We start from the raw sequence: 57,567 nt of genomic DNA, 5'->3' as shown, positions 1-57,567 counted from the left end.
GATAATACCACCCCTTAATCTGCATTACCCAACCACGGCATTGTCATTTAGTGATCAGGGGCCTCATTTATAAAACTTTGCGTAGGATTTGCGTCAGAAGTGGCGTACGGATAAAACATAGGACGAGCGTACGCACAGAAATAATCGGATTTATAAAACCGTGCGCACGCACATCCTACGCATTTTTCCCTTAATAAATCACAATCAATTCTAAATGTAGCGCAGCTTTTGCGGCTTCATGACACGCCCATAGTTGTCCATAAATAGTCCGTGAAACGCCCACAATTTAATATGCATTGATTGCGAAATCATGGCAAACACAGACAGGAAATCAAAAAAACGTAACTTCACTCAATGTGAAGTAGAAGTTATCGTTGGCGAGGTGGAAAAGAGGAGAAAAATGTTGTTTGGAGGGCACAGTGTGGGCATTACTAATACCAAAAAAGGCACTTGAGTGGCAAACGGTGGCAGACTCCGTAAATGCTGTAGCCTCACAACCTCGGACCGTGGCCGAAATAAAGAAATGGTCGGACATCAAAGTCGAGGCACAAAAACGTCTAGCACTCCATCGCCAGAGTGTGTCTGCCACGGGTTGGGGAAAGGGGACATTGTTTAGCGCAAATGTAATTTCTTGTTGCTTTCTGAATGGTTTAGACATACGCCATGCATTGTTTTATCAAAAATAAAACACAGTAAAGGCATATGCATGAATACCATAATTCCGTAGATTATGAAGATATGGTTTACTATGAAAACAACTTTCCCCAGTGGACAATTAATACATCTATCTATTTATTTATCTATCTATCTATATATCTCCTTAATTATCTATCTATCTGTCTATGTAATTGCATCTATATCTGCTCCGCCAGAATATCAGTTTTGTACATTATTTCGTTCTGTGAACTATATTCTTTATGAGGATGAATTGCACAACATGCCAATATTATTGCAGAACATATTTCACTTTTCTTTTAGCAAATATATATGTGTTCATTTGAATTTCTGTTGTAATTTTCGATATCTTTATTTTTTTGTTTCACTGCTGATCGATCAAACGGGTGTTCGTGTAAGGCTGTTAATTGTAAGACTTTTGCTTTGTGAAGTCTTCATGTTATTTATGAGAGGCACTGTTGTCACTTTCACGTGTTTCTTCCATCTGCCGACTGTGTCGCCATTTCTCATTTCACCCGTTTTTGTGCGTACGCCTGGGTCAGAGCTTGCGTGACGGACAGCACATTTTCCCGTCAAGTTTGCTTTTTATAAATAACAACTATTGCGTAAAAAGTGGCGTACGACTTCTTTTGTGCGTACGCAACGTTTATAAATGAGGCCCCAGCTCATTTGCATTTAAAAGGACACACCCAAAAACTGCTAATTTTTGCTCACACCTACAAAGTGGCAATTTTAACATGTTATAATAAATTATCTATTTCATATTTTGAGCTAGAACTTCGCATACACACTCTGAGGACACCAAAGATTTATTTTACATCTTAAAAAGTCTTATAAAAAGATCCCTTTAAGTAATTGTCAACATTTACAAAATTAGCCCGCAATATTTTGTTTTAATTTAGTTCTACAATTCTCATATTTACATACATGAGCACTGTTCATGTAAACTTTTTTATTTGAAAACAACAACAGGGGGATACAAAGAAAACAAACAAACAAACATCAAAACAACGTATCATACATCCATAAATGTTTTTTTTTAAATCAATGGTAGACAGTCTACCATTTGGTAAAGTTAACACGTATTTTGCTTTTTTGCTTGTTTATATTTTTCCCAAATAAAATAACCTTTATTGTTCTGTAAAAAAAGGTATCACATTTTATGAACAATTGAATCAGTTTTAAAAAACATTAAATCATTCAAAAATAAAATAAAAGAGAAAAACACAACAGAAAAACAGATGTAGAAATGGGTGTTGACAGAAAAATGCAAAACGGCAACAAATCTTTAAATCTAGTCTTTAGATGGATATTATCTAACTTAAAAGGCTGGCTGTAATATCCAAGAAATATGTACATCAACGGTTTTCACAATCAACCAAGATCACAGAGAATTACTTCCGAGTCACGCCCTAAACTAAACCCAGGATAGAGAGGTTGAGTAAATGTGGTCTGGACTCTGTGGATGAGGGTCATTGTGTCATTGACGCTGTAGAAGGACAGAGTTCCTGAACTGTGATCCACATATACTCCTATTTTAAATGGTTGGAAGGCAGGGAGCGCAGTGTATTCATCATTATGGCAGAATGAGAACAAGTATGAGGAGCAGTTTAAAATCCATGACTGATCGTCACCTCCAAACTTAGACTTTTTTGACTTGCTCTTCCTCATGATTGTTTTATATGACACTGATATGCCTACTTGACCGCTCCACTCAACCTCCCAGTAACAGCGTCCACTCACGCTCTCCTCACACAGCACCTGATTCCAAAACTCAAATCTGTCTGGATGATCCGAATAATCCTGGGGTTTCCTCGAGTAAGTAACCTGTGTGTCCTCCTCGTCCAGACGCAGGGATTTGTTCACAGTGTTTGGATCCAGAGTAAAATCAAAAGAATCTGAGAGAATACGACAAAACACATAACCATCAATGTGTACTCCAAAAATAAACCATTTAATGGGTAGGTTGGTTTGGTAGGCATTGTACATCTTGTCTCTGTATTAGTTATATGTTTAAATAGTAACTTACATGATAGGAACTCTTCCCAGCTCTCATGTTCCAGGATGGGAATGATTTCAATGCATCTCGCTATATTTTATAAAAAACAACAACAACAACAAATATATTTAGTGCAAGAACATTCAATCTACATGCCGGTTAAGACGTGTGAAATTATGTTTGGAGTAACTTAGTGATTAAAGCTTTACCCTTGTCGGATATTTTTTCTTGCTCTTCTTTGCAAACATCCTCCATTGTCTCTCTCAGTTGAGACACAGATTTTAATATGTTATCAAAAGCAGGTCCTGAATTGACAGTCGTGTTGAGCAAGTCTGTAGATCCATGTGGCACAGCGTAAGAGTTGATATTCTATACAAACAAATAAAAAACATGAGATTAAAATGAAAAAAAAAGAGAAAGAAATCACACAGATGAGAATCTAAGTACTATCATTGTGTTCGGTGAGATTTACATAATAGGCCTACACTAGCAGTCTCAACATTTGCTGTAAGGTGTCCAGAAGACGTTTAAACTTAACGAGTGCCACTTCCTGGAAAACCAAACAACAGACTCCTCACAACATTTGCATCTCCATCTCTACATAGCTCAATGAAAATGACTGAGAGTTCACACCTCATTATTGTTCATCAACATCTGTTCCCATCTCCCCCTCTTCATCCTAAAGCCTGGTTATTACTTGATGCAATGAAATCCCCACAACATAGGGATGCTCAATAGTTAGCATGTGATTGTTATTGCGCATCTCGTCAGTGAAGGCGGTTCAGTGATCAGTAGTAAATCGCCAACACCTGTTATTCAGATGTAGCGGCATTTACTACACAAAGCTGATGCAATGCGCATGATATCGTATGCAAATAATCGCGCATCCCTACCACGACATAAGTCCTTTTCACACAGAAATTACAGAAAATACACAGAACACACATCCAGGATTTTTCCGAGATCTTTTTGATTTTTGGTTCATTCACACTGCCAATGATTTTCCGGAATCTGTGCTTGCTTTCACACATATGGCGTAAAAATACACTTAAAGTATTTAAAGTCCTGCACTTCCTAGGTTTTTTCCACAGCGTCTGAAGTTTGCTAATTATCCGTGATTTCTCTCTCGTGAAACCACGCAGGTGCATGTTTGTTTATGAAGAGATTATAATGAGCGTGTGATGCGCTGTTCTTTTATGCTGGTGAATGATCTCTGTTTCAGCATGGATAGTGACGATCTCCCTGATCTCTGCTTCAGTCCAGTTTGCCGACATTTCTCGTCTTGAATGTTGATCTGCGTTTAAATCCCTGTGTCAAAGAGCTGAACCATAACTTCTTGTTGCAATGACACGCATGTCCTCACTACGGTACGCCCCTTACGGCATTGTTTATGCCTCTTGTTCACACAGAATGCTTTCCGTGTATGTTACGGCAATGTTACTAGGTCCACTTTCTGGGAGCGATCCCAGAACATTTACGGGATGTGTTTGTGTTCACACAGAAGCCTATTTTATGAGAATTTTCTGTGACTAAAGTGTTGTGTAAATGAGGTTTTTGACACAACAGCAGAGCAGATCTTAAAGATTTGTGTTTAGGGATTAGGGCTAATTGTTTGCAGAATAAAAGTTTTTGTTTACATTATATATATGTGTGTGTTCTATGTATAATAATTATGTATATATAAATACACATACGTGCATGTATAATTTTAAGAATTTGTTTTATATAAATATGAATTCATAATATATACATATAATATAAATTATTTATAAATTTAAAATTGTTTATACACACAAATATTTCTTAAATATATACATGCATGTGTGTGTATTTATATACATAATTATTAAACACAGTACACACATACAGTACTGTGCAAAAGTCAGGCCACCATGCCAGAATTAGATTTGTTGTTTTTGCAATGTTATAGTGATTATATATAATTGTTTCTCAGTCTATTTAATAGAATACATCCAGAAAATACAGGAAATGTGTATAAAGTATTAAAAAAATGTAAGCTGATGAGTCAAGTTTTAAGGTAAACTCCCCTTTCATTTGAGCAATAGCAGAAAACTGCAGGATCTCTTAAACCTAAATAAAATTAAATGCTAATTTCTAATTTTAAAGAAATTTGTATTTTTCATTCTGTTAAAAAATGCTCAATATGTGTTTAGTGCCAAAAGAGGTCACACTAAACACCGACAATGCCTAAAGAAAACATTTAGTCCTGATTTTTTTTCTTTTTACATATTTCCTGTATTTTCTGTTTGTATCTTAATAAAATAGATTGAAAAATAAATATGGATGGACATTAAAACTTCTAAAACAACAAGTCTGGTGGTGGTGGCCTAAGACTTTTGCACATTACTGTATATGATGATGTAAACAAAAACTATTATTCTGCAAACGATTAGTCATGATGAATCTGTGATTTTATGCTTACTATCTGGGTCTGCCCTTCCTTCTTTGATGTAAATGCCCTCTGTGGCCTGATCAATTCTAAGAATCTTTTTATGCAAATAAATATATTTAAAAAAATATAATTCAAATAATTAATGCAATTGATTAGATTAAGTATCAATGTGGAGAAAGTGTAACAAAGACATTACTAAACAATAATTAAGTTTTTCAGCAGATCTCTGCGTTACCTGGAGGAAATAGATGTGATCGTCTGTTTTTAAAAGCTGCTCCAGCTTAGCATCCCTCCCTAAACTAATAATCTCCGGTTCCAGCCACTCCAGTCGCTTCAAGAGTCCTTCAGCTTGAATCACTGCAGTCTTCTCCTGATCTCTGATCAGCTGTGTCACCTCAGATCGTCTTTTTTCAATGGATCGGATCAGTTGAGTAAAGATCCTCTCAGTGTCGTCCACTGCCGTCTGTGCAGAGCGCTGTTAGGACACACAGAGAGAGGAGCATTAGAATCAGCAGCATTGATTAAATGAGAGTCCTAACTGAGTCTGAAACAGCAGACAGCAGTTGTTCTTCTGATCAAAACTCACCTTATGAGTCTCCACAGCATCCTTCAACTCTTGACATTTGTTCTGGATTCTCTCCTGGAGATGTCTTTGCCTTTCTTCAAAGTTTCCCTGTGGGACAAAGACATTTATTATTACATTAGAGTACTTCAACATTACATTTTTTATAACTACATCACTGCTATTTTTAGTTATCATTTACACTACAGCATCAGTGCGCCCATGTCATACCTGTATCTCAGTCCTCGCCGCGGCAAGTGACACTACAGTATGGGATGCATGCCCATTCACAACACACATCTTGCAAACACAGCTATTGTGATGATAGCAGTACATCTCCAGGGGTTTGTCATGTTGATGGCAGATCGTCTTCTCAAGTCGGTCAGTGTCATCGATCATTTTGTGTCGCTTACTTGAGTGAAACTCCTCGTGTTGTTCAAAATGTTTCTGACAGTATGATTCCAGACACACCAGACAGGATTTTACAGCGTCGTGACTTTTCCCAGTACAGATGTGACATAGTGCAATTCCAGGATAAAAATACTGAGGAGGAGCTTGTGGTTCGGTCTTTAGTTTCGCCAAGACTTCAGCTAGCACGGTGTTTTTACCCAAAACAGGTCTTGGAGTGAAGGTCTTTCCGCACTCGCGGCATTCATAGACTTCGGTGTCGTCATCCTGATCCCAGCGGTTTGTAATGCAGCTCATACAAAAACTGTGTCCACAGTTAAGCGTCACTGGATCTTTTAATAGATCCCAACAGATTGAACACATCAAGTTTTCACGAGATACGTATACAAAGTTCTCCATTTTTCATTGTTTACGTGGACTTGAGTTCAAATGGTGCTTTCGCGTTTGCAAGACCAACGTGATGCTTCTGTTTCTTCTTCTTTGGTGTTTATTCTTCTTCTTCTTCTTTTGATTTATTTGGCGGGTTGCGAACAAACTCATATATGCATACCGCCACCTAGTGTGATGGAGTGTGAAGAAATCGATCTATATTCTAAATTCTGTTTTTAATTTATATCTAATAAATCTCATCATTGTTCCCTGCATTTGATCCATCAATTAATATTTTACTTACAGAGTTCAACCAAAAAATGAAAATTTTACTCATACACATTTACTCACTCTCATGTTGTTAGAAACCTGTAGGTTTCTTTGTTCTAATTAACACGAAGGAAGATATTAGGAGGAATGCTTGTAACTAAACCGTTCGTGAGCCCCATTCACTTCCATACTAAACAAAATAATACTATGGAAATGAATGGGGCTTACAATCAGTGTTCGAATTATGTAAAAGCTTATGGGGGGCCCCCTAGCTAAATGTATAATGTTGATATACTCTGCTACAATTTTTTTTACATCTAGCTCAAACTCTCCTTTCCCCCTAAATCTCTCATACAGCTTTAAGTCTATTTTGGGTTGAGCAAGTAACCAAGGTGGTATTGGAGGCGTTACAAATATCAGAGCAAATTATTTTGTGTTAAACCCAGTTTCATTAACCTACTTTATAATTTTCCATCCAAAGCCTTTACCTGGTGTATTCGTAGTTTCCCAACTTTCCTTAGATTTCATGAAAGTCAGGCCGAATACCAAAACACACTTGTAGCCAATCAGCAGTAAGGGGCGTGTCTACTAACCGACATCATTGCAACAGTATCCATAGATATGTATAAAGGCTAGATGGCTTACCGCTGAGTCCCTAATGGCATCACCTGGCGGCCATCTTAGGACAGGACGCTCGCTCACTCGTAGCATTGAGTTTAATGGTGAAGGTACTTTTAAATGACCATAACTTGCTCAATTTTCTACCGATTTTCAAACGGTTTGGTTTTTTACAAACGTTATTAACGTGGCTATAATACTGGATGCTTTGACATGTTTCATGATTTTTTTATATATTTTTAGTATAGGTATGCAGTGTCATAGTTACATCTTTGACGTTTATAATAAACCAAACCGTTTGAAAATCGGTAAAAAATTAAGCAAGTTATGGTCATTTAAAAGTACCTGCATCATTAAAACTCAATGCTAGGAGTGAGCGAGCGCCCTGTCCTAAGATGGCCGCCAAAATGCAGACGTTCCACTCAATTGGCCAGCAGGGCGGGCGAGCCATCTAGCCTTTATACATATCTATGACAGTATCTGTCTGCGTCCTGCAAGACGGAGGCGTGGGTTGTAGTAGGCGTGACTTGTAGTAGTTGGAGGCGTGTCTTGTACTTTTCTAAATCGCGGTCCACCACGCGAGATCTACCTCAAAGTCAGAAGTGAAATTATGAAAGTTTTAAGACTTATTTTAAAAATAAGCTTGTATGTTAGCAATTTGGGCATCAATGTGTTTGTAGTGAATTTGTCATTAAATAAGATTTAGAGTCTGTTTGAAAACGGGTCAGGTTAGGACAGGCTGAGGATATATGATGAAAGCCTTTTAATGGTAAATTTCGTTTTGTGCATACATTTGTGCATATTTCAAAAAACGTATGGGTGGAATGTTTTTGGCACTGTGATTCTGCTGGTTAATTAAATAAAATACAATGAATTAATTTATTAATTACTCGTATTAATAAAATGTATATATTAACACGTTCAGGGATTAATAATAATTGAAAGTGATGACAATGGCATTTTTCATCAGATGTTTATATTAACAACAAAAAGAAAACGACACTAAGCCAGGGGTTTTATTATAATTTATAATAAATTAAAGAAGTTCCTTATGAGTCTATTTTTTATGTTATCCTTTGTATATTTATAAATCAAACCGTATGAGATACATACACAGCACACAGTCAAGTACATTATAAACAGTATAAGCTTATACTGCAGGCCTACAAACTCTCTCCCGTTTTAATAATAACCCTGACCTCTGCATTACATCTGAAGCCTCCAAATTAGGCAATTTTGGGAAAAGATTATCATCTTAACTTTCGAGATGTATAGGAGAGCTCGCGTGATCCGTGAACCGCGATGTACCGTACACACTGCATATTAATTAGTTGTCACTAATATGGTTGTCACTAAGTTATTAATATGGTTGTCACTTATTAATTCGGTTGTCACTTCACCTTTTAATGCTTAATCCTGTTCTGACAACCGCATAATACAACCGAATTAACTTCCGCAAAATGCAGGGGACAACCGCATTTATAAAAACTCTGCATAGTGTGTAGGCCTACATTACAACTAAAGTGTACAAATGTGGATCATGGATATGACAGGTCTCTCTTCTGAAAAACTAAATTCCTAGAAGGGGAAAAGTCTTTTGCGTGCGGTGCAGAAATTGACAGAGAGCGTTTGCTGACTGTTGCCATATCTTGCACTAAAAAAAGCGAACAGGAAAACTCCAATAATAAACCGAAATAAATCCAAGTGCTTATATCAAAATATTGGGTCCCGGTACCTTTACACTTTAATAACACCAACAACTTGTTCGCTTCATGAGCAAAAAGCAAGCCATAAACGGTTAAGCGCCAAAACAGTACGTACAAAAAAACCCGAGGACCTGGCAACACTGCATGACAGCGCGCTGTTTTACAAAGGCGTGCAATGCACAACTCCAAGACGGTTTATTGCAAAACATAATAATGTTAAATTATTTTGGTCAACGCTTTGAGACGCGAGACGGCAGAACGTTGCTATGGTTATCTCTGTGTCAATCATCACATTTTCGGGAGTGAGTCTTGTTCCATACAGACATGTAACGAACATTTAAGGGATTCACTCCCGCATTTAAATGCGGTTGTCACTCCCGAAAGTTTGCAGTGTGTAATAGAGGATAAGAGCTTTTTTACCGTGAAAGAGGAAGATCTCGCGTGGTGCACCGTGATTTAGAAAAGTACAAGACACGCCTCCTACTACAAGTCACCCCTACTACAACTGACGCCTCCGTCTTGCAGGACGCAGACAGACCCGACTCCATCATTGCCTGGGTTGTGTATGTGTGGGGCGGTTCTATCAAAAGAAGTTCCAGATTCTATTGGGGTAGGGGAGTGTTTGTTTAGGTAATTTCAAATGTCAAAATTGGCTTTCAAAGATCATGCACCCTGTCTTTAAGAGCTATAATTGGGATCCCAGTGCTTCTATCAAAATAGAAAATTTAAAAAAGATCAACCCAGTAACATAGTTTTGGTAAACCATTCTCTGCAAACATGTGAAAAAATAAGTCATTGAAATTTGTCTCCCTTTGTGATGTCAGAAGGGGATTTTGTTAAAATAATACCACCCCTTAATCTGCATAAAAACACAATGCAGATTTTTGCTCACACCCACAAAGTGGCAATTTTAAAGCAACACCAAAGAGTTTTTTTTACCTTAAAATAACGCTTCCAAAACAGTTTCAGTCGTTCATCCACTCTAAACAGGGTAAACAGCACTTTCACATTCGCTTTGCAGCCCTCTATCGGCCAAAACCGCACTAAAGAACTTTCCAAACGTCGGGTAGTGGTCCTGTAGTCCGAGTGAATACTACAAAAACTTGCTTTACGGCAGACCTACAATCCAATCAGAGCCAGCTATGCCTCAGTATTTATGACAGTGGGTAATGGACAATTACGCTTCTAACCTGTAGGGGGAGCAAAGAGCCAAAAGTCTTTGGTGTTGCTTTAAGATGTTATAATAGATTATCGATATGCTTTTTTGAGCTCAAACTTTACATACGTACTCTGGGGACAACAAAGATTTATTTGACATCTTAAAAAAGTCTTGTAAAAATGTCCTCTTTAAGTACTCCCTTTACGGATTAATCCAATACGCCATAGCTAGTTTTTCTCTTCATATAGGCAACTGTAAAAAAGTATTTGCTGCGCTAAATGTTTTAGTTGAATCAATTAAGATTTACAAGTCAGTAGTTTCAACTGCTCCTCTAATGATTTTTAATTCATTCATAATCTAGGACTGTTTGCATGAGACCAACATATATATCATTTAATAACTGCTTGTCTGCACCCCAATCTTGTCCTGCGACACTTCATTAAATTCAGGAACTGCACTTTTGAGAATATATTTAATATGGTCTTTCCAGGTTAACTTATTTTCAAACCACATTTAAATTTAGACAAAAACTCCATATAATTTAAGATGCTTGTTCTCCTTATTTTTTTTTCTTTGTAAATATCTGATAACATGTTTTGGAGAGAATTTGAACTCACACCATTTGCTTTATCTCTGATATCTTTGAAGATATGTCGGGACAAGATGTTTTTAAATGAGTGCATCTTAAACATGCATTGTAGTCTGGGACTACCGTATGTAGGGTAAACCCTGTCCGGGTCTGGGAACTGCCCCTGTGTGCTTTTGTTTGTCCTCATGGGGCCTTTAAGGCGATTTTGCAATGTGAGCTTTGTATCCAAAAATAAAATGTCCATTAGATGTCAGTATTACATCCTGATCCTCTATCTGCAAAAAGTGCATGTGTGCAAACATGTGAAAACAGTGCAAACAACATTTACAAGAGCAAATTATATTATTTAAGATAATATAAGTTATATAAAAATATACAAATTAAATATTATGCAATATTATTTATTTGTTTTTCAGCTTTACTGTAGCAGGGCACCCACAAGTACACAACCTCATAAGTCATGAACTAGCCTGTGTAAATATTTGCTTACCATGGACGGGAACAAGTTTTTTTTAATATGTCAAATAGAAAATGGACTAAAAAAAGTGCATGGTTACAATATACAAATAACATGATATACTTTTGTCACGGCCCTGGATGTATACTCAAAGAAACATACATGAAGTGACTTAATAGTCTGACCTGTTTGTACAAAGACTCTATAATGCAGATGCTTACAAAACTTTAACCATTAACATTTACTGAAGTTAAATTAATATTGAGAAAAAGCAGAAGGTGCTCACATTATCCTATAGCTGAATGCTTAATTTTAATTTATTTTTAAGAGGGTGCGTGGGTAGATAATGGTACAGGGCAAATAATGACTTGCACATTGCCCTGACAAATATAAAAGAGGCTAACAACCTGAAGGTGGTTGACAGTCTCTATATTTTAAGAAACTTTCTGTTTTACCAGTCAGTCAGTTTGGTGTCTGGGACGGGTGATCTCATTGTTGCAGCTATGCTTTCCACTTTTATGAGTATCGTTGGCTTGGCAGGGGGTTTGTTATATGCAGGGCTGGAGAGCATGGTACCATGTATTCCTCCAGCACCTCTCTCTACAGCGCTCTTAAGCACTGATCAGGTAAAAGCATTAACATTATGCTACTCTTCGGAAGCATCAGAAATGCTAAAAAGAAAATGGGTTAAACAGAAATGTACATTACTTTGCAAAAATTTTGGAGATGAAAAAGCAGTGTAATGTTTACATGTTTCCATTTATAAACTTTACATTTTTTTACATTTAATTAAACAGCTGTGTTATTTTGCAGTATATGGGCTCCTGGTATTTTGTGGCAGCAGCTGCATGGGATGAAGATGGCATTAAGGCCTTCAATGGAACTGACAGCTCCGTTCTTAACATTCAGAAAGGCGAAAACTCCACCCTGAAAGTGTCCGAACGCTGGCGCATGTAAGTGACAAAGAAAATAACACTGCATATGAATTTTTCCAATATTTCTATGTGTGGTTCAAGCATATGAAAAGCAATTTTACTTTTAATGGCACGACAGTGGAGAGACTTGTCACAGCAATTCATGGAGCTACATGGCTCACCCTGTAACAGATCCATTCATGTTTCGAGAAGGTATGAAATAAAACATCAGCCAGAGCTGCATGAATCTGATCATCTAATATTTTTCATTATTTTACTCAATCCAAAACAATTTTACATCACTGTTGTATAAGCAGATTTTGATGCTATTGCTATGGTCTGGGATGGCAAGTGGATGAACTGCCCTTCATGTATCGTAATATTGATGGTGGATGACGACGAAGAAATCAGCGCTATGTTATTCTGTGAGTATCATGTCAATTCACTCACTTCTAGTATTGCAGTTGTAGTATTTGTTTAATACTTTAATAAAACTTTCAATCATGCATTGCAGCTCGTAATGAAAAGACATCAGATCAAGTGATAGAGGAGTTTAAGTCAAAAGCTGAATGTGTTCTTATGGAAGATTTGATAAAGGCGCCTGTGACCAAAGGTTGGTCAAACTTTGTATCTGCCTCTTATTTCTTGCAATATTTAAAGTATTAAAAAACTTAAACTTGTGATAGCATAGTGCTGTCCAGTAATATACAACTGGGTGAAATATAACATCTCTTTTTTTTTCAGAATATTGTAAATGATGACATGGGTTAAAACAAACAGGTAAGTTAAAATATAAATACTTTTTAACATATTTTCACACTGCAGATATTTGATTCATTGTATTGCTCTCAAAGGTCGCCAGCAGCCGCAGTGATCTTTCTAGTCTGAGATGTGACCTTTGCACTGCAGTGCAGTGGTTAGACATGCCTAAAGACTGCTAAATTGATATTGAACAAAGCTATATTTCAATAAAGAGCTTGTTAAAACAAAAACGTTGATTATTGTACTTAATGATCTTTATTATTATGTTATTATAGTGTCTATAAAACTGATATTGTATCGTCACTGAAACATCACTTGAAAGTAAAAAAAAACAAATCTGTGGATGGCTAGGTTGAAAAAAAATATCTTGTGAAAAGCTGCGCTGATATGTTTTATCAAATTTATAAACTTTTGGAAGAATGTTGAATATACAATTATGAAGGTTTGTTAAAGGCGACATTTTAAAATGTCAAATAAATCTTTGGTGTCCCCAGAGTGGATATTTAAAGTTCTAGCTCAAAATACTATATAGATAATTTATTATAACATGTTAAAATTGCCACTTTGTAGGTGTAAAATGTGCTGTTTTTGAGTGTGTAATTTAAAATGCAAATGAGCTGATCTCTGCTGATGAAATGGCAGTGCTGTAGTTGGATAGTGCCGATTAAGGGGCGGTATTATCCCCTTCTGACATCACAAGAGGAGCCAAATTTCAATGACCTATTTTTTCTACTTGCAGAGAATGGTTTCCCAAAACTAAGATACTGGGTTCTTCTTTGTTACATTTTTTAGGTTGATAGAAGCACTAAGGATCCGTTTATAGCACTATAGAAAAAGTCACATTTTCATGACATGTCCACTTTAAAGGTGCAGTGTGTAATTTTTAGAAGGATCTCTTGACAGAAATGCAAAATAATATACAAAACTAAATTATCAGGGGTGTATAAATACCTTTCATAATGAACTGTAATGTGTTTATTGCCTTAGAATGAGACATTTTATCTACATACACAGAGAGTTCCCTTACATGGAAGTCACCATTTTGTGCAGCCATGTTTCTACAGAAGCCGTTAACGGACAAACTTTTTAAGTTGTCTCCAACGATGACGGTGGCGGCTACCGTAGCTTCTCTATGTGTTTTAAAAGCAAGAGGTGAGCCATTGGTTGCAATTCGCAACCTCACCACTAGATGCCGATACATTTTACACACTGCACCTTTAAAGGAATAGTTAATTCAAAAATTAAAATTATGTCAATTTGTTACAGGCCTGTATCAATTTCTTTGTTCTGCTGAACACAAAAGAAGATTTGTTATCAAACAGAAAACAGGGGCACCATTGACTTCCATAGTAGGATAAACAAATACTATGGAAGTCAATTGTGCTCAAAAACTTTTTTAAAAGCCTTTTCTGATTTTCATTTTTGGGTGAACTATTCCTTTAAGCAAACTAGATTGAATAATGTTTTTGAGCAAATGGGCAATATTCACAGCAATACATTTCTGAATCAATGTTTCTAATTCAGATTGTTTCAGTATAAGAACAATAAATTGGAGTGATTTTGATTCAGTATGAATATAGAAACTGCAATATAAAATTGTAATATTTTCTGGAAAAGCAAAAACTGTGTAAACTTCATATAAAATGACTAAATTAAAAGATAGGCCTACCAAAAACTATTATATATAAAACCTTTATTGCAGTATTTTAAAAATACACTGTAAAAATATGAACCTTAAAAAAATAAGGCCTAAAATATTTAAAGGCCTTTTCATTTTATAATACTTATTGACATGGTCCATTTTGTTTGCCATGTTCAAATGTACCTGTGCAAATTATATAAATGCATTTGATTTTAAGATTACATTTTACAGTGTATACATAAAACAGATTAATTTCACATTTCACTTTTACATGCAGTGGAATAATACAGTTTAACTAATTTACTTCTTTAGTATTTACAGTAATGGTTTAGTTATCTTGTGCCACAGATTGTTGTCTACAGTAAGCAGAATTACAGTTTTACTGCACCCATACAAGCTCAAATGCAGTAAAACAATAAAAGTTTGTACATTTCTAATCAATGAATACATTCTTTCTTTTCAGCTTATGTTTTTACAATATGCTTTGTTATAAATTTACATTCAATCATAATTTCTCCCTATTTCTCAAAAAAGCAATCTGCAATACACAATAAACAAACAGATTTTCATTTCATTTTCCCAACATTTTTGTGTCTAATCTTGTGTCTAATCCTGTCTGATTTAATAAAAGTTATAATAATTTTAACACACTTTATATTAAATATTGACTAGTTTATTTTCTGATATTCAAGTCACTATTTTTCTTTATTCATGTGCACAACAAAAATATTTATATTACACATTTAAGCCACATTAACATAACACATTAAATATAAACACATACATTTCTGTTGGCTACAAGCTAAATGCACTTAAATAATTCATTTTTCCCTTTGTATTTATCTTGGCTGGGTCTCCAACATGTTTGCATTCAGACTTTAAGCACCATAAACCTCTATAATCGAACACTTCACTTTTGCTTTGCTTTAGTTTCCTCATGAATGTCTTTGTTCTCTTTAAATTTGAGCTGCCTTTCAAAAAATACACATCCACTATTCACTCTTTTTACTAAGAGTAAGTCTAAAACTTTTTAACCACAAAACATATCTTCCTGCAGACCAGTCCTCTAAGTCCCTTATGTAGTTCTCAGAATTTTTTTTTCTTAATTATTGCTAATAATAAAAAAATGTATTATTATACAGGCAACTACTCACAAAAAATCTTATAGGAGTTGCCCTGTATGAATGTAACAAAAGTACACCCATAATATACACTATAAAACATGATCTGTTTTGGCAGCAACAGGGTTAAACTATTATAACACTAATTATTGCACTTTCAGAAGCACATTTGTGCCCTATTAAATCACATAGCACTCTTGTTTGTTTATCAAAGGCACTTGACAAATATGAGGCATTTATGCAAAGCAAAACTGGCACTTTTTAAGATATAAAATTTGCTATGAATAATAAAGCATCAACTAGTTAAAAAAAAAGTCAAATATTTCTGCAACACTATTTATGTGGGCATCTGATAATCTAAGGTGCGATAAACACAGGATGCCCCAGTCATCATGGTAAAGACCCCAACCAAGCCAAACTGAGGATTTACCAACAATAATAATAACACTTCACTTCTTGTCACACTATCAGAAAAATTGTCAAAATATGTACTCCAGCTGTTACTGGGACTGTACCCTTTCATATACAGTACAGCTTTGGTACCAAATGTATACATGCATGTACCTAATGGTACATAATAGGACCTTTTAAAGGGTACTGCCCCAAACAGCTGGGGTACATATTTTAACCATTGTTTTTAACTGTGCATGCAGGGCATCGTCACTGACTTTCAAGAGAATCTAATATATTGTCTTTCATTTAGAAAGACGAATCAAATTCTTAACTTGAATGATCTACCTGCATTGATACGATTGAAACACCTTTATATAAAGTGCATGCTTTTCTTAGCATGTCAATTTTACTGTGACAGAAATCCTATCACTGGTCCTGTTTGAATCTTCTATAAATATTTATATTCAGATTTCTACAGTGAAAACACCAAACACAAAAACTGAGCTATAGCTAACGTGTGATGGTGATTCAGGATGTGCAGTCAACAGTCTCACTTCCTGAGGTCCTAAACAGACTTCACACACGGGTGTATATGGGTTCCTCTCACTCGTTTCTGGAGGTGATGTCCTGTTGGAGAGACACAGGGGTGATGTTAAAATTCTATACTGAGAAAATCATATGTTTTTTATGTGGGCACAAAAATGCAATACAGTGAAATTCATTTTGAATGCAAAATCACACCTCAGTCTTTGCTCTCCTCCAATGGACTGCTCTTCCAGGTTTGGACACACCTGCGAGAGAGAGAGCGAGAGAGAGTAAGAGAGTGATTTTATCTTTGGTAATCTAACCCTATTGGTGCTATTTACTTTTATAATACATATTTCTGTTTATTTTGCACATGATTCCAAAAAAAAAAATGTTTTTTATGTAAGCTCATCATTTGCTATGCCTATGAAACAACATTCCTTCTCGAAAAATTTCATGTTGACTTCAAACCTATAATTTGAATCACTTTGTTTACTACACTGAAAAAGTACAAAAAATATAAAGTGCATAATTTTTGCATCCACTTTTTAGTATTACATTTTACAATTTATTCAAATACATTTCAAGTAATATTACTTTAAAAAGTGGATGCAAAAATGATGCAATATATCTTTAAGTAAATCCAGCGTATTATTTTTTTACAGTGTATTTTACTTGATTCATTTACTCACATAATGATGAAAGCAGGACAAAGAAGGCCACCGCTGCAGAAACGCCTCCCAGCAGCCACCTGTAAGCATTGTGATGCCATAACGTGAGGAGAAAAGCTCAACCTATTTTAACTAGCGATGAGCCAAACAGGAAACTCTCTTTATCACACACGCACACGCACACGCACACACACACACACACACGCACACACACACACACACTTTATTTACCTGGACGAGATGGCAATGCAGATGCACAAAATAAGAATGAAGAGGAGGACTTTCAGCAGGAAAGTGTCTGAAATAAAAACAAAAATCACAAAATTTTAATTTATACATTTGGCAGCGCTTTTCTTTAAAGTGACGTACATGACCTTCTTTTATCAGTACACTTGATTTCTGTGGAATCAAACCCATGACCTTTCCATTAACAATGCAATGCTCCACAAATTGACCTACAGGAACACACTAACTCACAATCTGTACTTTGTGTTTTTTTTCATTGACAAGAATCTGAGCTGCTGTTATTTTAAGGTCAGCGATAAATCTCAGTACACTGCTTTCATGTAGGCTACATTTACACGGAAACAATCTAAAGAGAGAAAACGCAAAAGTGGCATTGCATTATCACTTTTTATTCTGCATGTATACGAGTTTGCGAATTGGCGCATCAACATTTTGATAGAGGTAATTAATGCACCTTCTCCGATCAGTAATACTAGCTGAGAATATTTCGTACAACTGCTTGAAAGAATCTTGTATATTTATCAGAGCGGCTATGGCAACCTGAAGGTCCGACGTATGGAAAAAAATCCGACATGTTGGTTGTTATTTTCCTGAACTGATGCATGCCTGTGACATAAACACGTACGCAACGAGAGCCACCGCGAGCAGACGTTTAAGGGAGGGGGGACCCGACTGTAGAGCGTTTTTAAGATTTCCACTCTGGAGGGTGGTTTCACTTTTTTGCATTTTTAAGCCCAAAAAACGCAGTCGCCTTGTACATCTGATAAAATATTTGTACGTTTTTACCCTCGAGCGTTCTCGTGTAAACAGGGCCTTAGTCTTCTCGCTCACCTGATGATGTCTTTGTGGATGAACTGTAACTGTTGTGGTGACACATGGATGGAGGAGGAACATCCAGAAGACCGCTCACTGATTGGCTACATTGTTCATGAGGGGGACATGACTCAGTCTGAGGCTCCTGCTCCTCAAGCAGAGTCTGAGGGGTCTCTTTATCTGGGGAGGGAACATGCTCTGTGGGATCTGCAAAGCAAGACATACATATTCTTTAAATTAACATTAACAAATTTTGTATAAACAAAAACTGTACATTTGTACAGGGGCTACAATTTAGTTGAAAATAAATGTCAATGAATTCAACTTTATTTTTAAAACTGTAAACGACTTAATTTTTTATCCAAAACTGAAAGCTGTCTAACCGTATGTAAAGCTGATGGGTGCATCTTGCTCGCAGGTGTGGTCTGAGTCCATCCATGATGATGACTCAAGGGGGGTGACGGGATCAGATCGTCTAAAAACGCTTGATTCCAGCCAGGACTGGCAGGACTGGCTCACATCACTCAGAAGGCTGGCCAATGATCTTCTAGCTCTGCGCCTTCGTCTAAATATCCTAAAATAAATGCCACAAAATTATTTGTATTATTATTTTACTAAACAATACTAAACATATAAAAGGTAGTACTATATTGACAAAAATATACAAATAGTAATTCATTTTTGTAAATTATTTGAACTCTTTCCACACCAGTGTTTTTAAAAAAAGTTGCCAGTAAGCGCCCACATTTTTTATGATGTTTCACAAAAAATCAATGCCTTTCAGAATTTTTTTTATCCTTTATTTATTTGTTCTGTTCTTATCACCTCTTAAATATGGGTAGGTTTCTTCAAAAATACCAAATCTTTAGCAAAAAGCTGAAATGACTGCATTTTTGTGAAGCGATCAGATTCAGAATGATGATCAAAACATACACAGAGTTTTTAGTGTTTTTGAATTAGTGGATGCTTAAGCATTTTATAATTGGGTAAGAGCACCACCTAGTGGATGATAGTGGAAAAATAAATTGACGTAAAAACTTGTCAGGGAAGCGTTTTCTCTTAATTGACAAGATAGCTTGTCAATGGCGGAGAAATAGTTAAGGTCCATAATTCTGCTAACTAGTATATTCACCAGTGTTGGGGGTAACGCATTACAAGTAACGTGCATTATGAATTTTCTGAAGTAACCAGTAAAGTAACGCATTACTTTTAAATTGCACACATTAATATTTGAATTACTTTAAAAAAAAAAGTAATGCAGGTTACTTTTTTAGTTTAATTAATTTGATTAAAAAAATTATGTACTTAATGAAACTAAACATAGTCACATTATGCACTCCATGCGTATGCCTGTGTGGGAACAGTTTGAGTCAGAAACTGAGATGGCAGGCCAAAGCTCGACATTTTTATATGAAGAACTTTTCAGTCATAAAAAACACCTGCAAGGCCTGAAAGAGATCAAGCATCAGCTAAGAAAAAGTAATGCAAAGGTAAGCAAAAGTAACGTAAGCATTACTTTTCATGAAAAGTAACCAAGTAACGCAATTAGTTACTTTTTTGGGAGTAACTTAATATTGTAATGGATTACTTTTAAAAGTAACTTTCCCCAACACTGATATTCACTGAAATAAAACTAGTAAAATAAAGTTAATAGCTGACTTTTCTGGGAACATACAAAGTAAATAAACAGGTGTTCATATTAAACTTGTCACTATTTATTGACCAATAATCATTTGAGATCATTCATACACATCACACTTCAGAAACTTCTTAGATTGGAAAATTTTGATTATGCTATAAAACTCACCGGACAAGGTTCTCTTTGTATGACACGCTGGTGTGCGAGGGTGTCAGGGTGATGTTACCCTCGTCATCTGTGCTAAAACTATCCTCTGTCAGCAAATAATAACCATTGGCCAGTAGGCGGGGACTCCGTCGACAAGCGCACAGTGAGCCTGTGAGCGGATTGGTGGAGAAACACTCATAGGAGGAGTCAGAGAAGTGGGAGAGGTCAAGACTAAAAAAGAAAGAAACGCAGACACGAATTAACAAATTTAAGAACGATCAAACTATTTGAACATATTTACGCGGCTAGGATAATAAGGAAAAAAATATGCAACCCTGCCTGTAAAAACTACATTGAAATCAGTATGTAAAAATCAAATGTTGATCCTACAGATCTCATAATTAAATTATTTAGCTTGGATTTCACAGGCAGGGTCACAAATATGATATCATTGTTGCTTAATGTCTGTACCTTTGACAAACATGTTCAGGCTCAAAGCTTTTCTTCTTAATGGGAGAACCTATAAAAAATATCAAGTCGACATTCCAGTCAAAGTCAAAATTCCTAAATGAGTGTGGTAAAGAGAGAGAGAAAGAGAGAAAATATAAGGACATACTTACTTGTAACAGCCCCTCTAAAGAACATATCTCACACTTCTACCAAACCTGTAATAAAATAACATTTTGGTTAAATGTCTAAAATCGAAATAACATGCCAATAATGCAGAATTTGCAGCTGTTAAGCATCTACGGGCACACTAAATATACCTAAAATATACAGGCATAACTAAAATACTTAAGTAGACTAAAATAGAAAAATAAAAAATAATAGTGTTTTAATTATAAAATATCCTTACAAAGATGTGTATGAATATAATATAAATGTATAGATGTATAATATAAATAGAAACATGTATGCCATTAATATAAATTGGGAAAAGCAATAGAGAGGGATGCTGGGAATGAAAAGCTGAGGGATGGGAGGGGGTATCAGAGAGCCATGAAGATACAGATGGGGATGATGCTGGCATAATGGGCGGAGACCACTGTACTTCCTGTTAACCACTTCCTGTCTAGAAATAATCTGACTGGCTGAACGTTTCCGTTGGTGTGTGTCTGTGTGTGTGCACACTGTACAGCCGCAATCAGCAAAGCCAAGAGTCCCAACGACAGAAATGGGGCAGTACAATAACGACCCGTATAAAAGACCATTTGTGCTCACAAATCTGTTCCCAAAGTGGTCACGTGACACATTTCAGTTTGTGTTTGAAGGTTGAACAGAAAGCCCCTCAAACCCCTTTGCCTTCTTTTACTTTCTCACACACAAGCACACATATTTCCTGTATTTACTCAGTTAAACATGAAATGACCACAAGACAAAGTAAAAACATGCCACCATGCCTGCCTGCGTTACAATTTTTTTTGAGCAGCATTAAAGTGATTTTGCAAAGCATCTGCAACATCAGCAAACCACTGAAAACCACACAAAACCACAAACGCGCGCACACGCACACACATAATGCAATAACAACTTCAATAGCAACCACAAAAACAACTTCCCAAATAAACTCAAATTATAATAAACACATTTACCAACAATCCCGTTTTATTTGACATTTTATTTTTCTTTAATGTTTACCCAAGTACTTAATACAATTGCCAGTGGCCAAAGAAAAAATAATTCACATTTATTTAATGTATTTAAGTTACTTCCAAGTTTACAATAAGAATACAAATACATTTTGAAGGGAGCTTAAAGCCAGAAAATCAAAATAAATACTTTTGTTTAATCTGAGCGATTACTCTAATTTTGGTAAAATTTAGGTTTTAAATATTGTAATATGTTTTCTTATTTTCCTAGATGCGGCGCTCCTGCAGTCTTTGTGCTCCGCGCAACGAGCAGCAGCACGCGCGAAATATGCACAGAGACCCGACTTTCAGTATATATGTTAAGTTTATTGTACAAATCTTAAACCCCACAGCGTATTTAAACTAATAACGTTATATGAAAAGATTATCTGAAGCGTAACATCCGGTCTCCTCGCGCAACATTCTTTACCGCTAAATCCGTTCGGTATGGAAAACCCTTTCAAAGCGCTTTAACAGCACATAACAAACAAGATGAAATTCAGAAACGAGTGAAAAACAAGACTTACCTAAATCAAGAAGAATGCAATGCCAAAGTTGATCTGTCCGCTAGTAGGCTACAGTACTTTCACAAACACTGACAGAGAGAGAGAGAGAGAGAGAGAGAGAGAGAGAGAGAGAGAGAGAGAGAGAGAGAGAGAGAGAGAGAGAGGTTCCAAACAAAACTTTCGTCGTTTGAGGATTAACTCTTGTGCATTGTTCAAATTCACTACCCTTTCGGGATGTTCGTGGATGAAAACATCCACTAAATTGAACCTTTTTCACAGTCTTTGGCATATCGATTGGGCTTTTTGATGCATTTTTAGTTTTTGTGCAGCATCAGATTTTATTTTTTTCTCCCTCATTTGTTGTTTTTGATTGCTAAACCATGACACCATATATGCATTCTTGATTGTTGGTGGTTTTTCCTTTTGCAAAGAGGTCACATTTGTAATTTTTACTGTTAATCACCATGTGGCACCATTAAAGGGCACCTATGCTAAAAACTTTATTTTGTATATTTGGTATAATATGTGTTTGCATGGTTTATGGTTAAATAAAACGTTATTTTCCACATACCGTACATTTGTGTAGCTCCAGATTTCCCTGTCTTCCTAAAACACAGATTTTGTACAAAACGCATTGATTTGTGTCTGATATATTGATTTGTGTCTGATCTGTGTCCCTGATAGGCCAGCTAATCTGTACGTTGTGATTGGCCTGAATACCTCAGACGTCAGCTGGAAATGTGACGCTCCTTACCATTTTTAAAGATTCGGTCACAATGCAATGCTAAAAGGAGTTAACTTACAGGCTGTGAGCAAAAGCGAGATGAATTATGATAATGTGGTCTTGTCTACATCACCAATCCCAGGAAGTAAACCGTTGCCTACAATTTGTGTATTTGTTGTAGTTCAAGAAAAGAGATTTATGTTGGAGATGATAACTCGCATCGTTTACTTTGGGGTTTGTACCTTTTGCATATCGTTAACATGTACTAATGGTGCATTCACACCAGCCGCAGTAGAGGCGGCAAAAACGCGCTATTCACTTGTGAGCAAGACTCAACGTGTCTCTAAGCCATTTCACCAAACCGGAAGTCCCGCTATTCACTTGTAGTTGGACGCTTGAACATTTGAGTTTACATTTGCGAGACAATCACACGGAAATTCGCATCAAGGGAGGGGCTTCTGCGACTCCGCTGAGACTCCGCTCACTTCCTGTAATCATGTCACTACTACAGCAGGGTCCTGCGCAACGGAAATCCGCCAAAGTTCAGATTTTTCAACTCGCACGTTTCCCACGGCAACGCTCAATTCGCGCGGAATGCGCCATTCGCGCCTACCGCTCGTACTGCACCGCAGGATGCCTAATCGCGTCTTTGCATTGACTTACTGCCTCTACCGCATCTGGTGTGAACCCTGCATAATACACACCAAAGGAAATGTTAAACCGTAATCGTACCATAGGTGCCCTTTAACCCCTTACATTGAGTTATATGGTTAGTATATTGAATTATATGGAGTATAACAGCATATTAGAGAGTGAGTGAGAGAGTGTGAGTGTGTGTAGGGTTAGTATTGAGGAGAGAGCACCTCCCTGGTGCACCAGTTGCTGTTGCACTGGTGAGAAAGAATCAGTCTCCTGCAGCTGGCCTTACGAAAATAAAAAACCATGGTAACTACAAAATAACCATGGTTTTGACAACTATGGTTTTCAAAAACCATAGTTAAGCCATGGTTAGTGTAGTAAAACCATAGTTTTGCTGATACTAATTAATACACCAAAAAAACCCTGGTTACTACACTTTTACCACAATAAAACCATGGTTAATTTTCGTAAGGGTGTCCCTCCAGACACAAATCCACAGACACCAACAGGCACCGGCAGCTCAAAAGTGAAAAGGTGAACATGCAAGTGGTGCACAGAACAAAAAAAGAACAGTCAGCAAAAGGAAAAACCATCAACAATCAAGAATGCATTAATATATGGCTTTGCAATCAAAAAATGTCGTTATAATGGAAGTCAATGGGGTAAAAAACAGCCACGAACAGCAAATGAGGGAGAAAAAAACTAATGCTGCACAAAAACTAAAAATGCATAAAAGCCAATTACTAATCTTTGACTTGCCCAACATGCCCAAGACTTTGAAAGAGGTAGAAAAAAATAAAGTTACTTTTTATCCTGAAAATCTGTCATTTTGTGTTTTATTCCCCAAATCAGTGGCATCAGTTATGAACTTGGCAATTAAATAGTTAAAATTATGGTATTTTTGGTAAAGATTTGATAGTTTTGATCAGTACTGAGGTTGATTAACAGATTTATGCACAAAATATTGATCTGATTCATTTTTACAGATGTTTAATTTAGTGGATGTTTTCATCTATGAACAACCCGAAAGGGTAGTACATTTGCCAATGATATATTGTTGAGTTTTTCAAAAATTTCAAAGCATTTTCTCAAAATATTTGTCAATATAAGATTTGTCACCAAAATCATTCCATTTGCTGAAACACAGAGTAAGTTGTGGTCAAATTAAGACAAAAAAAAAAACAGTGTATGAAAACCATATGAAAACGTCCCCAACAACCCATAACGGTTAATATAGACCCAACATGGTCCGGCTATGAGTAATCCATAGCCGGACCATGTCGTTTTTGCCAAAATAACTCATATGATATACTGTATGATTGCTTGCCGGGTCATATTCAGTTATGGAATCCTATTTTATTAAATACTAATTCATAAAATATTCTTAACCTGCTTTGCATTACAGCAGTAGCTTAACGGTCACGCGTTTGATTTCCAGGAAACATATAAAACACAATTATTTAATGCACTGTACATAAGTTGCTTTGGATAAGTTAGCATGTTATTAAAAATACTATAATAGTATAAATACCAGTTACTTTTCATGAATCTGTTTGCAGCAATGCATAAATATTTGTAAAGACAAACTCTTTTAATGTGTATGATGAACAACACTATATATCTGCTGGTCTAATCCAGAGAGTTTTGTATCTTAGCAGTATGAAGGCTGATAGAAACCCAGCAGTATATACCAGTTCTTTGTAAAATATTTACAAGTGCTGAAGATTGTCATTCTAGAAATAGCTCTGACTGATAACTTGACTATGTGCACACAAAGCAAAGCAGGCCAGAGTGTTTATCTGCAATGTGTGAGAATGACATCATGCAATAGTAACGTGTATGTGTAACATGTAACCCTGGGGGATCTGTTGTTCTTGTATGTTTAAGAACTGTTAAGAAATAACCTCCGCCCTCTCTTTGAGTACTGTTACACAAGCTAATACAGAATCGAGGTCTTGGTCCATTCCTATTAATGACATTAAGTTCAGCATTGTTGTTTTTTTTTGGGGGGGGGGGGGGGGGTGTCAGAGAGTGGTTGCAGCAGTCAAAGAAGCAGTGGGTCCTAGACACAACTTTTATTACCAAATAATTTGTCATTTACACTACATTGAAAATGTATAACATTTATATAGTACAATACAATTAACTCACTTGTTACATAACTTGTGTAAATGTTAGTAATTCTGTACGCTAGGCTCTAAGAGATGTGTTGCATGCATGTCTCTGGTCATGTTGTTTTTCTCTCTGAGTTTGGCCTGTAGTAGCGTGTGCTCCACTACTCCCATCCGAACGTCCATCTGCTCGATCTCCTGCTTCAGCTTAGTCAAACTCTGACGGATCTTTACCACTGGAGCTGCAACACAAAACCCAAGCATGTTACACCATGCACAAAACTACGTCTGCATTAACAAACTACACCACAAACAACATTCCTTAAAACTGTGCAAAACATTGTGTCGTGTTTACCCAAGTAAATGTCTGCTTCAAAAATGTTAAATAATTATGGTTTCGTTTGGCCTCATAATTAAAGGGCGCCATCGCCATCTTAACCTCTCTTTGCTCTACCATTTGATGTAATACGCAACACACGCACCAGTGTCCACAACAACCAATAAGGTAGGAGAAACCTCACAACATTGCTGAGAAGTTAATATTCACGGCATTTAAATTGTGTCTGATGGTAACATTGCATAATACATACAGACAAATGGCCACAGGCAAAAAATACATTTTAGTGACTGAGGGCGAAGTGACAATACGGTTTCCTTACAGGAATCTCTCATGCTGGCCCCGGGTAGTCCTTTATGTTAGCCCTGTACTAGTAAAGCAAATTTATTTAGGAGAAAAGACGTAGACTTTACCTCCATCAGACATGCTGCTGCCTTTCTCTTCCATTTCCTGTTTGACTTTCTCCAGTTCCTCGCTGATCTGGAGCACAGACGTACACAAATGTTGTTTCAGTATTGGCTGTACCACACTGTGATATTATGGGGCCGTTTCATTGTTCCCTTAGTGCAGCTGGTCGAGCATTGTGTCGGCAGCACAAGAAATCATGGGTCCCAGGGAACACACAAACTGATAAAATGTATACCCTGTAATGCATTTGAATGCATAAATGCATAACCGTAAACACAATCCTGTGGATTCTGGATTCCTTTAACACTGACATCACTATAGGGCCCTTTAATTGTTACTGTGTGCAATAAAGTGAGTTGAAATATCACACGACTCTTGCGTTATTGTTGTTTTTAGACTAACCTCAGCCAGAATTCTGGTTCTTTCTGTGACACCTCCACTGGCCTGTTGATAAAGGTCCTTCACCTGAACCAAAAAAAAACAATGTTACCCTAATTAACGCGTGACTTTTTAAAATATCCATTTTATTTCTAAAGTCTGTATCTTATGTGATTTTTTTATTGGAGTAAAGTAATATCATGTTGTGTTTGATTGGCGGAGATGTTGACCTTGTTGAGTTGTGATTGCGCTTGGCGGTATTCTGAAATGAGATGCTCGAGCTGGGTGTTCAGGTATTTCTCACGACTGCTCACTTTCTCCAGAGTTTTAGTGATGTCTTCCTTCAGCTTAAACAGGCAACCCTGAACACACACTTACATTTAATCTACATTATTTTTGTACATATAAACAACATGTGTGATGAAGGTATGGATGACCTTGGCGTCCTGCAGGGATGTGTTGATGCCATCTTGATGTTGATGCATTTGATCGAGGTGAACCCTCCAATCCTGAAATATAATGTGTCACTCAGTATCTTAGCCATTCAGAAGTTCTCCCTCACACATCAACCTGGACAACACTGGTTTAATATACATTACAAAGTATACATATATATTTTTTAGAAAATCATCATGATACAAATCGTAAATATGTAAATACACTACGGGCTGTCTGACAACATTGCAGTAAGATTTAAATCACATTTACACTTTACAATAACAGTAGGATTCAAATTTAGAAAACTAGGGAAGTTTGATTTAAATATTACAAACATCATACCTTGTTGTCTGTGCGGATGGTGACTTTAAGCTGTGGAAGAACTCTCTCCACCTCCAGATTCCACTCGGCAGCATCGACGTCTGACTCCAACACAACTGCAGGTCTCAAACCACTGAGTTCCTGAACATACATACACAAATACTGGCTTTCTTATAGAAAAATATACCAGTGGGTGATAAAAGCAACTGTCTTGAGACAAAAAAAAAAAATTCTGAGATGGAAGTAAGCAGATTGGTTATTGCATTCACATGACAGGCTCCTTTGTAGTAAACACAGACAGGTAACACCTCACATATGGTATAACTCACCAACTGTAGATAAAGAAGAAAGACACAATAAATTTACTCTGCTTACATTTTGTGATTATATAAAATACTTATAGATCCAGCTGCTGATGCAATGAACTCACACTCTGATTGGTTCTGGTCTTCAGTGCGTCTAAATCCAGCCCTTCCTCTTCCTCATAATCGTCATCCTCCTGCTGAAAGTGCACACTTGAATGAGTGTGTGTGACTCAGTGTCATTTACTTTGCTGTGTGCTTTACTGTCATATTTCCTCTTCCATTTTATTAAATGTGAATGTGACTCACTGTCATCTCTTCCTCCACTTTACTGAGTGTAAGTTCAGCATCATCTTCTTGCACACAGTCATCTTCCACATCTACAGAAGGGTACAGTGGCCTAATAGAGAGAATGGGTTTTAACATAAAGTAGCACGGCATCTTACGCACAGAAGCCATTGCCATGTGCCACTACTTCCTGTTACAGGTGGCACATGCCACTCTGTTTAGTGGCTCGTCCACTAACACAGGTCAGTAACACTCAGGTCTGTGGGATTGAGGCATGTGGCACTGACAATCATGAATCATCACAGAGGGGCATGTGCCAACAGTAACGGGATGTGCAACTGGACGAGCCACTAAACACAGTGGCATAAGCCACTTGACACCGGAAGCGCCACTCGACGAGCCACTGTAAACCAGAAGTGCCACTAAATGTAGTTGTATGTGCCAATAGCTTCTATGTGTTAGAGCCATGCCACTTTATGTTAAAACTAGTGATGGTCGTTTTCGAAGCACTGCTTCATGAGGCTTCGAAACATTTACGAATCTTTTGTTTCGAATCAGTGGTTCGGAGCTTGTTTCAAACTGGCCAAAGTCACGTGATTTTAGCAAATGAGGCTTCATTACGTCACAACTGTTTCGAAACGTTTCGAAAATCCGATGGTTCATCACCACTAGGGGGAGCTGATCACATGACCAGTGTCTAATATGTTTAGGTGAACTCGGGTCAGTTTTATTATGAAAGTTCTTAAAACATTTATCCTTCTGACTAATAACACTGGCATGTTGTCTACTGTTTGTTTATAAACAGATTTAATGACAAAAATGTGCATAATTAAAAGGGTAAAACACACACTTTTAACTATGTCTTAATTAAGTTAAATAATTTTTTAACATATTTTAATTAAGATTTTGCTATTATTTTGTAAAAAAAAGTGTAAAACGTGTGGACAGATCTGCTTTTACACTGTTTTGACCAGCAGGGGTCACCAGCGTGTGTGGGTTTCGAACTGCTTCGAAAAACTGAATCAATTTTCGAAGCAATTGGTTCAATTGATTCGAAGCTTCGAAAAGTTTCGTTTCTCCCATCACTAGTTAAAACTGCTATGCTAATATATTAGAGAGCTGTGTTAGTGCGTGTCTAGACTAAAAACAAAGAGTTTGTGAAAGATTTTGAATTTTCTGTGATTCTGTAGTGCAAGAGAATCTTCACATATTGTAGTAATTGTTTGTGTATATGTGGTTGTTTGTGCACCTGTTCCAGGTAAACCCTTTGCTCTTCAGTGTCTTTTCTACCAGCTGATCAAGAACGTAGCACACATGTTCTCCAGATCCAGACTTTAGTTTAGATGGGGGGAAGTCAACATGGCCGCCCTACACACAAACGTGAAGTGATAAACATGAAACCCAAATACGTCAACACAAAAATTTAAAGGCGGAGTGCACGATTTCTGAAAGTCGGGGCGAATACCAAAACACACTTGTAGCCAATCAGCAGTAAGGTGCGTCACTACTAACCGACATCGTTGCCTGTGTTGCGTACGTGTGGGGCGGGTCTATAAAAAGAAGGTCCAGATTCTATTGGGGTAAGGGTGTTTTTATTTAGGTGATTTCAAATGTCAACATTGGCTTTCAGAGATTATGCACCCCGCCTTTAAGGGTGTTATCACTGTGCCGTCTCACCAGCGCACGTAGCTCAGAGAGGATATTGGAGACGGTGGCGTTGGGGTCGTCGTACTCCTGTGGTGTGTCAAATGGCCGCCCGCATAGAGAAATCAACCAGGCGGCAATGACACTGAACATATAAAACTGCTCTCCAGGATTTGACAACACATGGGGGCTAGATACAAAATAATGCCTATAAAAGACAAAGAAAACAGTTGTTGAGAAACACTTCAACAGTACACAAATCTTTGTTTATTTTTTTACTCATAAGGAATCTTCTTAATGTTTTACTTTACTTTATTTTAAAGTTTATCATACATAACATCCATATAATCATCTTTTTTTGGCTGATACAATGTAGACTTGGTTAAAAAAAAGATATGAAGAAAGGCAAAAAACTAAAGCTTCATATGTTACACTGACCTCATGTGAAAAACGTATTCAATGTATTAATGCATTATACTATTTGTTTATAGAACTGTTGCACACATATAACTTTACTGTATGTTTATGTGAGTGTGTAAGTGCATTGCAATATGATTATAAATCAGCACTTCTTCGGTCGTGTTGGCTTTAACGTTACCTCGATAGAGGTTTGATGTTGTGTTTGTCCAGAATATGCTTTTCATAATCCAGGATCTTCAGTTTATCCAGAAGATCTTCCATCATTACAAACATCTGATAGACCGAACCGGGACCGCGCTCTTCCTCCTCTGCCATCACTAGACGCGTTGTTCTTTCGCTGTGTGCCTGTTTATCACTCGTTTTCTGGAGGTAGAAGCTGTGTTTTATCACATAGCCTACATATCTATTGCTTCAGCAACTCCGGGATGTTGTAGTTACAGTCGCCATGAATTACGTCACACTCCTTAGGCGCCACGATAAGAAACAAAATAAGTGTACTTTTACTGTCAACAATGAATAATAAAAGAAAACAATAAATAAACAAGAACACGGCATATACAATTATACGATCGTGGTTATGATAAACAGTAACTGAATAAGCTGAATAGTCTGCGCTGTGAGGCATGTAAGATTTGAATATGCTGCCACCTGGTGCTCCGGAGATGCAACTGCGTTTAGTCACATTCACAACTTTTACAGTAAAACACCGACTTTTATCTGTTTATTTATATAACATTCATTAACTTTAGTTTACCAGCACGAAGTTTCTCGTTGTGTAAATAGTTCTCAGTTATTATCTAGATAAAATGTGTGACAGAGTTTATCCGTACCTGTTGACTATACAAAAACGGCAAAAAAAATTATCTGGCCCAAAATATGTTCTAAATATATGCTAAATAGATTTAGTAGAAAGTAAAACGTAATTAAATATATTTTTGAATGTGAAAATATATTAATATAAACGCGTGTATAAATAATTATATAAAATTTTTAGTATATTTTTTCAGTTAAAAATATATTTAATTTAAACCCTTTCAAACCTGTTATGTTAGTTAGTTTACAGGTTTGTAACATACATAGTGTTTCTTCCAATGTGACGTGAATATAAATGCCTTAAAATAGCCCATTTATTTTCAATATATACAAAACAATGGCCAAAAAAATAAATAAATTAAAGCAACACTATGTAGTTTCCATGTAAAAATGACTTACAGCTCCCCCATGTGATTGAAAAGTGAAACAGTTCCTGGTATCAGACACTCTTCTGCAGGCAGGGAGAGGGGCGGGGCTGTGTTTCCTACCCTCCACCGCCACTTTCAGAGTGTGCTTGTAGCAATTAGGAGGCTGCTCAGGTTGCAGCAACAGTACAATTTGTCCAGTTAAAAGTTGTTCTATCACTGAAATAATTTTAGAGACATTATTTAAAGGTCAAAAAACTACATAGTGTTGCTTTAACATTTCAAAATATATTTCAGTACATATATTTTTGGGCCATTTTTGTAGTATTTTGAAATATATAAAAAAAATTGCAGTAGGGTCAAATATCTTCATTAACATGTTGTAAAATCATTACAATATTTATAAATCGGCCAGATCATGTTTTGTCTTTAAATCTAATACTGTTCACATTTTCTGAGCTTCAGGGTAAGAAAATATCATTAGCCTGATATAAAATCAGTGATGTCATGTCAATGACCTCTGAAATGCGACCTAGTCTTTGAAAAACTTTGAAACTGTGTATTTTTTGTGATTTAATGTTTTCTACATAATATCATCTTGTATAACATTCTGTGAAAATAACCTTAACAACTTTTTGTGAGAATTGAGTCCCATATGGTAAAACATGTGTGTGTGTGTGTGTGTGTGAGAGATGCGATGAAAGAGAAAGTGATAAAGTGATGGGCAGGGCTGCTCAGCTGTTGATTTAAATTCCAAGATATCTTTATTTGGATGACGGATCAATGTCTTTCACTCTCTCATTTTTTTTAATGATGTGTTCATTTGTAGCTCTGGGTAATCTCTGTGTACTGATTTGGGTATGTGAAGGTCACATTTTAAATATGTCATTACAAATATGAAAACTTGGATAAGCTCACTTTTCCTGTAACTCAATGGTAGAGCAAAGTGTTATCAGCACGAAATGTAGTGGGTTTAATCCCAGGGAACAGACATGATGGTACAATGTTTGCCTTGTAATGCATCTTTCAAATGCATAAATGTAAATTGGCAACATTGTGTTTAGCTTTATCTCAAATATTGAAAACCAAGGCCATGTAAACAAATCTTAACCAAACACACAATACAGTGTAACAGAACACATTAGACACAAAGTGTTTTTTAATATATTAATATTTTAATGTTTTACAAGGTGCCTTAGGTTATATAAAGGATATCAATTCGATTTATTGTTTGAAAACATATGAAAATTCTTCCATTTAACCTTCACAAACTACTTTCTCTGGTTCTCACTTTTTCCTTGACTTTCTTTTTTACTTCTGTGGTGATTTCCCCATTTCAATCCTCATGGATACGAGTGGCTCCTTCCTCTGATATTGGACCCTCCCTCTTACTCTCAGTAACCACCTCTGTATAGGTCACGTCTGGGCTTGACTTCCTCCCTTTGGGTGGAGTCACTGCAAGCTCCGCCTCCGCACCCTCTTGGCCCTCAGCGACAGTACGTTCCTTCTTCAGTTTGATGCGGAACGATTCTTTATTGGGTGCTTTCTTTGCGATGTTATCCTTCAGCCGCTCTCCGCTCTGCCGCATCTTCTCACGCTGCTCAGGAGGCACAATCTTCTCACCAAAGTGGTTGATTTTGGTTCCAAGCGTTTGGCCTGTTTTACTCAGGCTCTCCTTGGTTTTGTTGAGGTTGTCTCGGGTCTTGTCACGTGTCTTGTTCATGTTCTCTTTGGAGAACGCTGCTTTGAAGTTCTCGAGACCCTTTAATCCGCTCTGCTTTAGACGTGCCCCTCGGGATGACTCCGCCTCATCTACCACCATGTACTCTTCATCGGATGATATGTCAGCGGGGACGTCATATTCGTCTGGTTCCACCTCCAGGTTAGCTAACCCTGGCCCTTTTGGGACCTTGGTGACGGCAACAGAGGGAACTTCAGTTTCTCCCTGCAGTGGCGGACAGAAAAGAAAGATTTACTAGGACAACATAAATGAAACGTTTACATTTGGTCCAAAGCAACATGAGGTAACAATAGAAGCAATTAGAGCAACACATGAACAGCAATAAGTGCACTAGAACTAGTCTCATCAAGTCTAACACATAGCCAAGGGTTAGTAATTATTACTATTTTTTGACAGAAAAGGTAAAAATAAGGATAGAAAAGAATAATATTAGCAGGGTAGCTGTTGGCGGAAGAAATGGGTTTTTAGCCGATTCTTAAAGACTTCTACAGAGTCAGAAGATCATTCCACAGATGGGGAACCAAAACCAGAGAAGGTACGCGATAGTGATTTTTTCCCGTTTTGGGATGGCTCCACAAGCCGCCGCTCTGTGGCAGAGCGCAGGGATCAAGAGGGTACATAAGTCTGTATAAGCAATTGAAGACCCAGTGGAGGTTTTAAAGGCCAGGAGCAGAAAACAATGATAGGACCATGGTGCTACAGAGTACAGAGAACAACCTGTACATAACTGTAAATATTACTGTACTGTAATATTTACATTTTATTAACTAAAGAAAAAGATCAGGATATAAAATAATAACCAAACATTGGACCAAAAACATTACAAAAGGTGTGCTGGAGGGCAAGTTGCGTTTTCTTGTGAAACATCAAGGTGCAGTTTCCCGGACAGCGCTTATCCTAGTCCCAGATTAAAAGGCATGATTAAGGGATGGTTTCCCAGACAGGGATTAGACTAGTCCTAGACTAAAATTTAAAATAAATAAGTAAATATGTAAATAAATAAATAAATAAATAAATAAATAAATAAATGTAAGAGTTGTCCAAAATGAAAACTGCTTGCACTTGCATATCTTAAAATACATCGATGCCCTTGCACACAAGTGGGTGATTCTTATGAGGTGTCATGAAACATTTTGATAAAACAGTAAATGCTATCAAAATAAGAAGCATACAGTTACAAACATCTCTTCATGTACTATTTTGCACATGATTTCAAATGACATCGTACAAACCAATTTTGTTGTTTTTTCCACATTTAAGGGGAAATTTTTCATTATCGCAATGTGTCCATGACTGGATTTGGGTTCTTTGACATGGAAATATTTATAATAAAAAAAAAAAAAAAAAAAAAAAAAAAAAAATGCTTCAGTGCATGTTATACTATAAACATTTACAGTAAAGAAAAAAGTGGTATTTGGTGATCATTGGTAAATGTAGAGACAATAATAAGGAATATAAATGTGTCCAAGACCAATTTTCTCATCCTCCGCAACAATTTTTAATCATTTTTTAAGCCCTCAGGAACTAACATTTTCAAAAAAAATAAAATTGTTGTAAGGGACATAATTGACTGTGAGACTCAAGATGGCTACCAGGTAAGCAGTTCTTATTTTTTCTCTCCAGAGAAAAGTTAAAATTTTGTTTGTCATAGTACCTAGACAACTTTTTAGTTCTCATTACCGAAACATGAGTTTGTAAATGCATATATTTAATGTAATATAGCGGTAATGATAATTTTTTATAATGATATTCTAAAAAATGTAAATATTAATTTTTTAGGAAATATTTTTTAAATCCTCTAAAAATAATGGTTATAGTAAATTCAGACCTTAATCTTATATGTGCAAAATCAAAATTGGCTTCAATGGCTTTTTAAAAATTCTGATGCTGGACACCTTCTAAATCTGGATTTCATGAGAATCACCCATCATTAATGTTTTTAGTAAGGCGTGTTTGTTAAACTAGTTATATTTCCTAATTAAACTAAGGTCTAGTCCTGGCTTGAGCTAATCCCTTTCCGGGAAACCACCTTAATTTCAAAACACCTTGAACTGACATATTCTAACATATATCAGTACCATGGCTTTGTCTCAAAATCCACATCAGTATTGCCTTTTCTAAAATATGTTTGTAAAAACAACTTAAATGTCCTAAAATAACCAAGGCCTAGTCCTGGATTAATCTTAACCCTGTCCGGGAAACCACCCCCAAGGCACTGAGGAACCACTTATATAATCATTGCTCATACCATATGTCAGTAGATGTCTATTTAGACTACTTACATTTAAACATATAGCAGTGAGCTGTAACTATTTGTGTCTCTTATCAAAGCATTGCTCACATTTCAGGCAATTACATGTTGCTATTAAAGTCATGAATATTGTCCAGTTAGAGTTTACATATAGTTGCACCTGTTACTCTGGGAAAGTCCACCCCGCCTAGCCTATCCCTTCTTTTATTTTCCATTTCCCAAGTCTCAACCACATACAAGGGCATCCACAGTCTTTTAAAATAATGTTCAATGCAAGAATTGGTTTAAATCTAATCGAAATCCTCTTGCAATCTAATTTTCTGGATATACACAACCATTAAGACATTGGGGTGCACTGGGTTTATCTATATACGGTTAAGCTGACTCATTCCGTAAATTATGTCGGAAATAATTTGTATGGTGAAATTCTTATCTACATACATTCTTCCTGTGTTGTCTTTAAGTCTCCCTTTAATGTCATGTAAGCTTTCTTTTGATACTTTACATGTCGGACACACAATCTTCCTAGTCTATAAGGAGCATTCATACATACAGACATTTATTTTGAATGCATACATATGGATGTGCATATACAGTATGTATGCATATATAAAGTTTCTATTCAGGGAGTAACTTTGAAGTCACTTTTCAGCTGTGTAGGCGACTCTATATTAAGAAAGCTCAGAATACCACACACGCAAATACACACTCATATTCACACACTGTGACAGCCTAATTTCGCCTCATTTTTAAGGGCACTGTTGTGTCTCATATTTACTTGTTTTCGTTTATTTCTTAATGGTAAATTCTGCATCGCAAAGTAAGGAATCGCATAAAGTCAGTCAAGTAAAAGTAATTGACTAAATACTACATCACGCATATATAAGCTCTCAGGCCATAACCATATATTCAGTATTGGGATATTAGAGACCCATTGGTTAATATTGGGAAACTACTATTGGAATATTGACATGGAAATCCCATTCTCAAAATCAGTGGTGGTGTCTATATCCCAGTGCCTCTATTTATTTCTTCTAGACTTTCTGGAAGTCAACACATTCAGACTATCTTTATATGACACCCCACAGAAATAGTTAGCCAGTCAGCTCCAAAAGTGCGCCCCCTATTGTTTGTGCAACAGGTGTTAGTTTGACACGACATACTGCCAAACCCTCAATTACCCATCACACACATGCAGTGACTTAAAGGTGTGTGTGTGTATATGCCAATGTATATACCTGGTAAATAACAACTCTGAACTTGTTACGCGTGAGCAGCTCATCCTGTGTAGTTTCCACCTTCTTCACACGCACGTTCTGCTTCTCCACACGTGAACGCACTTCTTTAACGTGTGTGCTCACGCGACGGGCTTTCTGGAGCAGTTTGTCAACGGTGGTCGCTGTGGCAGTGTGGTCGCGAGTCAGCTTGATCAGCTCTGATTGGACGGCGCTGACGGAGCTTTCGAGCTGCTGCTGCCGTTCCTCCATACGCTGCTGACTGGCCTGGACGCCATCGATGATCGTAGACACGCGTTCCAGCAGAGAGAGAATGGACAGGGCCGAGACAGGTTGCCCGGATTCGTCCTCGACCCCAAGTATGACATCACCTTTCTTTTCCATCTCTGACTGACTCTTTTACACGTCCCCGAAAGTACAGCTACAGGGCCAGAGAAGGGTACGGGGCCAGACAGAATCACACACAGAAACAGTGAAGAGAGAAACTGGCACTCCAGAAAGAGACCCCACTGGAATCTGACTAACCCCACCCCTGTGCATGCGCACGCACACTCACATACATGTATGCATGGATATAAATACAACTGTAAGGGGATCCTAGGAAATTTTTGGAAGCTGCATCACATAAGAGCTTGAAAGCCCCTTTAATTCATACATCCATTTGCTGTGCATGCTACATCCAAAATATAAAAATAACCAAGTAGCATTGCTATCAATTCATTTAGATTACAAATATGTAATGTAGACATTCATGTGGGGTGAGGTCGATTTACTTTTATAAATCTGCTCCCCTGTGGCTTACTGTCATCTAAAGCCAACAGCTGCACCCACCACACACACACACGCACGCAGGCATGCACACACACACACAGACACACACACACTGAATGGTCCTTGGAGGTGTGTTTTTCCACATTAGCATTTGACTTCTGACCTTACGTTCAGGCAACCTTATATTAAAAACTATGTTTCCCAGCATGCACCTTTACTGAAAAAGAGACACAACAACCTTTGAAAGTAATCTGTAGATGGTAGCAGCATTACAAATAACCCACAAAATAAACAGAAAAGAGTTCCCCTAAAATTCTCATTATTTTGGAAGTTTTGCTAATCTGTTTTGACAGAATGGTTTCAAGACTTCAAGTGAAAACAAATGAAAAATTAAAGTAGAAATAGATTGTTAATCTAAAAAATGCAATAAAGGGCACTTTCAAGATTTAGAATCTGTGCCGCATGGATTTTTGTAAGCAAAACCCAAAAGTAAGTTAGCATTTTAGCACTTCCGGTTGCATCATCATTGGGTTTTTTGGTTAAACAATTTTTTTTTTGTTAAGATAAGACGATATATTCTAATAATACCCCCACTTGTGACTTTTTAAAGCTTTTACGAGTGGTTGCTAAAAAGTTGCTACGGGACCAGAGGTTGTCGGAACTTTATGGATGAAGATCCAAAAACGATGCAACGTGGGCACATTTCACAAAGATTCATCCACAGAGTATTTAATTATCAGGGAACATGTTTTTAATCAAGTTTAAAAGATTTGTTGGAAGCTTGGTAGATAAGGTCAAGCAACCACGGTGTCCTATATGGCAAAAAATATATTTTCAAATAGGATTTTCAATATACGGTATTTCAAAATATACAAAACTTGGCAAAAAAATATGTACTGAAATATATTTTGAAATATATTTACAAAAATGTATTTTGACCAATCTTTTGAAACATATTTTAAAAATAAATATATTCAAGCATTTATATTCACGTCACACTGGAAGAAAAACTTTGTATGTTATCTGTAAACAGGTTTGAAAAGATTTACATTAAATATTTCCTGCAAAAAATATATTTATAATTTTATATTTAATACATACTTAAACATTATATACAAACTTTTACATTTTGGCCAGGAAAGGTATATTTTTAGACCTATGGTTTGTAAAATTAAAAATGTATTTGTTGCCCCCAAAATACATTTAAAAAAAAACATGTAAATAAATGAAAGTTAAATATTATAAATTTTTCAAATTCAAAAGTATATTTAATGAAGCTTTACTTAATTAAAATGTATGTAGCATATATTTATAACATATTTTTGGCCAAAGAAATTTATTTTTTGCCATATGGGGTAAAGCAGTTAGCTTTAAAAGGGATAGTTCACGTAAAAATTAAAATTCTGTCCTCATTTACTCATCCTCATGTTGTTCTAAACCTGTATTGATTTCTTTTTTCTGATTAACACAAAATATATTTTGAGAAATGATACTATACACACAGTAGATAGTGACCATTGCTTTCCATAGTAGGAATAAAAAAAATTTGATGGAATTTAATGGGTACCGTCAACTGTGTGCTTACCATCAATTATCAAAATATTTTCTTAATCATTTATCACAATACTTCCAAAATATTTTTTTCCTACTATGGAAGTCAATGGTCACTGTCTGCTGTGTGTTTACCATCATTTCTCAAAATATCTTCTTTTTTTGTTCATCAGAAAAAAGAAATGTATACAGATTTGAGGATGAGTAAATGATGACAGAATTTACATTTTAAAGTGAACTGTCCCTTTAATTCTTAGTAAATTAATTAAGGCTTCAAAATATATAAAAGCTGTGTTAATCTGTGAAGATTATCTTATTGGATAAAACAAGTGTCATAAACGTTTACAGAGAGCTTCTTTTTTTGAGATAATCAAATTTTATAGGGGAAAATCAATGACTTTTGGCGAGGGAACCAGTGTTCTGCTAACTTCCGGATTGGCATCATACCTGCCGTACTCTATTATTTATATATATAATTTAAACAATCGCTTTAATAACCTAAACACTTTGCTTACCTTGTTGTGTCGCGGAAGGCCAGTCGGTGAAACGTATAAAAACACGAAATAGAGTTTAATTTATATGGACTCTAAATTGGCCAAGTGAAATTTAAGGACGTCAATACTGTAGCTAAAACGCGAAACGGAGTTTAATTGATTAGGCCCTATCTAGTGGAATGGATTTGCGCTCTGAACCGACATATGCGCTAGAGAAATAGTGAGTGGGTGGTCCAACATCATTTGTCTTAAAAAGTGGTTAAAGGTCTTTTAACAACATTAATGGTTCCAAGTTTTTTTGGATTAAAGTGTTATAATCACAATGCACTTTGGGTAAAGTGAATATTTGTTTTTTGGGTGTGCGTTATTTAAAGATTATGCTAAGAAATGAGTCTCCTGCTAATTGACCAACCTGTGTAACATAAATATTAACACTTTGTATTGACGACTCTATCTTAATACTAAACCATTGTCAATAAAGCTGTTTATATCCTAAAAGGGATCTTACACGTCGTAGAAAACAAACCCTAACCTAAACCAAGTTTATTATTTAATGGCTACATGGAAAAGTTTTTAAAACTTTTAATCATCTGATGTTTGGCTGAAATAAACTCTAATCCAACCATAAACCTGAAACTTTGGTTAGACATACAAACGAAATTCTTGGGCGTTTGTTTGACTAAGCATGTGGTCTGACTCTGAATCAGAATCTTCTGGGTCATGTGACTACACCCGCACCAATGGTATGAGCTTCTGGCACTTCTTTAAAAGCATCCGTGCTTGATCGCGGAGCGCCCGCTGTTTGTTTTTGCTTCAAGGTACCTATAACAACCTCAAATCGGTAAGTAATATCGCCAGTGCCGTGAATCGTTGGTTCAAAAATGACAGGGACACGACGTTGTCTCGAAGTGATAGCTCCCGTGTACTCTCTGAAACAAAAATATCAGTTTCCGGTCTTATGATGACGTCTTTTTTGCACACGGCCTGGTCAATAAGCGCGTGGTGTTGTGTGCAGAATCGCCGTCGAGAACGCGCTTACATTTGAGTGTGGTGCGCGTGGAGCTCCGGTAAGCATTAGTTGTTATTTTTGATGTGTGCTAAGTCCGTTACATGTACGTTCAATTACAAATAGGATGATAGAAAGCCGGTGCACTAGACCTAACCAGCCAGGCCGCGTGACGCCCGTTGTTTTGCGTACTCACTAAACCATATGTTACTCTTACTATTTGTGTGGACTAAAGTAAACTTCACTGTGCAACACATTAAAGCGCAAAACGCGTGTTACTAAAAAGCCGCAATTTGTAAAGTGTCAGTGATGTTTGTTGTGTTTGGGTGATGCACACCAGTGATGAAAATGCATTACGATAAAATGAATCTCATTATTTACACACAGACTGCTACTTTACATTAGCATATATGAAAGGCAAACATTTTCAGGAAAATATAGATTTGATTTTTACAAAAATATATAAATATAAAAAGTATTATAGTTAGGGGAAGCGACACTTAAAGTGTTTAATGAAATCTCTTACGAAAATCCACACATTAACCATTTTTGTTTGAAAAAGAATAAAAATGTAATACATTTATAAACTGAATATTTGTTTGTTTTAACAACATACTATTCTATCTCATAGGATGCCAGTATGATTGGCAGGTGGCCACACCTCCTGTCAGTGTCACTGGCACTGCTGTGGGCGTGTTCAGTGTGGGCGGGATCAGACTGCAAGTCTGTCATCATTGAGACTGATAGTCGTGTGGCAGAGCAGGAGCAGCAGCGCAGCCTGCATGCACTGTTTGATAAGTATGGCCAGAACGGGAGTATTACTTTGGAAGGCTTGTACAACCTACTTAAGGGGGTGGGGCTGGACCGCATCCGAAAAGTGATGGTGCATCACCATGGAAACGCGAACAATCATACTCACTCGCATTCTCGCGTACATTCCCACATGGACAAACTCGTGACACACGAGCATCCTGTCACCAGCAAGAAGGTGGGTGGCGACCATAATGTGGAGAAGAGTGAACCTGTCCCAAAAGTGCAGTCTGACCCTGCCGCTGGAAAGAAAAGCCAGTCGGATGCACACCACAATCTCAACATAAAAATGAATCAGGAATTGACCACACCTTTTACCACGCCATCCGTCATCACGAAAATACGACGAATCGAGCGTAGCGCAGATGATGATTTAACCCAGAACCACACCACGTTTAATTCCACCCAGCCCAATGTAACACACGCTAACCACACCCATCAGCAAGAGGACACACCCACTCATGTACACGAGGATGACCATGATGAGCATGAACATGGACATCCCAGTCTGGAGGTACACAATTGCATATTTATTCTAATTCACATACACTTAAATAAAGGATAATGGAAGGGAATATTTCATCACTGCATACTAAATCGACCATTTACAAACCCAGGAAAATCAAGTTTAGCTTTTTTCTTCCAGTGTCAGAATGCCTCCACAATCCTCCATTCTCATGGCATGATAAAGGAAGTGGGTCTGTCTGTCAGCGACTTTGCTTACTTGTGCCCTACTCTTCTTATGCAAATTGATTCTGAGTCCTGCCTTCTGCATGACAGTGACCAATCAGGTAAGGCTTTGATTTGAATAAACTCAAGTTTTAACAGTTGATCAGCAGAATACATATAACAATTTTCTTCTGTGTGTTTTCTAGATCATAACCATCATCACCACAATCCGCGTAATCACACCATTAAGAATGTCTCTCTTAAAGTTGGTAAGTGTTTGTCATTTTAATAACATCGTCTTTAAAAGGGCGGTTGATAAGAAGTTGCTACATGGGGAAAAAAAATGCACACCAAAGCGTTTACACCTGCGGCCAGTGCATGTTTTCAATTTTTTCCAATGGAAGCTCTGCATTTTTAAAAAAAGCCAGCAGCTAGCGGTTTTCTTCTGTGCTGAAAATCGGCGCTCGGCAGTTTTTCCGCGGTTAGGGGTTGTGCACACCAAAACTTTTAAACGCGACTGAAAACGCCGGGAGGACGCCGAATGCCAGCTGTTTCTCAGCTGAGTGCCAGCTTTCTTTAGCTGAGAGCTTTGGTAGCTCTGATACGTCAGCTGTGAGATGGTTGGTTGCTGTGATACTTGTCCCTCCCCTCCTCCACTGTGATTGGACGGCCGCGTGAGAACTGACATTGACGAGCGGAGCTTTTTACCCAAAGTTGAATATTTTTCAACTCTCGGCACTCAGCGCTGAACGCGGAAAAGTCGCAGAAAACTGCCAGCTGCTGGCTTATTTGAAAAACGCCGAGCTTCCATTGGAAACAATTGAAAACATGCGCTGGCCGCAGGCGTAAAAACTTTGGTGTGCACGCCCCCATAGCGCTAAGCGCGGAGAGTTGAAAAATATTCAACTTTGGGTGAAAAGCTCCACTCGTCAATGTCAGTTCTCACAAGGCCGTCCAATCACAGTGGAGAAGGGGTGGGACATTACCACAGCAACCAACCGGGTCACAGCTGAAGTATCACAGGTACCAAAGCGCTCAGCTGAAGAAAGCTGGCACACAGCTGAAAAACAGCTGACATTCGGCATCCTCCAGCCGTTGTTAGCCGCGTTTAAAAATTTCGGTGTGCACAACCCCTTATTCCTTTTTTTGCAATAATCTAAAAGTTTATGGGCAAAATAAATGGGCTTTTCGGCGAGGGAACCGGTGTCCAGCTAACTTCTGGGTTGGCCTACAAAATTTTTTCTCATACGGCCCTTTTTTCATTATCGATATTAACTAACATCTTTCTGGTAGTTATAGTCTGTTTGTAAAGGGGACCCTATTGGCTTTCATTGGTCTTTATTTTCAGTGTTATGTTTGTGTTCCAGCTTGGATAGGAGGGTTTATCTCCATCACTTTAATCAGCTTGCTGGCGCTGGTGGGCGTGGTTTTGATCCCGCTGATTAACAAAGTTTGCTTCAACTTCCTGCTAAGCTTCTTGGTGGCCCTCGCAGTGGGCACTCTCAGTGGAGATGCGTTCCTTCATCTCATACCTCATGTAAGAAATTTGGATCATGATGATCGTAAAATTTTCATATTTAATGGTCCATACTGAGATATGATAGAATTGTGTGATAAACACACTTGGAAGAGATATCCTAATGATTTTTTTTTATTGGTGGTTGTCAGTCACTGGGTCATCCACAGCACAGCCACTTAGAGCATCATAACCACGGAGAAGAGACGGAGGAGGATTATCTTCGGCCAGTGTGGACGGGATTGACCGCACTGAGTGGAGTCTACATTATGTTTCTTATAGAGCACTTCCTGACCCTTGGCAAAATGTATAAAGACAAAAAGCAGAAGGTAAGGATGATGCACATTCAAAATACATACTGTTAGGCTCAAATCTCATGTTTCATACACTTGGGTGAAATGCAATATGCAGACCTGCCAACCTGTACGCATTTTGCGTAGCAGGTACTCATTTTGACCTCAAAGTACGGTGGTACGATTTGTCACTCTAAACTACGCAAAAACCTGATGACGCCCTTTGCCGCGTGGAGTACTCAAAAGAAGCAACAGAAAAAAGAAAAAAATGTCCAATCATAGCACTGGGCTCATCCACCACATAGAAAGTGGGGATGATTGACAAGTCGTATGGCCAATCAGTAACAAGAGTCTGCTATCGATGGAATCACAAAATCCAGCGTGATCTCCTTCCTCCACCCGCAGTTTCTGACCATCTTTTTCAACGGAGATTCAAGACGTCTGACCCGCTAAGGTAAACTGGTCAGGGTGGATGTGCAAATAATGAAATAATGCATTAGCTTAATCCTTTGAAGTCGACAGTCGCGCGGGCTCCGTTTCATAACGTGCACTTGACCGCAAGATGCGCTAACATTACTTCTGATTTGTAAATGAGCATCATTTATAATTGAGCGCTTACGAAAAAGTAAAAAAACGGAAAGTTCACTCTCAGTGAAGGGAATCCACCTGACATCCGAGTGAAGCGGATTAAATGCGTTCTGAAATAACGCGCTCTTGATAATTGTCAATAAAATAAAACATCATATACAAACCACATCAAATAAAGTTTTATAAATGGAGAATATCTCGTGTCTCGAGCGCTCACGTGATAGGTGCCTATGCCGTACTGTACTGCACTGAAAACAAAGCTACAATAAATTACAGACAGACATACAGTTAACAGCACTACTGTCACAGTTATGGTTGAATTTAAAGCAGTGTTAACTCTAAAATACTGTCTTAAAGGTATAGTTAACTTAAAACATGTAATTCAGTCATAGTTTACATAACAGAACAGACCATCCAAACATTTATGAGTTTCTTTATTGTGTGATACACAAGTTATTTTAAAGAGTGTTGATAACCACAGTGTCTGGTCCCCACTCCATTGTATTTTTTGCTAGTCAGGGAAAAACAACAATTTTTTTTCTCAATTTTGTGTGTGTGTTTCACTCAAGAAAGAAATCATGAAGGTTAGACACAATATGAGGTTGAGTAAATGATAACAGAAAGTTATTTGTGGGTTAACCATCTCTCACTATTTAACAGTAATATCACTTTTAACAGTGTTTGTGCAGACATGCTAAACTTTGGAGAATACAGTATTTAACATTAATAATGTTATTAATCACCATGTAAGGCAAATTTAGTTAAACATGATTTTATTCACATTTATAATTATTTTTAAAGCAGATTATGGCAGGATGGGGAAAAAAGTGAGTGCAATGTGCAGCATGTTACCTTGAAAGCTACCAAGAGGTGTGTGTGCGTGCATGTGCGCGTGCATGTGTTAACTTATGTTAAAAACCCGTGTTCTGTCCTTTCGGCCGATGCTACTGTACTCAAAAAAAAATTCCAAGGTTGGCAGGTCTGAATATGTATTTGGATACCAAAATAACACTTGATATCTATCAGTGTTTTTGTATTATGAAACAAAATGTGATGCATAGCTTGATGTTTTGTGTCTAAATTACATAAGCATTATACATAAATGTGTCCAAAAGTTCACATTCTAAAGTGAAAATATTATGGGTTTAGCATGTTATATAAAAATGTGATGTTACTTCGTAATCATCTCTGTGTATATACGTACAGAAGAGGGGTGAACTGGCCGCAGAAGTTTTGGAGACCGAAAAGTTGCCATCACTAGAAGACATTGACGTCAAAATACTTGATGGTAAACAAACAAGTCTCTATTCTGTGAAGGCTTCAGCCCCGACCGGGTGATACAATGTTTAAGTCAAAATAAACCTACTTCCATGTCGTTGCATCAGGTGCTGAAACGAATGGTGGTGGTGCGTGTGGGCGGGGTATTGCAGAGGAAGAGGAAGTGATGCTGGAGACGGAGCTCTACACTGATACGGATTGTGAAAACAAATGCCACTCCCACTTTCACGATACCGTTGGCCAGTCGGACGAGCAGCATCATCATCACCATGACTACCACCACATACTGCATCACCATCACTCTCAGAACCACCACCCTCACACGCACACGCATAGACACACGCATTCCTACTCGCTTCAACACTTCCAGCAGGCTGGCGTGGCTACTCTTGCTTGGATGGTCATCATGGGGGACGGACTACATAACTTCAGTGATGGACTTGCCATAGGTAAATGCACACATACTCGAGTAGCTTTAACCCTGGACATACCCTAATGCTGCGGTCACACTAGACTTTTCGTCCCATTGACTTTCATTCAAACGCAAGCGAATGCTTCAGACTGGAAATGTAAGCTCGTGTGACATATTTTGCAGGTTACTGGCCCGACGTTGATTATTATTTGCATGTTATCTTCATGCTTTATTTTTTGATGAGTAAAAGGAAATTTGACTACAAATTATTGTTTTTCTGTGTTTAACTGTGATTAAAATTTGTATGTCAGGGCATCATTGACTAAAGTTATTTGTTTAAATTTCAGGAGCAGCTTTTACAGAAGGGTTGTCAAGTGGCCTTAGTACTTCAGTTGCTGTATTTTGTCATGAGCTTCCTCATGAGCTGGGTAAGATGATATGACCTGGCTGAGGCAAATGATTGACCAATATTTTAAGATAAGCCTTTTAGTGTTTTTTCAAATGCTCACAAACTTCTCTGCACCTTCTGTAGGTGATTTTGCGGTCCTGCTGAAAGCGGGTATGTCAGTACGTCAGGCCATTCTTTACAATCTGCTGTCTGCCCTAATGGGATATCTGGGCATGATTACAGGAATTCTGATTGGTCATTATGCAGAAAATGTTGCCATGTGGATCTTCGCTCTGACGGCTGGGCTTTTCCTGTATGTCTCCCTCGTAGACATGGTGCGTAGCTTGAACACAAACAGATGCACGCACCCACACGGATGCACGCACGCAGACAGACACAAACAAACAGATGCAAACAGACAAACACGCAAACAAATGCACGCAAACAGACAGACGCAGACAGACACACAGGCACGCTCACATAGAGAGACAGACACACACACACACACAGACAGACAGAAACACACACACACACACACACACACACACACACACACACACACACACACACACACACACACACACAGAGACAGACAGACAGACAGACAGACAGACAGACGGACGGACGTAGATAAAAACAGACAGAGACAGACAGACAGATACAAACACAGGCAGACAGTCAAAAGCAGACTACCATGGTGAGTAGCTTGAACACAAATAGATGCACGCACCCACACGGATGTACACACGCAGACAGACACCGACAAACACATGCAAACAAACAGACAAACGCAAACGGGCAGACACGCGCATGAAGACAGACAAACGCAGACACACACACACACACACACACACACACACACACACACACACACACACACACACACACACACACACACACAGAGAGAGAGATACAGACAGAATCAGACACAGACAAACACACACAGATAGACAGATGCAGACAGTCAAACACAGACAGACAAACAGACGCAGATAGACACACGCACACACTCAGACAAACAGACACAGACAGGCACATGCGCTGACAGACGGACACACATGCACATGAAGACAGACAGACGCAAACAGACATACAGACAAACGCAGATAAAAACATGCAGACAGACACACACACACGCACACACACACACACAGGCAGAGAAACAAACACATGCAGACAGGCCGACAGACATACGTACACACACACACACACACACACACACACACGCACACACACACAGAGAGAGAGAGAGAGACAGACGCAGACAAACACACACAGACAGACAGATGCAGACAGATACACATAGACAGACAGACACAAACACACGCAAAGAGTCGCAGACAGACAGACAGAGACAGACAGACACACACGCCCAGAGACAGATAGACAAGTGCAGACAAATAGACGCAGACAGACACACGCAGAGAGACAGACGCAGACAAACACACGCAAACAGACAGACAGACGCAGGTATAAACACGCAGACAGACAGACAGACAGACACACACCCCCAGAGAGACAAGCACACGGAGACAGACACGCATAGAAAAACAGACACAAACACACGCAGATAGACGGACGCAGACAGACACACACGCAAAGAGACAGACACAGACAGAGAGACAGACGCAGACTGACACACACGCAAAGAGACACACACACACACACACACACACACACACACACAGAGAGAGAGAGACAGACAGACAGACAGACGCAGACAAACACACACAGACAGAAGCAAGCAGACAGACACAGACAGACACATGCAGACAAATAGACGCAGAAAGACATGTGTAGACAGACAGACAGACGCAGACAAAAACACACATGCGCACAAACAGACATGTGCAGAAACAGAACACACAGACATGCACAGACAGATGAGGAATTTATCAGTATGAATAAAAATACAGTATTTCTGCAAATGTAATGTGTGTACACAGTGATGTGATGTGATTGTCTGTTTTTATTTGTAGGTACCTGAAATGTTACACAATGATGCGGGTGAAGCAGGCTTCAGCCACTACGGTTTCTTCCTCTTGCAGAATGCTGGAATTCTCCTGGGTTTTGGAATCATGCTGCTCATTGCAGTTTTTGAACATAGGATACAACTGGACATTGGCTTCTGACCTCACAATAATAACTCCAAAAACGCCACTCCATTTAAAAAACATTAACAATTATAAAGCTGCTTCTTCACCTGTACCCCACCTAAACCACTCGTTGGCATGCTTAAAATCTCATCTAGTCTATTGACGGGTGACAGCAGCTCGATAACCACCATCAATTATCATTTCATTTGTAGTACGTGGACATATAAAACAGCATTTTAAGTATTGACTGTTATAGTTTCAGTATAAAAGAATTTGAACCACATTCAGAATGTGGATTTTGTGTTACACCGTGTTGTACAGTATTTAAAGTAAGTGTCATACAAGTGTTGTTTTGTTCATTTTGCACATGCCGTCTCTGCTACATTCCAGTAAAAATGTTCTGTGTGTCCCAGTGATGTTTGTGTCTGATCTCTGTTTTTAATTGAAAGATGAGTGGGAAGATTGGCTGTTTCAACTGAACTGGATAATGGGAAAATTGGCACGTATTAAGGACTGTTAGTGGTGTAGGAATGTTGGTTCCTCAGGGAATGTAGGGGAAAATAAACACCCCACATGCTCGTTTCAGTACTAGTATGATAAAGCACAGTGCATGCTTAGACATGAGTTAAAAATTCCCAATAGCTTTTCTGCTTTACACTACACAGTGAATAATATAGACTTTTTTTCCAGAAAACTTCCTGCATAAAATAGATTCAAGCACTTTCAATGACCTGTATCTATGTATGTATATTTTCAAAAACTTTCCAGGGCCTTGAATTTTTTCCCCCAGATTTACAAACTTTCAAGGACCCGTGAGAACCCTGCAAGTTCCATTTCTGAATCAAACGCCTACTTTTCTATATCCAATCAATTCATGGTGGAAAACACAAGCTACAACCAACATTGTGATATAATTTTTTTTTATTGCGTGTGAATAATGTTGCTTGTGATATTTACTAAGACAAAATCAGTGCTGAACCTCATAGATTTGAAATGTCTATAGACAGATAAAAATATCTTCTGTCATTCATCTTATTCCTCTGGGTGCATCGGGTTCTGTTTTTGCCTGTATCTGAAAGGGATGCGATTGGCAGGTGGCAAAACACCCAGACCAGCACGGCTATTGTCCAGCATCGGCTCCGGCTGGCCGTGCAGCAACTGCATTTCACCCATCAGCAAAGTGACGCACACAAACTGCTTGAGCTCATTATTTGCAAAAAAACGCCCGGGACACTGGCTGGCCCCGGAGCCGAACGGCATGCGATAGTGACGGACTTTCTGTCCGCATTTATAAAACTCGGTTTTATCCTTCCTGTCCTCCACGAAACGGTCAAATTGGAATTGCTACAAAAAATACACACAAACAAGACATTTCAGTTAATAAACCAACAGTAACATCAGTCATGTGACTCTAGGCAGTAGTACTGTGTGTGTGTGTGTGTGTGTGTGTGTGTGTGTGTGTTACCTGAGGTTGTTCGTATATTTCAGGGTCTAGGTGCGTGCTTTGGGGATAGAGAGCAATGATGTCATCTTTGCGCAGGTTGATGGACTGCTGGGCATCCAAACGCAAACAGAAGTCTTCCTGAACTACACGGATGTTCATCGATACAGACGAGAGACGTAAACTTTCATTCACTGAACTCTCTAGAGATTAACATTGACAGAAAGACAGAGAGTTTAAATTAGTGGATTTTGACATTAATGGCATAGTTCACACCAAAATGTTCATACAAAAAATAATTTGTATATTACTTTAAGCCAAACATAGATTTTTTACATAATATAAATTTCTATCCTATTGGGGCGGTTTCCTGGACAGGTTTAGATTAATCCAGGGCTAGGCCTCTGGTTATATTAGGACATTTAAGTAATTCTTACAAAAAACAATACTGGTGTGCATCTTGAGACAAAACAATGTCACTATTATAGGTCAAGATATGTCAGTGCAATGTGTTTTTAAATAAAGGCAGATCAAATATGCATTTTAGCATGGGACTAGGGTAAGCCCTGTCCGGGAAACTGCCCCATTATGTTTAAAGTCAGGATGTTTGTGCATGTGTCACCTAAGTAAACCATTTGATCTAGTTGTTCTCGTGTTATTTTGATGTCTTCTTTGTGAATGGACTCTATGTTCTTCTGTCCAACCACATCCACAATCTCTGCTTGTACTGCTGCAAGGGCTTCTGGGTGTGAAATCAGATAGTACAGACACCAGAATGCTGCTGGGATAGTGTTTCCAACTGATGCCCACAACATGGCAAAATGATGCCCTACAGAGAGAAAATAGATAATTTATGCATTTCTTTGAACCAGCAAAAGTGGCAGTCATGGTTGGCTTTCACTTAGTGCTAATCTGAATATCTACAAGTATGTTTCAGTATTACTGTTGATTTCCACTCTTGAATGAAAACTAATGTTTGTTTGTTTATTCTTAAGGCCATTCCAGCATATGTAAGGAATAATTGACAACTAATTATTTTTTAATAATTCAATGGCCCAGAGGCAATTATTCCGCTTATACTACGGTTACTCCACCTCAAGACATTGATCACATGACATATTTAGAGGGATATACAGCGCACCTACCATGACGCGGTGACATACATACCTACACACACGCACAGTTGAAATACAATTTAGGCTCATAATTGATCGATCTGAGTGGCCAATCGTCAATCTGCGTAGGCAAGTGTCACCCTGACCATTATGTAGCCTCGCCACTGCATCAGACTGAAGAAAATCCGTCACTTTGTGCATTTAAAGGTAAATACATCAATGTGGTGCATTTTGAGAGTAAAAATAAGTGACTAGATCTATGAGGAATTTTATGTTCTTGTAAATAAATTTTATTTACAAAATTTAATTATGTTTATAGAATAATTAGTGGGGGCATTTAATACAGATTAATTATTTACAACCTTTGAACGCTGAATTTGAAGTGGATACTGTTACATGGCGGGGTAGGAGCAATTTGGCATTTCCAATTCATCTAACCTGCAAGTCTTGGCCTTTGGGAGGAAAACATGCAATTCCACACAGAAAGGCCACAGGACCTAGCCGGGGTTCAAACTGGGGACCTCGTTTTTGTGAGGCAACAGTGTTAGCCACTATGCCACCTGAAAGCTAATGTCAAAACAGCCCTTGTGTAGCTATTTATTTTCCGTGTAAATAAACCACATAAGTGCAGCCACTAGCTGGCCTCCATTACACCAGCATTAGTTAAATCACAACCCAAAACTGGTTGGGTTTGTCCCTTTTTGACCCAATGCTGTGTTGAAAATAACCCCAACAACTACAGATTATATTTATACACTAAAGCTATGATCCAAAGATAAGACACCAGGAAGTTCATGGTACCATGGGAATGTCTTGGCTTCAGTAGGGTGTTGACAATAGACTGAACATCTCGGTGGCTATGTGTGTGTGTGTGTGTTTGGGTAAACAAAAAAAATCATTCATTAAGTTTGCTGGTGTATGTGAGGGAGTCACCTGCTATTTCGTGGTCTTTAAGCGTATCATATTTCTGGAAGAGTGCCGCTCGGGATTGTATGAACTCACATGGAGCATTCCACTCTGCCACTCTATGAGGCAGGAAAAAATTCTTCAGCTTCTTACGTATTTCTTTAGTTTTTCCCAGCAAGCCGATGGGCACCCGTGCCAATAGTAGAGGGAAAAAAGCATCAAATTTGTCAAAGTCCTCTCGAAGCTGATCCAGCTGAAGATGCTTTGACTGTCCGTACAGCGTGTTAAACGTGGCCTCAAACATTACACGTTTACAAAATTCGTACAGCTCCGCCTCCTGCCATTCACCGTTAGGCCCTTCATTACAATACAAGAGACGTCGCAGGATCCGCTGCAGATTTCCCATCATGCTCAAAGTGAGAGGGTCAAGGGCGGGTCCCTGTAACAAGGTGTACATCCTTTGGATCTCGTCTTTTAATCCAGGAAACCGGGAATTCTGTAATGATGGATAATCAAATGCTTTGGATGCTGCACTGTCGGAAAACTTGTGAAAATCCAATTGTTTTCCATGTTTGATCACAGACGGATACAGGAGAGGGTTCATCACAAATGTCATGTATCTCCCTAAATAAAGACACAGATACACTTTTAAATCACATATTTTTAGATGGATAGTTAACAGGACAGCAAGTAGTCTCCTGCTGGGTAATACGCTTTCCTTTACCTACTATTTAGCCATGCATTTTTAATGCTACATACATAGACTTAATTATGCATGTGGATTGTATAAATTTTTGTGACACAATTTGTGATTTGTTAAGTCTTTGCACGAAAATGTCATATGTAAGTACACAAGATGCATTTGGAAATTTCTTTTCTTGTCTGTAAAGTTTCAGCTCAAAATACCCCACAGACCATTTGTTATAGCATGTCCAAAATGCCCTTATTTGGGCGGGAGCAAAACATTTTTTTCATGCGTGTACCTTTGCAAATGCAAATGAAGATTAGTGCTACAACATGCTAACAAACACATTTACAAAAGCTTTTGGGAAATGTTAACCAGTCAGTCAGTGCCCATGGGCGGGCTTTGTCAGTGTGACATCACATTAACAGGAGAATCAAAACAGCATGTCTAATGACAGTAGCCTGGCTCCGCCCTCCAAAATGCTTCTGCTTAATTTTCATTTCGCTTCAGCAGTACGTCTGGGACTGCTCTGTAGAGTTTTGTTTTCTCCTGCAAAAATCTGCAGGTCCAATCAGCGAACAGAGGGGGGTGGCTAAAAATTATGACGTTGAGGTTGTGCGTCAGTTTGAGTTGTAGTTCAGTAATGGCAGCGGAGAAAGACGTGAGAAAAGCTATTCGGTCCGTTGTTGCAAAGCTGCCGAATATACAGAAGTTAAAGCCGGAGCAAGAACCAGGTTTGCTAAGTTTTGTTGGTCTGATAATTCGTACTTGTTGTTTCCGGCCGGTTTCAGCGCATGATATACGTCACAACCACACGTTAGCGACTGCGTATGGGAGATCCTGAGGGACTCTGCGCAGATCCAATAGTTTTAAACTTCAACAGAGGACCCTCCTTAACTCTTTCACCGCCATTGACGAGATATCTCGTCAATTAAGAGAAAGCGCTTCCCCGCCAATGACAAGATTTTCTGTCTAAACTTTGGTGAAAATCATGAAAAACGCTGGCGCTGGCTGGCAACTGTTTTAAAAAACGCTGGTGGTGAAAGAGTTAACGGAAGTAACGCTTTGCAATGGAGCGTGGCCAGACTCTCTGTACAAATGAAAAGAATGTACGAGAGTCTGGTTGGACCAGGCTATAATGACACTGCTTTGTTTTAATGAATAATAAAAAAGGATTTTTTTCATTTTAGGGTGGTTCTGTTCACACACTGGCAACACACCTAAATTTCAAAACATATTATTGCATAATATGGGCCCTTTAACAATGTACTATGTGTTTAACAATTAATATGTGTTTCATCATAAATAAGTTGAGGATCAATGTGTATGTGTGTGTAGGAGATACCTGCTATAAGTACTGTAAAAACATCTCCATGCTCCTGTTGTAGTTTTGTTAGAAACTGATGAGAGTTTTTTCTGTATTCCAAAGCTTTACCCAGAAAGGGAATCCAGCCTTTAATAAGCGGAGGCTCACCTTCCTTCCTGTAACACACACTTTTCTTTTAATATGCTCTATTGTACTGCTGATGAAATTTCACAAACTTTTAAAAACAAAATCCTGTACATTTTTTTAAAAATGTTGTTTTGCTAGTAATCTCCTTTAAAATTGATAAAATTGATGCTCTGTGATCTACTACTACTGTCTGTGTCCCATGCCCTACTTTTACAGGATAAGGCTGCCTTTGGGAATTTCCTTCTACTTGTACAATGGGGATTTGTTGATTTACAGCAACATAATTATGTTCATACAGCCGCAGAAAGAAAAAAAAATAAGAGACCACTTCAGTTTTTACTTTAATAGTTATTTTTAGATGTATTGTGACCATTTCAGTCCAGTGTCTGTTGAATTTCAACAAAAGCAAACCTCGGGTGTATGCAAATGTAAAAGCTTGACAAAACCCATGAAAAATATATTTATTTTTCCTGTAAAAACATTAGTTTTTGTTGTTTTGAAATGAATTTGAACTTTGTTTTGTTTTCTCATCAGTATTGGAGATCGGAAAATGCTGCATCTTTTTTTGTTATTTTGACCATGTTTTCCCCATTTAAATTTTCAGTAAATAAATGTAAATAAAAACACCCTTTTTATTAAGAATTTGGCAGAAATGTCCTCGGTAGTTGACAGAATGAAGCTTAAACGCATAAAAATAAATACTAAATCTAGAAAAACTGAAAGGGACCATTGAAATGAATTTTTTTCTGTGGCTGTATTTGCAAATGAAAACAATGACCCATCATAGAGATCAAAATCATTTGATAATTTTAGTGGCTCTGAAGAGCATCACACCCAAAGAAATAAATGTAAAGCTTAAAGGGACACTCCAATTTTTTCGAAAATATGCTCATTTTCCAGCTCCCCTAGAGTTAAACATTTAATTTTTAACGTTTTGGAATCCATTCAGCTGATCTCCATTCTGGCAGTACCACTTTTAGCATAGCTTAGCACAATCCATTGAATCTGATTAGATTAGGAGGCACAATGATATTACACAGTGCCCGAAAATAGTCCCCTGCTATCGAACGTTACCAATATTATTGCCCCTGCTGCAGCCATGTTACGGCAGCAAAGTCCTTGCTTATTACACCGGAATGATAGTATAGTTCGTAGCCATATCGGCCTAAAAAAAAATCACAATTTTTTATTTTCCCGAAAATAGTCCCCTGCTATTGAAAGTTACCAAAGGGACTATTTTCAGGCCTTGCGTAATATCATTGCATCATGTTACGGCAGCAAAGTCCTTGATTATTATGCCAGAATGAGAGTATAGTTAGAAATATATTAGAAATACAAAGTTGGTCGGTCTCCCAGCCTGACCATCTAAAAAACCCAGTTATTGACCCAGTTACACATATAAAATCAATCTGTGCTTTCAGTTTATCAAAGGTATATGGCACTAAATCTCTAGAATCTAGATCATGAATGCCTTGGTTGGGAGTAATGAAGTATGCGAGGTTATAGACATGTCCCAACAATTTTACTTGGCACTATGATGATCAGTAAAAGACGTCATTACTCACTACCACATCTATCTGTCCTCAAACTAAATAATTCATTTAATAGCCAAATTCAAAGATTGACACATATAAATATAATTATCATTATAAAAAGAAATTTGTGAAAAAGTGAATAACAGGAGACCAAATACAAACAATCCAAAACAACATTTCTTAGAAAATAACTTTTATTTTATGTAGCAAACCGGTTTGTCCCAATCGACTTGCTGTAAAGCTCAATGTACAGCCCATGCGTGTTATATAACTTTTTTCTCTGATTTCTAATAATAAAAATATCATAACTTTATCAATCCTCAATGAATTTTTACAATCCACGTATCTTTGTAAATGAGAATGTCTGTTCTGTCAAGTCATGTGATAAATTTTGAGCTTTGGGGTTTTTGAAAATGTTGTCATCATACCTATATACTGGTACCAGTAAGGTTATTTACCACCGTTTACTATAGTAAATACTAAAGTACACAGTATTTTTTCATGTAGATTAGAGACACATTAAAGTGGCGATTACAAATTCCATCCGCGTCTTTAACTTACTATGAAGTCTGTTGACTTTTTAAAGATGCAAGTCAATTAACTTAAATATTGACCTGGTATAACCAGACATCTCGTGCACAACGAAACACACAGGATTTATCACCATGATTTATTTACTCACCGCCGCCTCCTTCCACAAAGAGCACAAACCAGCAGCACGGACATCAAGCCCAGAAATATCGTCAGTACCCAATCCAACATTATCAAGACTTTGAGCTAAAACACAGTGCTCCAAAAAGTTTTATAAACAACTGTTCTTATCCAGATTTCGCGACTGCAGTTCACAAAAAAAATAACAAATCGCACATTATCCAGAAAGGCAACACGCGAGCAAATGTGGGATTCAAAGTTAAAAAAAAGCCACGCCCATGAAGGCGGTTCACGTGAAGAATAAACATTGCGCAACACCTTGTTATCGTTTATTATAGACTATTCATTTGTAAACGCACGTACAGGGTGGAGAAGACAGAGCTGTGCACTGCTCACAATTTTGTATGTCTCCGTAACTATAATATATTAAGTTAAAAAAACATTTTAAATTAGTAAACTGTTTTTAAACTAATTTTAAACTTTTTAAAATGATTTTTGGTGTTTTGGATCATTCAATTTAACTTTATTTTCATCACAGCTGTTGAGTAAACTTTCTATTTGCCAAATCCATTGGTATGTTTGTGATCCAGAGTAAACCCAGGGGTTTCCCAGTAGTTCCTTAACTCTCCCTTGCACTTCACAATAAGTCCCGCTTATTTGGAACACCTACCAAAACTTCTGGGTTTAATTAAACTTTTAGTTTGCATTAAAAAGTGAAAGTAGCTCTACTTAAAAAACTTCAGTTGGCAACACCTAAAATAGTTAAACTTAAATTTTCACTTTAGTGAGAAAATAATTGAAGTATTTTTTTTTTACTTGATCCAACTTTTACTTTTTACAGTATGTACTGGATTGTTTTAACCCAAAACAATGCTGCCATGGTTTGATAAATCTGGACAGACTCAAAATTAAATTAACCTTAAAAATGTATTTATCTTACCCAAAAACGCATCAAAGGTTTGTCGAAACCCAGCACTTTTGACCCAACCATGGGTTGAAACAACCCAGCATTTTATAAAGTGAAAATTTCTGATCGGCTGATAAAGTGAGTAAGATATTGAAAGTTATTGAAACTTGAAAGTTATATTTACTGTAATGTTTGGAAACCCCCTATTAAGCAATCGCATTTGATTTCTTTCCAACAGTCCCATGATGAAGAACTGATGTATTCTGGCTCCATACAGAACAAATGGCTCTTTCTTCTCCCAGCCTGTGTCTCAGTGTCTCAATGTTTAGCCTATGTCTTTGCCTGCCAGCAGCAA

The 57,567-nt window shown here is 37.7% G+C and overlaps 7 protein-coding genes across 10 annotated transcripts; 2 read left to right on the top strand and 5 right to left on the bottom strand.

Moving 5' to 3' along the window:
* Positions 1–1,550: 1,550 nt before the first annotated feature.
* On the bottom strand, positions 1,551–6,557 carry LOC135748332 (tripartite motif-containing protein 16-like protein). The gene is made up of 6 exons (XM_065266533.2): positions 5,881–6,557; positions 5,674–5,760; positions 5,323–5,562; positions 2,884–3,043; positions 2,705–2,764; positions 1,551–2,573 (listed from the first exon to the last, which is right to left on the bottom strand). The coding sequence occupies exons 1-6, from the start codon at positions 6,454–6,456 to the stop codon at positions 2,050–2,052; spliced, it is 1,647 nt and encodes a 548-aa protein (XP_065122605.1). The 5' UTR covers positions 6,457–6,557; the 3' UTR covers positions 1,551–2,049.
* A 5,019-nt stretch (positions 6,558–11,576) lies between these two features.
* On the top strand, positions 11,577–15,635 carry apom (apolipoprotein M). The gene is made up of 7 exons (XM_065266589.2): positions 11,577–11,851; positions 12,039–12,178; positions 12,279–12,352; positions 12,457–12,564; positions 12,654–12,752; positions 12,884–12,919; positions 12,994–15,635. The coding sequence occupies exons 1-6, from the start codon at positions 11,729–11,731 to the stop codon at positions 12,895–12,897; spliced, it is 558 nt and encodes a 185-aa protein (XP_065122661.1). The 5' UTR covers positions 11,577–11,728; the 3' UTR covers positions 12,898–12,919; positions 12,994–15,635.
* Positions 14,578–22,314, bottom strand: tmem71 (transmembrane protein 71). 2 transcript variants are annotated; one of them, XR_010532016.2, is made up of 11 exons: positions 22,254–22,314; positions 20,719–20,763; positions 20,570–20,618; positions 20,120–20,329; positions 18,696–18,886; positions 18,331–18,519; positions 17,485–17,551; positions 17,275–17,333; positions 16,799–16,848; positions 15,745–16,684; positions 14,578–15,436 (listed from the first exon to the last, which is right to left on the bottom strand). XR_010532016.2 is itself a non-coding variant. In XM_065266577.2 (10 exons), exons 2-10 carry the CDS (start codon positions 20,741–20,743, stop codon positions 16,661–16,663), a joined length of 864 nt encoding a protein of 287 aa, XP_065122649.1. In that variant the 5' UTR covers positions 20,744–20,763; positions 22,254–22,314; the 3' UTR covers positions 14,578–16,660. The 2 variants fall into 2 exon arrangements, 1 of the variants encoding a protein (XP_065122649.1); XM_065266577.2 differs by having other exon boundaries at positions 14,578–16,684.
* Positions 22,315–25,640: 3,326 nt separating this feature from the next.
* On the bottom strand, positions 25,641–30,871 carry ift57 (intraflagellar transport 57 homolog (Chlamydomonas)). The gene is made up of 11 exons (XM_065266598.2): positions 30,421–30,871; positions 29,856–30,030; positions 29,428–29,546; positions 28,200–28,290; positions 28,019–28,090; positions 27,610–27,729; positions 27,267–27,338; positions 27,060–27,191; positions 26,854–26,916; positions 26,457–26,523; positions 25,641–25,948 (listed from the first exon to the last, which is right to left on the bottom strand). Exons 1-11 carry the CDS (start codon positions 30,555–30,557, stop codon positions 25,770–25,772), a joined length of 1,227 nt encoding a protein of 408 aa, XP_065122670.1. The 5' UTR covers positions 30,558–30,871; the 3' UTR covers positions 25,641–25,769.
* Positions 30,872–32,573: 1,702 nt separating this feature from the next.
* On the bottom strand, positions 32,574–37,157 carry cavin4a (caveolae associated protein 4a). Its single transcript, XM_065266611.2, has 2 exons — positions 36,651–37,157; positions 32,574–33,365 (listed from the first exon to the last, which is right to left on the bottom strand). The coding sequence occupies exons 1-2, from the start codon at positions 37,029–37,031 to the stop codon at positions 32,757–32,759; spliced, it is 990 nt and encodes a 329-aa protein (XP_065122683.1). The 5' UTR covers positions 37,032–37,157; the 3' UTR covers positions 32,574–32,756.
* Positions 37,158–40,184: 3,027 nt separating this feature from the next.
* Positions 40,185–48,935, top strand: slc39a6 (solute carrier family 39 member 6). The gene is made up of 11 exons (XM_065266623.2): positions 40,185–40,304; positions 41,101–41,793; positions 41,926–42,070; positions 42,155–42,217; positions 43,316–43,485; positions 43,617–43,793; positions 45,552–45,633; positions 45,731–46,072; positions 46,383–46,463; positions 46,568–46,758; positions 48,403–48,935. The coding sequence occupies exons 2-11, from the start codon at positions 41,110–41,112 to the stop codon at positions 48,553–48,555; spliced, it is 2,088 nt and encodes a 695-aa protein (XP_065122695.1). The 5' UTR covers positions 40,185–40,304; positions 41,101–41,109; the 3' UTR covers positions 48,556–48,935.
* A 487-nt stretch (positions 48,936–49,422) lies between these two features.
* Positions 49,423–56,578, bottom strand: cyp7b1 (cytochrome P450, family 7, subfamily B, polypeptide 1). 3 transcript variants are annotated; one of them, XM_065266635.2, is made up of 6 exons: positions 56,337–56,578; positions 54,012–54,148; positions 52,009–52,605; positions 50,583–50,789; positions 49,985–50,163; positions 49,423–49,863 (listed from the first exon to the last, which is right to left on the bottom strand). In XM_065266635.2, exons 1-6 carry the CDS (start codon positions 56,414–56,416, stop codon positions 49,552–49,554), a joined length of 1,512 nt encoding a protein of 503 aa, XP_065122707.1. In that variant the 5' UTR covers positions 56,417–56,578; the 3' UTR covers positions 49,423–49,551. The 3 variants fall into 3 exon arrangements, with proteins under 3 accessions (XP_065122707.1, XP_065122723.1, XP_065122714.1); XM_065266651.1 differs by having other exon boundaries at positions 56,340–56,395; XM_065266642.2 differs by lacking the exon at positions 54,012–54,148 and having other exon boundaries at positions 56,340–56,558.
* Between the last annotated feature and the right edge of the window lie 989 nt (positions 56,579–57,567).

This window comes from Paramisgurnus dabryanus, chromosome 6 (genome assembly GCF_030506205.2).
Source record: "Paramisgurnus dabryanus chromosome 6, PD_genome_1.1, whole genome shotgun sequence".
Lineage (NCBI taxonomy): Eukaryota > Metazoa > Chordata > Actinopteri > Cypriniformes > Cobitidae > Paramisgurnus > Paramisgurnus dabryanus.
The sequence above is the reverse complement of the archived record's forward strand: the minus strand, read 5'-3'. Positions and strand labels throughout refer to the sequence as shown.

Bases quoted from the DNA above. Each gene is read 5' to 3' on its own strand.
- LOC135748332 (XM_065266533.2), bottom strand. From the start codon at position 6,456: ATGGAGAACTTTGTATACGTATCTCGTGAAAACTTGATGTGTTCAATC. The intron at 3,044-5,322 runs GTAACGCAGAGA...TTGTTTGTATAG, and splicing joins ATCACATCTATTTCCTCCAG to AATATCAACTCTTACGCTGT. The intron at 2,574-2,704 runs GTAAGTTACTAT...GTATTCTCTCAG, and splicing joins CTGGGAAGAGTTCCTATCAT to ATTCTTTTGATTTTACTCTG.
- apom (XM_065266589.2), top strand. From the start codon at position 11,729: ATGCTTTCCACTTTTATGAGTATCGTTGGCTTGGCAGGGGGTTTGTTA. The intron at 12,179-12,278 runs GTAAGTGACAAA...ATGGCACGACAG, and splicing joins GTGTCCGAACGCTGGCGCAT to TGGAGAGACTTGTCACAGCA. The intron at 12,353-12,456 runs GTATGAAATAAA...TTGTATAAGCAG, and splicing joins TCCATTCATGTTTCGAGAAG to ATTTTGATGCTATTGCTATG.
- tmem71 (XM_065266577.2), bottom strand. From the start codon at position 20,743: ATGTTCTTTAGAGGGGCTGTTACAA. The intron at 20,330-20,569 runs GTACAGACATTA...TTTCTTTTTTAG, and splicing joins CCTGAACATGTTTGTCAAAG to TCTTGACCTCTCCCACTTCT. The intron at 17,552-18,330 runs GTGAGCGAGAAG...TTTTTATTTCAG, and splicing joins ATCCACAAAGACATCATCAG to ACACTTTCCTGCTGAAAGTC.
- ift57 (XM_065266598.2), bottom strand. From the start codon at position 30,557: ATGGCAGAGGAGGAAGAGCGCGGTCCCGGTTCGGTCTATCAGATGTTT. The intron at 30,031-30,420 runs GTAACGTTAAAG...TGTCTTTTATAG, and splicing joins AACATCAAACCTCTATCGAG to GCATTATTTTGTATCTAGCC. The intron at 29,547-29,855 runs GTGAGACGGCAC...GTTTGTGTGTAG, and splicing joins TCTCTGAGCTACGTGCGCTG to GGCGGCCATGTTGACTTCCC.
- cavin4a (XM_065266611.2), bottom strand. From the start codon at position 37,031: ATGGAAAAGAAAGGTGATGTCATACTTGGGGTCGAGGACGAATCCGGG. The intron at 33,366-36,650 runs GTATATACATTG...CCGCCACTGCAG, and splicing joins TCAGAGTTGTTATTTACCAG to GGAGAAACTGAAGTTCCCTC.
- slc39a6 (XM_065266623.2), top strand. From the start codon at position 41,110: ATGATTGGCAGGTGGCCACACCTCCTGTCAGTGTCACTGGCACTGCTG. The intron at 41,794-41,925 runs GTACACAATTGC...TTTTTCTTCCAG, and splicing joins ATGGACATCCCAGTCTGGAG to TGTCAGAATGCCTCCACAAT. The intron at 43,486-43,616 runs GTAAGAAATTTG...GGTGGTTGTCAG, and splicing joins TCCTTCATCTCATACCTCAT to TCACTGGGTCATCCACAGCA.
- cyp7b1 (XM_065266635.2), bottom strand. From the start codon at position 56,416: ATGTTGGATTGGGTACTGACGATATTTCTGGGCTTGATGTCCGTGCTG. The intron at 54,149-56,336 runs GTGAGTAAATAA...TGTGTGTTACAG, and splicing joins CTTTGTGGAAGGAGGCGGCG to GAAGGAAGGTGAGCCTCCGC. The intron at 49,864-49,984 runs GTAACACACACA...TATTTTTTGTAG, and splicing joins AAATATACGAACAACCTCAG to CAATTCCAATTTGACCGTTT.